The sequence below is a fragment of the Catharus ustulatus genome, chromosome Z (assembly GCF_009819885.2).
Source record: "Catharus ustulatus isolate bCatUst1 chromosome Z, bCatUst1.pri.v2, whole genome shotgun sequence".
NCBI classification, from domain to species: Eukaryota; Metazoa; Chordata; class Aves; order Passeriformes; family Turdidae; genus Catharus; species Catharus ustulatus.
In genome coordinates, this window is record NC_046262.2 from 39,339,455 (window position 1) to 39,411,543 (window position 72,089).

Here is a 72,089-nt window from a genome sequence, read left to right on the forward strand (position 1 = left end):
TCAGCAAACATTTTATCCCAAAAGTGAAAATTCGAGCCTGAGAGGTTGGGGTGAAGTCTGGCTCAGTTATTTCAATTTGGAAGTATCAAAACGCTTTTAATCAAAAGGAATTTTTTCTACATTCCCTATGGGAAACATAACCTTTTTGCTCCAACCAACATTAAAACCTTTCTGCATTGCTGTGATGCTTCATGGAAGTTGCGGTTCAGCTGCCACATATTCTCTCCCATCTACCAGGACATTTTGGTGGGGTGCATAATGGATACAATCCCTGTGTGATGCACCATGAGGGACCAGTCAGATTACAGTGTGCGATAGATAATGTACCACAACCATATAGTTGTTGTGCGGGATGGATCATATAACTAAAACAGTTTTCTGAAAGCTGCAGAGTTGGGCCACAGTGTGTTGCCAAGCTGCTTCCAAATGAAATGTTTCTCCCTGGTTCAACACACTAAAATTTTTTCCTGTAAGTTCTCTCAAGAGGAACTTTACATTTTTAGTTCTGTTCAAAGTTTGCAAAATCCTGTAATCAGGTTGGTATTTGGAAAAAAGGGCAGTTATTGCCTCAAAAAAAAAAAGGCAGCTTGCTCCATTTAATAAAATGACAACCAATTTTTCTTCTTCATTCTCCTGGATTCTTACAAGAAAACTTTCTTTAAATTAAACTTTTCATTCAGAGCATATTCACCTTCCAAAATGCATGATATATAAAAACATGATACTTATCTCATGACCCAAGGTAACGTGCAGAGAGAAGTACCATGAACTCACACTCTGTACCTAAACTATCCCAGGGTATTAGTTTGAGATGGAGAAGATGTATTCACTAGCCTCAAGATATCATATCCTTTAAAAAAATTAAAACTTAATGGTTTCTTATCAATAACTGCAATTTTGTCTGTGTAGAAGCAGTACAGCTAGATTACATATGTGTGATTTTAATCAAATGTACCATAGAGTTGAAACTGTGGACTCTGTTATTTTACATCTTAAAATTAATCTGGTGCTCTAGTTGAAAAAATATTGTAAACATTGCTCTTAATTATTAATATAATATTAATAACCTAATTACACAAAACTACTTTACAACTTCTCAAATATTTAATTTGTATTTTAAATTGAGTTTATGTAAAATAATCTCCTCTAAAAAATCCAAACAAAGTAACTAACGGATTATCAAAGCCCTTTAGAGGTGTGATTAGCCTTCACTTTGCTGAGCCCTCCATCTCTTTGATCTACTATCCATCTTAGATGGGATTTAAGAGTGTCCCTGGCATGAGGTATGTTATGTGGCCCTTACTTTTCCATTCAGAGGTTATTCAGGACAATGACTCATAGGAATCAATTGAAGCTATAGTTTAAATGTGTAGCTTGTCCTTAATTCTCAATGGGATTAAGTAAAAAACCAAAAGAATATGAACAGGTCTAAATAAGCAAAGTGACTTGTTCAGAATTAATTCACGCTACATAGGAGCTGTACTTAGGCCTTCCCTTGTTTTTGGAGCTTTCCTGTTGCTGCTGACATTTTCTGCCCAGTCACAGGAAGAGCAGTCTGGCATCTCTTTTTGACAGCTGTTCTCACATGGCTGGAGAATGTATGGATCTGTGGTCCATTGTGCCTGCAGTGCAGGGGTACAGTTTCATGTGAACAGGGTTAGGTAAGCACCTGGATCACAGGATGTTTACCCAAATCAAGTGATGCCCTGAAGCTTGGATTATAACAGGTAAGAGATCAGAGCAGCTGATGCCAGTGGAGCTTGCAGGAAGAGACGTGAGTGAGTGAGTGAGTGAGTGAGTGAGTGAGTGAGTGAGTGAGTGAGTGAGTGAGTGAGTGAGTGAGTGAGTGGAGTGACAAGATATACCCACAGCTCTGTGCCAGGGCCCCCACTCTCTCTGATGGAGGAGCTCTGTGACATATCGGAGGTGACATATGTATTGGTTTAAAAAATTTCTGATGAAGATGCTTGGGATAAAGGGAGAAATTCTAAAAAATTCTCACAGTGAAATGATCCCATAGGACATACACCCTCTAGCTGGAAGAAGATTTTCTACCCTGCTAATGCTGATTTTTTTATAAACCAACCCTGAGACAGTAGCAGAAAATTTTGATTTGATGCTAATATTTGTAAATTTAAATAGGATACTCACAATATATATATAATTGGGTACTTGGGCGTAGGTGTTGAGTGAAGCTGCAGAAGGGTTGTTACAGCAAATTATTTATGATAGTTTTGATAACAGGCCTCATAAACTAACCTTAGTGTTCTGATGAAATTTGATCTGTGAGAGAGATAAGAGTACTGCTAGCTTATTATCATCATCATCATCATCATCATCATCATCATCATCATCATCATCATCATCATCATCATCATCATCATAGTTTTTCACCAGCATTGCCCAAAACAGCCCTAGGGTTTGCTCCATGCTACCATGACATCAGTAAGTAAAATGTGTGGGAGCTGGCATTAGCCATTTAAACAGTTTGTTAGCTCATCAGCCAGGGCTTTTCTAGATATGTAAGTCATATGATAAAAAACAGATCTACTATTTCTTAGTACAGAAAACAGTAGCTCCCAGCAGACTGGCCAAAGTCCTGTGAAGCTGGGTCTGATACATTTGTGTCCCATAGTCAATAAGCACACTTAAGGTACTGCAGAATCTACACGAGCTTTTCATTTTTATGGTTGCAAGGTTAGTAAAGAGGAACAACAGAATATTGAGAAGGTTCAATTTTGTGTGCAGAAAAAAGAAACACATTCCAGATTTAAGACCATATTAAAAACAGAGATTATAAAGGGAATTTATTGAAAGTTGTTTGAAAATAATTGAAAATGTAAATCTAGTATGTCAGAAGATTATTTCTGGTATGCTACCCAAAGATCTAATTTTGACCAAACAATACTTCATGACTTTTGAAGTGTATGGAAAGGACTTATGAAACCAGTGCTAGTGAAAACAGGAAAGAATACTAGAAGAGGAATTTGTAAATAATTGTGTTGGTTGCATCATCCATATGTACTGATAAGAGTCAGCTAGTAAACAGAGCAATACATCAGTACTGGGTTCACAATGCTAGTAAGGATAGCATATATCCTCATAAAATATGGAAATTTACCATGTGGATCAGTCTGAAAAACATAAAAATCATATTAGGGAGGCCATGAAGCTTGTGGTCTTACAACAACGTAGCAATCAAGTTTGTGAATGCCATCCTTTATTGCAGAAGCAAGAGGCAATCAAAATAGGAAAAGGGCTATTATCTCTGTCTCCAACATGAATTAGAGCATAACCAAAGTAGAAGTTTTGTGTCCTCACTTTGAAGAAGACACTGAGAAACTGGAGTGTGTTCAGAAAAAGTTTAGAAGCACATCTCAGAGTCTATAAAACATATCTGACACATTAACAATTAAGCAAATGAGTCTATTTTAATTACCCAAGAGAAAATTTAGAAGTTAATTAATTCCAGATTGGAAATGGAAAAATATTTCAGATTGTGACAGACCTGATTTAACAGGAAAAAGCCATATTGAGATCAAGTGTCTGAAAGCTGGAATGAGACAAGCAGATGGAAAAAGAAACAGAAATCTTTAAAAGAAAACCTTCCTAAATGTTGAAGTGATTTCAGCATGTAATGTACTTTCATGTGCCTGGAGTTTTAAGAGTCATAGTTGGAGAGTCATTCTTAAAGATATGCATAAAGCTCAAACAGAAACTATAATATTGGTGTATAAGCTACTGAGCAAGGTTTTCCTAGCTTGTAAAAGGCAAGGCTGTATGATTGTAATGCTCCGTCTGGATGCCTGGCTCTTTCTTCTGGCCACATGAATGTGGAAGTAACACAGCTAAAGAGGATCTATGGTGAATTGTTATGCTAAAAGGACCTTCTAGGTAAAGTTATTCTAGAATTCCATCTATGTTGGCAGTACAGCATTCTGTGAAGCTCAGAAAAGCAGCTGCTCTGTATTTACAGAGCAGGACCAGCTGAAACTCATCAGAAAAAAGATATGACCCTAACATCAGTTACATAGGCTAGTCTACCCTCATGTGATCATGTTTCCAACGACTCAGTGTGTATGACAAGCCTTTTCTGCTGTTGCTGTCCTCAAACTAAACAGGGGAGGGTTCACATGCCTCATGCATGAACCATGAGCTTTAATATCCTTGACTCACAGGAGCCCCCAGCCATCTCTAACATCCTCAAATTCAGGATACCTCAGTATAACTCACTGCTAATCCTGAGAAGCTAAATAGATATACAGAGAGCTCTGAGCACTTTCAGTACTCTACAAGGCTATATACTGATGTATGTACACATTACTTGCAAACACATGGAGCAGTAAGGTAGAAGTTATATGCTTGTGGATTCAGAGCTCTGATTTCGTTTCCAGTTTGCATTTCTCTGCAAATTCCTAATATTTTCTGCCACGTTGCTCTATCCAGTGATCTACAGCAGTTCATTATCACTAAAACACCCACAACGCTACCTGTGAGTGATTCAGATTGACTAATTGTGCATGCAGTTAGTTATCACCTGAATGAGACATTGACAATGCCTTGTCCTTCTCACCAGACACCATAGCTGTCCCCAGCAGCCCCTCACAGCCCTGCTTTTTTGTTTGGTAGGAGAGGATTGGCTTTATTCAAGTCAATTCTGCCTCCTGCCTGAAAGAATGGGGAGATGGGTGATTTGGGCTAGTCAGAGGTCACACAAAGGCTACCTGGAGCAGCTGCTGAAGGTAGAATATCTTAGGGTGAAGAGGCAGGAGAGAGCTGCTGGGGTCCAAGATAGTTCAGTGCAGCTCTGCCAATCACCATTCTGTTGCCTCCTCTGGAAAGATTGACATTTTTGCCACCACAGCTGCAAGTTTGCCTTGCTTTTTGGCCCTTCAGAGTGGTGTGTTTTTTTTTTTCCTTTAGGGTGCTGCTGGTCCTCACTGAAGTGTGACATGTCCCAGTGTCCGACCAGCACACACCAACCTGCACTGGAGTGCCAGCCATCTCCAAGGAGAGCTTTCACAGGGAAGCCACAATCCTTCAGTTGCCACCCACCACAATTTCAGATTTCTAAACGGAGTATTCTTCACTGCTCTTCAGCATTCCTTAATCAGATGAAACAGATTATTTGAAGGAAAAAGGGTCAAAAGTATTTTCTACTAATTTTCAGTCCAATATTTCTACCAGAGTCTGTGAACAATGGCTTGTTCACTCTTGCTGTCCTATGCTGGGTTAGGTAATTTCTTCCAAAAAAACCAGTAAATTATTCATGCAGGATATAAATCTTGAAGGAGGCCTGTTTTTCTGCTGACTCAATAACTGTACCTTATTACATACATTAACTGGGTTTTATTTCCATTTTTGCACTCCAGAGTGGATGCCTACCACTGTTCTCTCAGCAGCCTTCTGAAGCATATTTGACATGGCCATTCCCTAACTGCTTTTCACTGAACACAGAGGCTTTTGGATGACACAGAATAAGAAATCCTTTGCAATCAAGACCAACATAATCCCCAACTGCCTTTAGATTTTTTCACTAAGTCTTTCTCTCTTCTTCTGTTTTATCTTATAGCTGCAAGATACCACCATGAGATAACTGACTTTGAAAAAAAACAGCAAAGTAGAGAGAGGGTTGACATGGTATAGCACTGGTAATAATCCCTCTCTGAGGTGGAGACTGGACTCAATGACCTCTAGACATTCTTTCCAATCAGCACTTCTAGAAGATTTCCAGCTCAGGCTAGAATATATCAGTGGACAAATTCAAGCAGTTTTACTGAGGGATAAGCATTCTGATCAAAGCTACCCTAAAATAAATATGTGGTTTTTGTCAACTCTTAGAGTGCAAAAGAGACAAAGGAAATTTTATTTTCTACATTGAAAAAGCAAGGTGGTGTGACCTCCTTGTCTTTATGCAGAACAGGTTTACTGGTTTTTTGCCAGAAAATTTGCATGATTTGCAGGTCCTAAAGTAGAAATATATGGATTTGAACAAATGTACCTTCCCCTCACCCAAATCCTGTTGTGAATCCAAGGCAAGGTTTGAATCAGTACAGATCTGTTTCTTCAACTGACATAAGGATACAGCCAGTAATGAATAGTGTAGTTTGAAGAAGAAGGGTTATGGAAGATGACGGTGAGAAAGACTTTAGAGAACAACTAATTTCGCCTAAAAATTAATGTTCACTATTTTCATAAAGTTAAGTTGCTTATGTCATGTTGGGGTGACTGGTGTGGTGAAAACTGTAGGTAACTCACCAGTTGTACCTCATTAACACCTTCTCAGGAGTCTTATGTTACATGGCTTGGCTCTTCTGCATTTATTGATAGTAATTAGTCAACCTGAATTTGCCTTCTTTTTTAATCCACTTAAACAGCTCTATGGGGTTAAAGCCTACTAACATATCAAGGACACAATAAAGTGTATAGATAATCTTTGCATTACTTCTATTTATCCTGAAAGACTGTTTTAAAGGTTAGCACTAAGAGTTAGTGCTCCCTCAATAGAAGATGCATTAAATGGTAGTGGTTACTGCATACAGTTTCTAGTATCTATGCAAAACGTATAGCAGGAAAAGAAATAATTTCTGATTTATAACAGGACAGCTTTGTGATAGAAAATGTGCGATGTGAGACTCAGGATTGTACAATCCAATTAATTTGGATGAAATCCCAAATATGCACACACTCTAGGCATTATTATTCTCATTTTGCTGTTCTGTGCAACTTTATTTGGCCAATTCCATATTTAGCAAAAAATAGAGATGTTCCACTGAAGTTCTTTGGAGAAAGGCAGATGATCAGAGCTTCATAACACAAAGGAGCACTCAGAACCATATCAAGAGAAATCTCCCATTCCTCCCAAAACTCACATTATAATCTGGAAACAGTGCTAAGGATTTAATTTAGTAAACTTCTCTCACAGTAGCCCACTACACATAAAGACAGTGGTGTCTTTCTACTACAATTTCATTCAAAACCCACTTTTTTGTTCCTCTATGAAACAATAACTGCTATGCAAATTCATTTTCTAGCACTGGCTAGAAAATCCCAGCTTTAAAGAGAATTTTGCTACTGACTTAAAAAGCAAAATTAAATGGACCGTGCTTACATTCTTGCATAAGGACTGCAATCTTCCTTCCTTCCTTCCTTCCTTCCTTCCTTCCTTCCTTCCTTCCTTCCTTCCTTCCTTCCTTCCTTCCTTCCTTCCTTCCTTCCTTCCTTCCTTCCTTCCTTCCTTCCTTCCTTCCTTCCTTCCTTCCTTCCTTCCTTCCTTCCTTCCTTCCTTCCTTCCTTCCTTCCTTCCTTCCTTCCTTCCTTCCTTCCTTCCTTCCTTCCTTCCTTCCTTCCTTCCTTCCTTCCTTCCTTCCTTCCTTCCTTCCTTCCTTCCCTCCCTCCCCCCCTCCCTCTTTCTTCTTATTGTATGATTTCCTATCTTTTCCTGTCTTTTCCTTTGCTCTGAGCATGTAGCTGCTGATAGAGATTCCAGTTATCCTTTGTAGTGAAATTGCTTATCAGACTGTAAATTCCAAATTCCCTAGGAAAAGTTTGCAAAACAAGACTTGAAAAGATACACGAAATACATCCCCAGATCTCTATGTACACATTGTACGGCATACCATTATATCATTTTCCCTACATCTGCCATAAAAGGCAAGAACTGCAGTGTAGAAGTCAAGGGACTGATGAATGTGTGCAATTTACTGTAACTGTTGGGCTAGTCCCCTTCCCCCACCCTCTTAGCTGAGCTGTGAGAGCCATAAACCAGCTGGATGAAGTCTCTGAAAGGAGGAACAGATACCAGAACTCTGATAAGAAACAGAGCTTTCACTTGTCCTTGTTACAGTTAGAGAACAAGCGGCATGAGGAGGATGTACAAGACATGACCAGTATTGTATTTAGCAGCAGACCAGTTACTTTGAAACACATGGAAGGACCTCTAGCAGCATACACTACCTTTCATTTCAAGAACATGGCTTTGCACGTTGTGACTTCAGTTTTTAAAACAGTCATTTGGATGCTGCATTTCTCATGTGAGAAAAAAAGACTGTTGGTAAATGAAATGCAGGAACACAGCCTATTCAAGTTCATATTTACATCCCAGTGTGTCTCCAAGCTGGTGGCAGTATGTCCAAATGGATTCTGGTGCCTGGATTAGAACTAAGGTGCCTCTTCCAAACCCAAGAACCTGAAACCTATGATGCTGTTGTAATGCCCATAGTTCATATCAGCATGCATTGGTGAATGTTCATGGATACTTTAGATATGATAGAGATAGACAAATTGCAGCCTGAACAGCAAAGGCCACCCACACACTGTTAAACCAAAGGCACATAAAATTAGGCATTTGCAGAAAATACCTGTCCTTCCAGAATGAAGCTTGGAACAACAAGAGTGGCAAACCTTATTTTAAATTAAAACAGTTTTGTACAACTGTTAAATTGGGAGATAAAGGATAGTGGTCACTGCCTTCTAAATAACAGCTTATCTGGATAATTTCCTCGAGAGTTAAAAGGCTTTGAACCAAATTCCATTTTCTTCTTGAGGGTTTTAAAGATGTATTAGTAAAGACACATTTCTTTTTTTTACCCCATACAGGCTGAAATACTGCAGAAATACTCTTCAGTCTTCTAGTTGTAGTTGAGCAATTAGACATGTTGAGCCAGAAGAGGAAATCTGTGAGTAGCACAGAGAATGGTGGCAAGAATAAAATGCATGATCAGCTCTAGAAAATGAATTGAAATAGTTTTATAATATTGAATTGACATTCCACACAGTAAAAATTATGAAGCACACTATTGATTTCTCAAGTTTCTGTTTAATTTTCAGTTATAGTCAGATATCGAACTACTAACCTTTTAGGGACAAAAGACGACTGGACTAGTTAGCATAGACTTCGGAAGGAGAAGTCATTCCTGACCAACTAGATATCCTTTTGTGATGAAATTACTGGCTTAATGGACAAGGGGAGACTAGTGGTTGTTGTTTGTCTTGATGCCAGAGAGGTTTTTGATGCCTTTTCCAATACCATTCCAATAGACCAGCTACTGAACTATGTTTTAGGTAAGTGAATGTTGAGATGGATTGAAATCTGACTGAACACCTGAGCTAAAAAGGTTTTGGTTGGTGGCATGAAGTCCAGTTGTGGGCCAGTTCCTAGTGGTGTGCATCAAGCATCAATACTGGAACCTTTGCTAAATTGTTGGTACAGTCTGGACCCTCACCAAGTTTCTAAGTGAAACTCAATAATTTTTAAATGAAATTCTCAATGGACAAACTGGAAGGCTATGCTGCCATTCAGAGGGATCTGGAGAAATGGTCTCAAAAGGATCTCATTAAGCTCACCAAAGGGAAATGCAAGATCCTTCCCCTGAGGAGGAGCAACTCCAGACACACACCAGAAGCCTACCGCCTGGAAAGCAATTCTGCAGAGAAGGGCTAGGGGGTAGATGCCGCTCTGATCATTGAGCCAGAAACATACCCTTCCAGCAAACAACAGCTTCCTAGGAGAAATGTTCACAGCAGATCAAGGGAGCAAATCCTTCCTCTCTACTCAGCCCTGGCAAGACCTCATCTGGAGTGCTGGGGCCAGTTCTGGGGTCTTCAGTACAGGAGAGACATGGAGCTACTGCAGCAAGTCCAATAAAGGGCAATGGAGATTGTTAAAGAACTGGAATATGTCTGATACAAGGAGGGGCTGAGGGCGTTGGGACTGTTCAACCTGGGAAAAAGAAGGCTCCACAGTGGGATTAAAAAAAAAAAATCTTGGTTTTAAACTGTTAGTAGTAAATATTGTTTTGTTCACACAAATCAATCCACATATTTTCCATAGCACCTTAGAGAAACAAACTTTGCTAATCCAGTACTGCACCATTTCCACGTGGCAAAAAGCAACACCAGAATCTGACACCTTGAAAATGTCATTTGAATTAATGGGGTTTAACATACCTTTTTGATCCTTGCCTCTTTCCAAGTTTCACAGAACACTGAGACTGATCATCAGGTTTTAATGGTAGCTTGTGAGTGTGCAGTGATCTCTCCTCCATCTCAAGACAGCAAAACATGGGTCTTTAGCCACAAAATTTGTCTGCTTGTTCTGGAGCTTTTTACCTCCTACCCACAGGGGTGTGAGACTGACCTGGAAGTCATGGACTGCCCACGTGCACTCAGCTGAGACATTAGCCTCTGCTAAGACAGAGAAGCATCTCACCACCCCAGCATGGAGCCGGAGAGCTGGCTGGAAAGGCAACTCCCGTTTCCCAACCGGTCTCAAGTTTCGCTATATTTTGCTGTCACTCACTAATCCTGTAGTTACTCACTCTAGAAATTTAGTAGAAAGTTTCTATCTCAAGATTTCGATGATGAAATTTATTTTAAGAAGACAAATAGGGTAAACCACCAATAATAAAACCAGCCTTCTACAAGCCAGAAAATGTAAATATGATTCTTTCATAGTTGCCTTGTGTAACCTAAGTGACAACCAGGTGTTACACAATAAATCTCTTTGTTTTCCTGTATGCACAGTTTTAACTTCTGTTGTCATGTCTAAGAGCTGAGAAGAAATTGAAAGGTCAACTTTGAAAACAATTTCTTCTTTTGATCATGACAAGGGGCCAGGGGAGACCTGTTAGTGGCTGTGTGAATCAGTCCCTGCAACCGTTCAGGGTTCATGTAGCTGCTGCTTGGAGATGGAGAGGATATATTCTAGAAGGATAAGTACCTCCATGTAAACGAAAATGTTGTTTTTACTGCAATAACTCCTAGCACCTTGGAGGCCTTCATTGTATTTTGGACAAAATACAATGCAGATATTCTAAACCAGCAGAAGGGCTAAAATAATCTCCTCAAATTGAAAGATATCAGTTACTTTTTGGATCAGCCAGTACTTCTCTGAGTTGCTCCAGATTTAATGAAATACATTTCTTCACCCAGAGAAGAGTAATTTTCTGTTCCATGTCTCGATTCTCCAGTGTGGTAAGACATCCACATGTGCCAATGCATTGCAATTGTAGTAACAGATATTTTCTTTCATTACTCAGACTGACTTCCAGCAGGGACAAACTGTCTTATTGAAGGGTGTTCATGTTGATTTTACATTTGGGTTGAGTTTTTAGACCAATATTGATGGTATTTTTTCAGGCACTACGACATCTGCCGGAGTTGATTGTTTAGGGTTAGTTACAGCAATATAACTTACCTTCAGTTAATACTTCAGGCTATTGCTGGGGTCTCTCTGGCATTAAATGGTTCTATGCCACTGCAGCCATGTGAGAGAGCTGAAGGGCATCACAGAAACCTCTAAGAGATGCGATGTCTGCGTTTTGGGGAGAAAGGTGAAAGATGTGTCCTGATATGAGCAGTGACAAGCTGAAACAGAAATGAAAACCCATTCCCACAAGCATCTGCCTTTCAAGTTTCTTATTTGCTAGGTCATAAGACCTTTGGCATAGGAGAACGGGGTTGAGACTGAGTCTGGCGTGCTATGCAATGGGATGAGGAAGCGGCACAGCCTTGCAGGGATCAAGCTCCTGCTAGGCATCATATGTGAGGTCAAGGGTTGTGTTGCAATTGCCTGAAAGTGCCTGTGTGAGGGTAAAAAGGAGTCTGAGGCAGAGGCTGGCTCTATCTACCTTGTGTTCAGTGTGACAGGTATGAGCAGGCCATAGTCCAGGACAAAATCCTTGTGAACTGTGGTCGTGGTAACATTGTGACTATAGAGAGAAACGCGAAGTTGAAACTAAATGTGATTTGTTTGTCAAAATAGGACAGCATCTCTAGTCAGTAGGGCTGATGAAGAAAAATAATTGCGTATATTTACACAGATGAGAGCTCCTGGAGCTGCTCCAATAAAAAAATGGTTTAAATTAAAAGTTGTCTGGTTTTTTTCATGAGAGGGTGGTATGGTGCAAATAATAAATGTATTGAAGACTTAAAATGCTACTTAACAAGTACTTGGAGTCCTGACTATTTTTGGTATTCTTGTCCTGCTGCTGCTTTGGAATCCACTTATAAAATAGTTTCATAGGAGCCTCTTTTGATTTTATTTGCCTTTTGAGGTACAATTAGTTCTTAGAAAAAAGTATTCTGCATTCAGATGCAAATTTACAAATCCAACTTTATTTCTGCCCTTTTGACAGATTAAATCAGCTATGTGTGTGTGTCTGCAGTGAGACAGTGAAAACCATTTTGAAGTCATGCAAAATATGTTTTTATGGAGTTAATTTGCTGGAAACTGCCAGAACTTCTTCTCTGGTTTGAACATGATGTTGTGGAAAATAAGCATGAGGAAGAGAAGCTGTGAAAGTTGAGATACTCATAGAACTGCTAAGAGATTGTGGGTAAAATTATACTGATATACAGAGCATTCTAGACATGTTTTTAGGATGTAACGTCTCTACAAATGGAAGGTTATGCAGCACACAATGAAAAATATTTTCCTGACTAAAAGGTTTCATTTATATCTGTGCCAAAAATAAAAGACTCTCTGATTTACAGTTCTGCTGGCTGAACAAATTGTTTGGTATGGAAACTTTGACAAGCTTTTCTGGCCTTACTTTTTTCATTAGGCATCTTTTTCTGTCCTCTGAAAATATGCTCCATGCTGAATTCAGCTCTCTTTATTTCTCTTTTCCTTTCGCTGCTACTGAGCTCGATCTTTTCAACATGGTGAGTTAGATTTCAGCCATTATATCTGTTTTTGCTGCCAAAGTATTTTCTTCTTTCCAGGAGTAAAGCTTTTCCTGCTGTGCTCTAAATCATTTGCCTTATTTAACACAACTCTTGGAAGTCTTTTTCTTTTGGGGACCTCCATCTCTTTAAGGTCCTTGCAGTGCAGCTCCTGTTTAGGGTAATGTACTTTTTGTGACGACATTATCCCTGGCCGTACCTGATTTAGCACCATTGGTACCATTTAATGCTCCAGATGAGATTTCAAGGGGTCTCAGGTCTTCAGTCTATCTCTACTAATTATCTAATTATTCTTTTTTTATCCGTGCTTTAACATGGACACCCTTCATTAGGACATGATCACTCACACTGTGAATGTCATCTGCTTGACCCAAAGTATCACACCACCGAGTGCAGAGTCGCAGTACAGATCTCTGAATCTCTTCCAAATGAACTTGAATTTTGTGCTTTTTTTACCGGCAGTACTGCTGTATTAGCACAGTTGGACATCCACTCTAAATAGCCTTTTATTGTAGTAAGGCTAGGATACCCAAGAATGGCTCCATACTGGCGCAGCTATTCTCTTCCTGGATCTGAAATGTATTGCCCTTGGTGGAACTACTGGGATGTCTGTGCTGTGCAATGTGAACATGCTCCTGAACTCCCAGAACCTTTCTTACATCAAGACAAACATTCAGATGCATATTCAGAAGTTTTGCACTTCATTCAGAAAGAGATTTACATTGTCATTAATACTTGAATGCATGCTTTCCAAAATCCTGACTTTTCAAGATGGCTAAGAACATGCTTAAAATTAAACAAATTGCAGCATCCACAACAGGCAAATCTTTCTCTTTTAATGGAGAAAAATGAACACCTGAATAAATACAACAATGACAAGTAACACAATTCTCCAATAAATATAAAATAAAGTTAATGTATGACTTCATCTTCCATGGTGTGTAACATACTGTTGGATGTATTCTTAAATATCTGCTATATAGCAGATCAGATAGCCATGAACAATGAATCCTAAAATTTTACATCCCATCACAGACATGGGGCACTGTGGGAGCCATATAACCTACATTAGTTCATCCCTTGCAGCAAAAAACAATTGTGCATGTCCCAGGAGACAGCAGTAAGACCCTTGTATTTGTGTTAATGAGAACCTTCTTTTTATTTCCAGTGGCTGGAAATACTAGCAGTGGAAAGATGCTGCCCAGAATATATCCCTCAGCTGCAGTAGAACCCTGTGGGCACTGTTGCTTCTGTGTTGACTTCTGCAATATTTAGTCACAAGTCAGACTGGTTTTAGTAAAATCCCATGTCTTGAAGTTTGATTTACTAAGCTTTTGCAAATACAGTAATGGATGGGGAATGTGAGAATGCTGTGGTAGAAAAACATTTGGTTACTCTCTATTTACTCTGGTGCATCAAGAATGAAGTTAATCAACTTTTGCCAATGGGGAAGGATGTTTTACTGTTTTCATTTGTTCTTCATATAACTGTGTTACCAATGTGTTCTAGTATTCCTCCTATAAGGGACACTCACTCTTACAGGGTCTTACTTATTCTGGATTTCTGGATGAAAGTATGAGACGCCAATTTTAACAAGAGCCCACCTTAACTCACAAGTAATAGTCTCTCCGACTATCAGTCAACAACACCTAGTAAAAGGGTTGTGCTCCTAAGTATTTAATTGCAGTCTGGAGACCAGTTTTTACCATTCTGCAAGACCTAGCTCACAGATATTCCCACCTTAATTTTGGTGTAGAAGTCATCAACATCTGGTCAACCCTGAGAGCATCTTCACGGTGGTAGGATGAGTGCTACCTTCAGTTCATGTGTCATAATTAACACATCAGATAATAAGTACAGTAAAACAAAGAGTCTGGAAGAAATTTTTTTTATGCTTAAATTCAATGGCAATGCTTATCTTTCACACAGTCTCAGTAATGAGGACAAGGTAATCATAGAACACATTCTGGAGTAATTTGGTCAATAGTGTTTGCACGTGCCTCACTCCTCTACCCTCTCTAGCATTATATTAAATGCACAAAGACAGGACTTTTCAGTGCTTCTGCATGCTTCAAAACACCAAGTGCTTCTTTTTGCTTCCTACGGCAGGTCACTGGGGAACTATCTAGCAAATGACCACCTTTTAAAATTAAATGGCTTGGAGATTTCATTTCTGCCATTACATCCAGGATCTGTCAGAGAAAGAAGATAAATGCTTGCAATTTTCAACCTAGGACAAAGCTCACTAATTCAAGACTCAACAATAATGAATAAAGAGAGGAATTCACAAAAAATAAAGTTGGCCAAAATCACTATAACAACCCCATGTTCTGTCCCAGAGATAAGGAAAACGTCCTGAAGAACATGGTATTAGCACAGCATAAAGACTTTCAAATACATTTGTACTTGGTGGCAAAACTTCTCAGAGTCTGAATGTGGTGGACACAATATTCTTGCAATCATGACATGACTGTTAAGACAACCAAGGAATTCTTAAGTCCTTAATTTAGGAATTCTTATGTCCGGTCTTCTTCCTGCCTTTGACAGCACAGGTAGTTCAGTTTAGCAAAATGAATGTGAAGTCACCTGTCTCCATCCATCTACCATAGGACATTGTTAGAAGGAGCTCTTTCTTGATTTCAGTGTCCTGCGCTGATCCTTGAATGGCAACTGCCTCAGGAGGGCTGCTACAAAGCACCATGGCATATCAACCCTTGTCTCGATCTTGGAGCAAATTATTAAAAAGATTGAGGACAAGATCAGCATCTGTTTGAATTCCAGGTGAATGGCATGCTCTAAAGAGACTGTGTTTTGGGCGATGTCACCAGCTGGAACCACTGGGGATTATTGCACTTATTTCAGGCAGATTTTCTTGGCTTAGATAGTTCTGTGCAGAATTGGGCTGTTAATAGACATTGTGTTTATGGACAGTTTTTTACCCCACTAAGGTCCACAAGTGATTGCTTCATTTTACCTTCTTGAAAAGTGCAATATTATATATGTTCTCTGTAAAGAAGAGTAAGTGGACTCAATTTCCACAAGCCCCTTCTTTTCTACTGGCTCAAGAAAGTACAAGTAACTCTTGAAAAATTAATGAATAATTATACAATTTTATCATAAAAACTTATTTTCTGTTACATCAAAATCAGCAATGATTAATTATGCCTGAGAGTGATGAAGTTTCTGATCTTGTTGGAAACAGTTTCTCAAATTGGAAGGATATGGAAGCATCTTTTCCAGAAAAATGTGTGAGTCCATGTGTGCATATGCCTACTTTTCTGATTCACTTGTTAATTGATAGTATTTTAATGAAGAAATAATTCTCACTATTTCATATTAATTAGTCAAAAATAACTGGCATGTCACTCAGGGATGCTCTTCTGCCCTTTTGCAAAGCACCAGTGTGTTTGTGCACCTGAGTTTGTTGGGCTGGATCAGCCACCAGCTCTGACTACTGTGTGTGGCTGGATCTAGATCCACTACAGCACTGGTTCTATTTAAAACAAAGACACAGGCATATGCCACATAGATGTGTTATGTCATCATTGGATGGTTCATATTATTCCCTGAAAAAATAAAGCACCATTATTTATTATGAAAACTAACTGATTTGGTTCTGTGTCAATTTTATTTGCCATCAATACTGTTTTAGTTTTTGGTGGACCCCAGCCAAATTTTCCTGCTCTCCTTGCTCTAACCAAGGCCCTGAAAGCTGACTTTCACAGGCTGGCTGTGATTAGACAGTGGGGTCTCTGTAAGTGTGGTCTCATACGAGCAGCTGTATGTTTTTTCTGTAGAGGGAATTTATCATTAAAGAACTGAGAAGATGAGTGGGTGGTACCTTGGGCTGTTTTTCTTTTAATTTGGCCCTCATTTACTTTAGACACTATGAAGGAGTCCACATTAGCTGATGGTGCCCACAATTCACTTGTACTGATGAAGGCAGCTTGATAGCTGCATAAATCACTGCTAGATACCACTGATAAATTGCTGCATGCGAATTTGTGGAGGACCACCCAAGCACAACTTGGGGGTGGCCTGCAGTCACATTAGGCTTGCACATGAGTACAGTAATGTAAATTTGCTTAACTCTTTATTAGCACATTGTACAGTTTTCCTTTTAAGAAAGGTATTAGCCTTTCTCCACTTGCTTATTTGCTAGACCGGTGAAGTAAATTGCCAGCATCCAGCACCTCCCATTATCTGTAGCTGTGGTATTAAGAATTATTTGTTTGTTCATGCAGGGACACCAGCTTGCTTCCTCATTTTGAGCTGCACAATCTGGTGGTGGAGAGGAGGAGAGAAAAGGGGTGGGAAAAGAGAAATAAACTTCTAGCTCAGTATAGGTGCTTATTGTGTGCTAGAGAGAAAAGCTTGGACAGGGCAAATGGTCAGTAAAAAACTGCATTATGCTGTCTGTCTAGCAGCAAGGAATTGTATCCTGCCATTTCTAATTGAAGACACAGGTCAGGATGTGGTAACATACCCATCAAAAGGAGTAATATAAGAGCACAAGAGCAGGAACTTACTTCTAGCAGCTGTATGTGCAAATCTCGATAAGGAGCTTGGCTGTCTTATTAAAAGCTGGAAAGCTATTGATCCATTGCCACCTGGCATGAGTTGAGCCCATGGAAACATTGATCAATAGCAAGGTTGTATTCCTATCATGAGATATGGGACTAGAATTTGCAAAGCCTGATTCTTATGAGATGTCCTGTGCCACCTGCAGGGCCCTCTAGGTCTGCTGTGTCCCTCAACTCCTGGTCTTACAGCTTTCTTAGCAATGGCCACTGCTAATGGATTCTTGACCTTTTGTCTAATGATTATGGTATCGCAGCTTTATGGTTGCCATGCATTTTGTTAGGGAGTACTCTCCTTATTTTAAAGAAATTCCAGACTTGTGCTACCAGAGTTCATTGTTCTGGCATTCCCCTTTCAGTCTGCTTCAGTGCTATCATGGGAAAAAATAGTCCCTGTCTTTCTTTCTGGTATAACATTAATCAGAAAACAATTATAATACCACCTGAAACACTTTTTTCTATATCTGCTATCTATTACTAGAGACAGTAGTATTTTAAAAAGAGATTTCCATATTCCACTCTCAGAGTCTGATCTCTAACCTGGATAGATGTACAGAGAGTCAAAATCCAAAAACATGCATTTCTAAAATTTGCAGGTAGTTATATCAGCGTGCAAAAAATTACAATTCACAGCTGGGTTTTTAGTACCAACAGTCATTTGTATGGGCAATTGCAAAGACTGAGTGAATGGTCATGGTAACAGTAACTCTGTGTGTGTGTGTATGTGTGTGCGCGCCTGCATGTGTATCTGTGCACGTATTTGCATCGAGATGTGTCTCAATTCCCATGACCTGTCCTGTGAGAAGGAAGGCAAAATCTAAAAAAAGAAAAGTACTGCATAACCCTTGTGAGGGAGTCATAAAGGGAATTACTCTGGATTTCCTTTTCCTTTGGTGGTCTTTTATTTCTTGACATACCTGTTTCCATTCTATCATCTGGAAATTTCCTCTACATATCCTGTAGTCTGATTTGACCAGTTTTGGCATTTGAAAGTCAAGTAAAACCTACTCTGGGATGAGAACCTTCAGCATCACTGCACCCTACCCCCAAAGTTTCAATCTCAAGGAAGTGAGTAGTGAGAAAGAAGACAACCTTCAAGAACTGACATGCTTGTTTACACCTGCGGGAAAAAAAGGGAATTTAAGCAAACACTCACACTTGGCTAAAGCTTTTTCCTTTTAAAAATAAGTCTTTGTGTTTCAGTCAGCCACCTGACTTCTGCTTTCTGACTTAGAGTCAGTCATATCTCTATACTGGATGTGGTAGATTACTATGTAAAATGACATTGACCATTAGTAAATGGAAGGTCTGTCAATCAGGAGTTTTAATTGCAAGTAAAAACACTCCAGCAGTCTCTACTAGCAGTGAACTGAACTGACAGAGGGCCTTCAAAGCAAAGATCATTTAGTGTATGTTTCTTGGCAATGGTCTAATTAGTTTCATGTACCATCAGCTATTTTTCATAATATGCCAAAGCTCAACATCACACCTTTCACAAACATAAAACCACAAGTGGTTTTGATAAGTCTAAAATGCCTTCATCACTTTTAAGTATTTCCTGCATTCCCACACTCATTTACATGTTCTGAGAAATTGGCAAATGGGTGCAACTTTTAAGGATAACAAGAGAGCTAAATAGAGTGGTAACCAATGCCATACCAGCTCTGTGGTGAGCTAGAAAGTTCGTTCAGAAGACATCGTTATGCACGAGGAGTTAGGCCCCGCCCTCTCCATGGCGTTAGCCAATCACAGCTGTATCGAAGTTACTTAAGCCCGTGTTTGCCGAGAAATAAACGCATTTCATCGTCGACTGCATCAGTGTAGCGAGTGATTTGTCCGGCGACTGGGATTGTGAAAGTGTATGTGTGTGTGTTCGCCGTGGCCCACTCTAACCAGGTCGCCACTTGCCTTCGTTTCCCCCCAACAAAGGCAACACAGCTCTCATGTTATATTTATTGACTTGGTACCTCCAAAGTAAGGAAAAGCTTTTATTAAGAAAAAAATTGTCTAAACATATTCTTGTGCACATCTGGTTTAGTTTTATTTCTTTAAAATTAGATTTGTTTTCCTCTTTTGCTCACAGGAAATATATTTAGGAACAATGTTCATCTTGGAATGGCATGCAGTGGTGTGGCAGGCTGACACTTTTTGAAATCTGTTTACTTTCTACCAGTCAACAGTTGCTAAAATGTTCCTGGAATGAACAGTGCTTTTTGGAGTTGAGTGTTTGGGTCTTTGCATTTAATTATAGTGCTGTCTTATACTCAAAATTAACTAAGCTTCCTTGATGGCTGGAAGACTCATTAGCAGGCACAGGGGAAGAAAAATCTTAAATGAGCTTGTGAAGTGAAATCCTGTGTTTTTCAAGGCTACTACAGTGTTTTTCTGCCTGTGATTTCCTGGAACTCAGTTCAGAGGGGCTGGCTGGTTCCTGTAAGCAGTGATAACAGGCTGTGCTTGTGAGACACTAGGCTCCCATTCTGGTCCCCTTCCTGCTACTGTCTGCTGATGCTCTCCCACCATCACAAGGAGGCAGTTCTTGGCTTCAGCAGCAAAGCTGTTTGGTTTCAGGTATGTACCAGGTGATCCAGAAGATACTTTTACATGGTTTTGTTTCTGGCATCCCTTGGTTAATACAAAAGACCCAGAAAAAACAGCAGTAAATTTGGAGTCTTCTGTGCCACTACATCTGTAAAAAAAATTTTGGCTCTGAGCTCCAGAGTAGCCATTCGCTGGGTTAAAATATTTGGTCACAATATTCCTTCCCAGATTTGGTGGCCTCAGTTACAAGCCAGACTCTTGGCCATACTCAGGTCAAAGATCCCTCTCCTTCAAATGTCACAACAGGCCCTCAATGAGACAATGCCATTGGAAGAGACCATGAACTGGTCTGGGATTCATTTATCCAGCCAACACATAGGGTTGGTTTCTACATCTCTTGGGATGGCAGTGTAGCCATGTTGAGCTATGGCCTTGGGGTTTCACCAGTGATCCTACTCGGACTCTTACCTCTCCATGGGTACTCTTGCGATCTCTTGACATGGCTTGCACGGAGAGCATGACCTCAAAGGATAAGGGGTGTAGTGGCACAGGTGTGCTCTGGTGAGAGTGGGACAGGCAATAAACCTTTCTACTCCATGTTACTGAAGCTGCTTACCTCAAGGTGTAAGAGTTGACCCTCCCCACTAGTCACCTCTATGATGGATTATGTAGGCAAAGTCGGGTTTTGCCAGATACAAAAGGGAATCATTTCTACTCAAAACAAAAGGACATTTTAATCTTGATTAAAGTTTGAGTGTGTGCTGGCCTTGGAGCAGTGCAAATGCTCCCAAAACTCTGCGCTAGATATGTGCTGTGGAAAGCCTGACTTCATAAGAAGTGTGGGAAAACCAGTCTAGAAAGGCTGTTTCGTGGTTATCCTCAACTGTGCGTTCCTGTATAGGGCATCTGGCCTCTAAACCCTTTCTGAACTGGGTCATAACTGGAAAGGAATTTTTTTTGTCAGGAAGAATGTTGTAAGCAACAGTCATCAAATATCAAGTAGACAAATGAACCCTTAAACCAATAATATGCATTTTGAGTGTTTAAAATTATTTGTTATTTCATAATACTTGCCCAGTAACTCCTGTGGATAATTCTTTGTCTTCTTGTGATTTACAAGCTGCTGCTAGTGATTGTTCAATGCTTGAAACCTAAGCTATGTTTGTCAGCATTTTTGGGGTTCTTTTGGAAGAGATCACGTCGTACAGTATGTCTCTGTTTCATGGTTGGACAATGGTATTTAAATTGATGGAGTCAGTTGTGTTTACTAGCTCAAGTATCAGAGTCCACAAGCATTTCCTAATTACCACAGAGAAATTGTTGGCATCACCAGAATTCCCTCAGAACGACTCAGTAGCATATCTGCAACAATAAAAAAAGAGGCACTTATTGAAAATCTAGGGTGAATTATTACTCTTAATTTGAGATAATGTTCCTGGAAGAGTTTTGAGTGCAAGTCCTATGGTTATGCAGAGCCAGGATAAGTGTTAGGATCCTTCCAACTTCTTTCTGTGAAATTGCTGTTTAATGAGGGATCTCAGCATCTGCTCTGATGCATTTCCAGATGCTTTAAGGTATTCCACTTAATTAAATAATACATAAGTCAGAAAAATGGAAGCAGAAAACAGCATGTCTCTAACATCTTGTTTTAGCTAAGAAGAAACCAAGTGGTTTTTAAATAGCTTTTGAGAAGTTGATGAGAAGGTAGCAAATTTTACCAAAAGATTAAAAAGCTATACAGGTTAGATACACTTAACAGCCTCTTTAATATAGGCTTTCAAAAGGTTTATTTGTAAAAAAATTGAAGAAACTAGAAAATTACCATTAGCGTGATCTGGCTAAAGAATCCTGTTTTCTGCTCTTGTTTTCTTTCAGTTAATTTTGGTTTGTGTTTCTTTGTCATTAAGGCTCAGCTAATCTCCTATATCTTGGAGCCAATATCTACTGACGAGGGTGGAAGGAAGAAAAAACTCCCACTGTCTTGGTGAGAAGTTATCTTACAAAAGATCATCCATTACACAAACTTTCTCTGTTCATTCTTCTCAGATGTTTTGAGCTTTGGTAAGGATTAAAAGTTAAAAAAAGACAAAGACGGATACACGCTTAGACTTAAAATTGTCTTTTGGGAAGGTATGCAGCTAAGTAAAGCCTTATTCTTCTATCACTTACACTACAGCAATCCCAAAAGAAAGACACAGGATTAAAGAGAATAGCATCAATGCAAAACTAGAATGAAAGAGAACAATAATTCTCAAAATGCTTTAAAATGCATGGGGTTTGCAGTCAAATGTATCATGATTTTCACAGATTTTTTTATATGACTGCTGCTCACCATGCAACCTGAGTGCACAGAAACATTGAAATTGAAATACGGAGCCAAATTCTAGAGCCGCAACTTGTGAATGCAGCAGAAGTACAGAGGTGAGGTTGGCTGCTGGAGCACAGTTATATCACGGCTTTGGCTAAGTTTCAAAGTACAAACACATTATATTTTAAGGAGGTTGCAACAATAGGAGACATCAAACTTTATGGTTTGGATTTATTTCTATTTAACACGTAGTTTTATCAGCGAGCACATCAGTATAATGCTACAGAAATTACTTTAAGTTCATCAGTTGTCCTAGCCACAAATGCCCAAATTGTAACTGCTTCCCAAATTGGGATTTTACTTGAGTAAATGGATAGCTTTGAAATAAAGAAAATAACTAGAAATGTCAAAAAGCTGAGAATTGAGAAATTTTTTTGTAATATTTTCTTTACAGGCTTTCATGTCAAGGAAATTCCTATCAGTTTTACTGAAATTAGGCTAAAAATATATTTCAGCTGGACATGATCATACCTGTCTCTGCATCATCCAAGCGTCAGTTGTAGCAGGGACCAAAAAGCAGTGCAAATCTTAATAAGGCTTCCACCAGGTCCAGAACTTTCTAACAGAAGGTACAACATCTTAAATGTGTTGATATCAGACTATCACTCTACTAGGGAAAGAAAGTCTAGGATTCATAACAGTTCTAAGAGGAGAGTGCTGGTGAATGAACATCAACAGGGTGAATTGTAAGTCAGTGTGCCTGTCTGTAGATAGGTTTCTCTGCAGAAATGTGAACCTTTGAGAGGTACTACAGAAAAGTAGTTTGAATATGTACACAAAACCTCGAACCCTCTCAGAACTCCCTGTACGGATTATCTGAGAACTGTACAGGAAAGTTTTCTTGGACACAGTCTTCCTTTAGTGCTGGATAAGGAGTAGTGCCTAACATCTTCCAGATTAAATACAAGTTTGGGGTCCAAAGCCTTTGCCCAATGTGATCTAGAGGAATATGGATCTTCCAAAGTGGTTAAAGGGATGAAGCCAAAGCTGCAACATCAAAGGCAGGCTTAAATTCTGTTACTTATCTAGGTGGAAGGATGATATCTTATCCTGTGAAGACTTTTGTCCTTGAGAATACATTGTCATACCCTCCTGCAAAGATCTGAATTTTAGCCAAGGAACACATCCACCACCAGAAGTCAGATAGCCACCGAGGAGTTCATTATAAATTTTGAGTTCTCTGCCTTGTGGTAAGAAAGGAACATATTGTTATCATTAGATTATTTTAACAAAGGGAATGTCTGACTCACTTTCATACTGGTGTTACTTGTATTTGCAGATTCTTTGTCCTTACTGACCTCTGAATTTCAGGAAGCAGGATGGAAAGTAAAATGACTCATTACAGAATAAATGTTTTAACTTAACCTTTCAAGCAAATTAAATTCAGAAAGCAAAAACTTGCAATGAGGATGATGATAGGACTGAAGGAACCCTGAATAAATCTTCAAATTCGAATATCAAACTGATACTCAGAAAGAGTGACTGTACCTCATAATGACAATAATAAAAAAACTCAAGAGATACCTGATATTGCTGCAAATAGCCTTTCCAGCAATTTCTGGACATGAATGGCAAAAACAGAGAAGAAAGAAGTATTACCTAAGTTATGCCACTAACCCTTGACCACACAGAGGCTGCGAGCTGCAGAAAACACTCCTGGTGCCAAACCTCTAGGATATCTGGGTCACAAATTTCTCAGCAACAAGGAATATAAGCTGAACTTTCTGTTGTGAAAACAACCTCCTTCCATGCTTTCATGAGACATGCAGTGTTAAGGTAGTATATTTGGTAATTTTCTCATTACGCGTTGGAGAGCATCCTTTCCCCCAGCAAATGTGGGGATTCCAGCCTTTTCTTGTGTGCTGAGAAGAATATCTACATATGGACTGCTGTGTTATGACAAAGGAGTTGCCATCCAACTTACTGCAACACTGCAAAGAGAAAGGATTTCTTTAATCAAATGATGCCATAGCCATCCATTTCTCAGCAAATATCAGTCACTAGAAAATAGAAAATCTCTTTTATCCTGACTAGAAAACCATTCCTGCCTCCTATACAGGGGAAGGGTCATACAAGGTATGACTGGTCCTGGCATATCCAAATCTGCCTTCTCTGACTGGCCCCAGTGGTGAAGTGCAGAAACACGTGAGGTTCATCACTCTCCTGCCCTGTTCAGGCTCTCAGATATCGCTAGTGAAGCTTTACAGTGCTTGGACTTTATCCTATTACATCTTTCACTCCACAGTGTCTTAAAAAGCAGCACAAACCAAACTCATCCTGATCCTTGAATTTCTTGTCACCTTACTCCATACATGTGACTGATCATGGTGATTATGCCCAGGTTCTCCATGTGACTTGGTGACTAAGTAGTAAGACAGAATGACCTGTATTGCCAAACTTACTGTTATCACCAGTATCAGTCATCCCAACCAGCTGATTGCCCCAGGTCAAACACTTCAGTTCAATGAAGAGTAGCGGAGACTATGCCTCTGATGGATGTCATAATGTGTACAAAACAGCTATTAAGTTTCCAGGTGTTTTCTATTTTTTTTCTGTAATACCCAACCAACCCATCAACCAACCAAACCTCAAAAACCCCCAGCTCAAACCTCAAACCAAACCAAAAACCCACATGCCTTTTGAACAGATACAACTTTTCAGGGTTTTTATCAAGCATGACATTTACTGGGAACAGTTTGTGATTGTATTTTAGTAGAATTTTAACTACAGTGAACAGCCTAGACCTAAATAGTTTCTTGAGAAATGTTCTCAGCTGTACCATTCTTCTTCCTGGAAATGATACCATGCTGGGATACCAATTCAGTGTTGATTCAGAGGGATGAGTGTTGACTCATGCTCTCAAAGCATATTCTATTTCTGATCCATAGGGTACCATAGTACAGTTTTGTAAAAGAATGTTTCATATGCTTAAATAGTGAATTTCTGATGCAATTCCCCAGCCCAGGTGACAGAAGAAAAGAACACAGAATCAATCTTTTCTTGCTGAGAGGTTAAGCCATCCTAGAATTAAAACCAGATTTATGAAGGAAAGGTGTACATTATCCTCTTTGTCCTCACATGGGTTTTCATTATTTCTCAGTGAAACCTCTACCAGAGTTATGTAACTACTTCCTGTGCCAAGTTGCTTATGTACCTCTAACACTTGTAGGCCTAAAAAAGGAAAAGGCTTTGGGAGCTTCATGTTTTCATCATGTCTGGCTCCTGACAATAGAACAGAATGATCTTCCTGAAGCCAGAGAGTATAGCTGAAATGAAGCTACATTTGGAAACTCCTGATTGAGGAATGCATTATAAAAGCAAAGTAATGCAACAAGAATCATCTTATCCAGTGACAAAAACATATAAAACTCCAATATGAAAAGTATGAGCAAAACCTGAGATGCAAAAGGCCCTGGGTTGGCTCTGATGGCATCACTGTCATTTGATCACACTGAGATCAGGATTTGGGATTAATGAGTGGCCCATCTTCTCTGAGGGCACTGCTTAGGATGCTGGTCTGAAAGATGTCAGCATATTGCCTTCACAATTCTGTAAACAAAATTACAGTGACTTTTCTTATGCATGTAAGATATGTCTTGCGTTTTTCAGCCATACAAGTACTTCATTTTTTACTGTGTGTGGAGAAAAAAGGAGAGAGGAAAGCTCCTAGGCAAATAGGTAGTGAACAGGGATTTCAGAAACTGTTGAAATTAAAACAGCCTAAATGATCCTAATCAGACTTGAGAAAATTGCATGCAGCAAGAAGCTTATATAAGGAAGCCAATCTTTTCTTTTCCGCTGGCATAAATGATGAGCAGCAGCACAAGACCTTATTTCCTTTCCTCTTTTGTTTAGGAAAGCTTCATTGTTGTCAGATAGGTTTCCTTAGGCCCATCAGAGTAAAACTGCTCTTCAGAATGATTCCATGTGTTTGATGCAGGGGATATCAGAATATGAGCTGCTGAATGAGGGGGTCAAGCATTTCCATAAGTTTTTTTCTTTCATGATGGCCTTGTGATACTTACCATATGATTGAATTTCAGTGTCATGCAAATGTGAGACTTCTTCCTTTAGCACAGGAACCAGAGAGTTAATTGATCTATTTGATAGAAAGTTAAAAAATGTAGCTAAACATTTTTTTTAAATTGTTGAAAAGTAATCAGGGAAAGGATTAAGGTTCTTGTAGATGCAAAATTGTGCTGTAATGGTATAGCTGATTCTCTTTATGCATGCTGAGATACATACCAAGGCTGCAATTTTTTCCTATCACATTCCTTTTTTCCAAGCAACGTGACATATGTCATTGACATTTGTTTTGAAACCAATCCTTTGAACAAGTGATCACTTTAAACTGTACCTGTAGTCTGTAAATTGCTATTTAACACCACCTATGCTATCATTCCAGGAATCTTCTGTCACTCTTGACACTAGAAAGTACAAAACAGTAAAATCATAAAACTTCCTCACGTGTGAGTCCCACTCTGCTTGCAATCACACCTTTGCAAATTCAGACTGAGACCATTGATAACAATGAGACTGTTACAAGCTGACATTAGCTTATTTGAGAGCGGGGTCTGTGGGGCATAATAAATTTCCTCTATATTTCACATCAGGATAGGGATGCAGGAGGATTGATCAGCTGCAAGAGCAGCATTGTTCTGAATTCCCTCTAGTGAGGAGTATGCAGGTGCAACTGGTTTGGCTTCAGTTCATATTTCTCGGGCTAAATTAAGTGTCTTTCTTCGGAAAGGTTAGTACCAGTACTTCTTTCTTTTGTATATCAGATCCTATTCAAAGCAAAGGGAAGTTTCCCTTTTTCTTTCTGGGGATCAAGACTGGATTCCCCTTACTTGTTCCTGTGAGATGTTGAACACCTCTTTTGAACTGTGCAAATGTTATTGAACACCTGTCAGAAAGTATTTAGCACTTTGGGGAGACTGGGCCAGTGTGCATCCCTTACCCCTGTTAATAACCTGCTGGTTCAGGTACCCCATACTTCAGTGTGGACAAAGGTTCCAGTGTTTGGTGCACCCCATCTAGTTGACCAGCTTTTTAGAAATAGCAATTGATTTAAAAGGTACCATTCTCTCCAGTTGGTAAATGGTTCAAGATGCATGTGGACCTGCAGAAATTCCAGAGTGTTTCACACATAGTTTTTTGTTTGTTTGTTTGTTTGTTTGTTTTTAATTGGGTTTTTTTGGTTTTTGTTTGGTTTGTCCGGTTTTTTGTTGGCTGAAAGAGGAGATCTATGATCATAATGGTTTTGTTACAGGGCACATTCCTCACTCCTCCCTGTAAAAAACCTGATGGCCTAATGTCAAGAATGTTCCTGTAAACACATAATATCTCACTACTTTTGCCCTCGCCATACAGGTTCTGTTTTAAAAGGGAATGAAAAAAGTGCACACAACTGATATTTCCAGGCTTACTTCTACAGTTTGCTGACTGGCCTTATATAGATCACAAATATATGGTAGCTTCTACAGATGAGTATGAAATACATGGAAATAAAGGGAGCAACGTTTTCTAACTCATGTCCGCATTTCAGATTATATTTGGATCACTGCCTCAGCTGGGAATGTTCTTAAAATTACAATGCCAAATCCCAACCACTGTTGTTATTTACACTGACAATTCAAACTAAATACTGAGATTATTTTTTATATACACATTTATATGTTCCAAAATATTGAGATTATTTTTTTATACACATTTATATAGTTCCAAGTTTCCCATATTGTAGAGGTCTTTTCTGGTTGAGGTTTCTAAGCAGCAATTATTTTCCCCCAAACATTTTGTTTCATTAAAAAAAAATTGATGTTTGACTTTATTTGGTACTCTTTCAGAAGAAACCCCTAGTCTTAAATAATATGGGTTTTTCTCAAGGTGAAAATTGGATTTTCTAGGCCAAGAGACCCTGTATATAAGGGCAGATTGGAACACAGCAGTGCTTTGGTGGACATTGTACCTGTTATGCAGGATGCTGCTTAAGTGCATGTAAGGCACTAGAGACAAGAGAATTATGAGGTAGAAATGTGAAGCATTTTGAGAAATTCTGTCCTCTGTACAGAGGTTTCTCCTATTATTTTCCTCCTACCCTTTCCAGTTTCCAAATTAACTATGTAATTTGGCTGAGTTTCCCCTTACTCTTCCAAAGTCCCTAACAAGTTTGCATTTGTAGAGCAATGGAAATTGAGTCCTTCTGTCTTCTAACCTCCTCTTGCAGCATCCTTTACCATATCATATTTTGCAGTTCTCTGTAACAAACCTTTTTGTCTTCTTTGTCTCAGCCAACTTTCCAACTTGTTCAAAAAATATCTCCATGCTTTCTTTTGTGTAGCTCTTTTGCATCAGACAGCCTTACCAATTCTTGTCCTCCCTTAGACAAAGTCACCATTCATTAATTTTTTTGATGTCTCTTAAAGGCCTTTGATGCTTGTTGAAGACTTCATTTGTACAGATCATTCCTTTACTGCTCACTGATCACCTCTCTTTATCACAGAACTGTGTCTTCCTGAGGCGAGAGCTAAATTTTCTTCAGTGAAGAGTATGACAGCTTGAATCACAAAAGAAAAAGAAAAAAAAGGGAGTAAGAAAGGGTAAAAAATCCCAACAGAATATTTCAGCTCAAACTGTAAGTTTGTTGTAACAAAGTCAACGATGATAAATTTCCGTGGATGAAACTCAATTTCAGGAGACATAAATTTCTCAATTTTTACCAATTTTTATTATATTTTTTCTTCCTTTCCCACCACTCAGAGTGAGGATGTTCTGCTAAAAATTACTTTCTCCTGTACCTTTGGTGTATCATGCCTTACAGAAGTAAGACATACCAGGCTGAGGTGATTCTATCAGCTGAGTGACTCAATTTCAAGAACAAACTTGAGGTTTAATGATGCTGAAAGTTGTTGAATTGTTCTGTATTTTGATTCTGATAGATTATACTTATAGCTTACATACAGAACTGCAGTGTGTTGGATTAATGAATGAGTTTTTCCTGTGAGGTAAACTGTTAGATGAATTTTTACTTTGTCATATTGATATGTGCCTGAGGAAGAACAGGTGCTTACAGTAGGATCCCACAGCAACACAAAAAGAAGAATAAATAACAAGCATTTGTTCCTTATGTGCCATAGCTACTTTTGAACATTTCCTTCTATTTGAAATATAGCTTGCTTTGTGGAAAAAACTCGGTCTGTGTATATCTCAGTTTTCCTCTTTCAGGGATTTCATGGCAATCTTGGTGTTTTGGAGTTTGGAGATCTCCAAACTGTACCTGGTCATCAACTGAACCTCAGTGGGGTAGAGGTTATTTGCAGATGCAGTGTACTCAGCCTCTCTGTGGTCCAAAAACCACTAGCTGGTTGTTGTGCCTGTACTGAGAAGTCCTCCCAGAGTGAATGGTCCAGATACACCTCTGGTTTTAATTGAGATGCTGAAAAAATACAAATACAAAGCAGGATGGGAGAAGTAACACAGAGGTCTGTGCTTCCATCTGTTAAATGTTTTATGAAAGCAGTATAATCAGACGAACAGGCAAACCATCAACCCAGAAAGTAAATTAGACTAAGACTGTTTTAAAATATTGAGGATAAGATAAATGTAAAAAAGGGCAGAAAATGCGGAGTTCACATGCCATTCCATTTCATGGTAGTGCTGCTCTGTATAGTGGCACTTCTGGGTAGTGACCACTATGAAAGGATCCAACAGACAGAGTTTCCCCTTTAACTCCTGCTTTCCTGTCTCAAGCCTGTGTATGTGACATTTTGGAATCCTGCTTGTCCCCCCAGTCTTCAAATGTGAGTCAAAAATTTTTTATGCAGCTTTTCTTTACAAATCCTGACAGATGCAAACTGTGCCATACACTAAGCATCTAAATCAAGCTCAGTACACACTAGCCCAACAGTGTTTATGCTGCCAATTAAAGGCATCACTTTTTTGAATTATACAGGGAGTGAAATGATCTCTGACAGCTGTGAATTGCAGAAAAAGGGCTCTATTGTTCAAAGAACTGCCTTTAATATTGAAAAACCTTTGCTAAACTTTTGATTACCAAGTATGGCAAACATTAATTGGCCATAAACTTAACAAGAATCAGTTCACTCATTCCACAACTTTTGCTCCCCCACTTTCCTTCTCATTACTTCCCATTAGCCTCTCCTAGCAAGTGCTTAACTCAGAAACACCCCACCCCCCACATTCCCATGATTTCATCCTTACATGTTCAGCATTCTCACTATTTTATTTACTTCTTTCAGGCATGTTTGCTCTGCCAGATGGCTTCTACAAAAAAAACCCCAGGCTGAGTACAGACAGCTTGGAAAACTCTCCTGGATTTGTCCTAAGTCTTGTACTGTATTGCTGTGTTTCTTAAAATCCAAATCCCAGGGGTGTTTTAAGAGGCAAGAAGGTCACATTTGACACCTTTGGGTGTAGCTTTCTAATCTTTAGAGTTTCAGAGAGAAGATAAAAAATGCTACCTGAGCACTTCCTAGAAGAAACAAAATGTGAAAGAGCAAAAGGTATTGCTTTCTTTAAACCTCATAGTCTTTTTGCTAATCTCATGATTGTTGGATTCCAATTCCTTAAATGAGTAGCTATTTTTCACAAGCCATGCAAATCCTTTTCACCTAGTATTTGCCTGGTTGCTACACAGAAGATAATAATAAATTATGATAATCACAGACAAATCCAATTCAGCATTCTCCTAAGCCTGGAATTTTACAGAAAAACAAGAGGGTTATGAGGAGTAGGAGATATTTTTAATAAACAGCTTCTAAAAGTAACAATACTCCTTTTTTGACTTTTCTATTGAGACTTAATTTTTTTGGCTTGTAAAGGTCCAGGAAATATTTGCAGATATGTAGAGTGAAAAATTGGAAACAGAAGAGAACAAATGTCAGAAAATGTTACATAATGTGATTTTGTGCAGAAATGTGAGCATTATGCTGATTTTATAGATTATAAAACATATCTCAAGTTAATTTGGGGTATATATTGGTAGGAAAAGCTTCAACATGCTCTGGGCATGCAGGTATGCAGTATGGCTCTCCATATGAAAACATAATCTAGGTGTGTTTTATGATCATAAAGTGAAATCAAGGCCATTTGTGATAGCTGCTCTACAGACCCATGCTATTTCCTGGGCCCCTTCTGGATGAACTATCCAACTGTGCAGTAGAAGAAGGGATTAAATTACATGCCGGGGGCCACAGAGATGAGGACAGTTCACCATATCTGGTTTCTCAGAGTCTCCTGTAACAGCTGAATGAAGTTGTTCACTCTGTTTCTCTGCCATTCTTGTCATATTTTCTTTTCTTTTGTCATCATTCTGTCTTGTAGATAGGCTGCATGCTTTTAAAATAATTTAGTACTCCTGTGGCTAGGACTAGGCTTCTAAAATTCTCTGGTTTTGTGTTGCTGATCTTGTCACTAGTGTCTGCCATGCAAACAGAACTGATGCTCATAACGTCATCATGTTATGAGATCAGACATGATCTGAAAAGTGTGTATATCCTGGCTAAATCTTTCCTTTTCTAGGCATCTACAGCAAGTGATTTTTGAAAGAAAAGTTAAAAAAAAGAAAAATAGTCCATGGGGCAGATATGGACAAATGACAGATTATACTAACCAGTACGACATGTCATCTTTTTTGTTAGATCAGAATTATTATTTTGACCTACTGCCCAGTGTTTGTGACTCATTATCAGGTTGTTTTTGCAGAGTTCATGAGGTGTTACATCTGCGCAGAACAAACACAGACCTGTTAGACTAATCTCAAATTTCTTATAACTAATAATTGGATGTGAGAATCTATTGCTTAATCCAAGGCTCTTCAGCCTATGAACAAGAACAGTGCAAGTGCAGAAGCTGAAATGATGATGTGAGCTAGAATTTTCCAGACTTTTTTATTACCTGAGGTAACAAAACAAACAGTATATGTTAGTAATTTCCTTGTATAAAGATTGACATAAGTTTAATTTGAAGGTCTTTATTAATAGCTGTTATAAGTATATGGATTTGTGTTGCATTTATGAAAATATTGCAAAGAGATTACAGTGACTTCACGACTAAAAGGCGCACCCTTTTACTAAAATTTTGGCCCGAACCCGGAAGTGCGCCTTATAGTCCATTGAGCCTTATATAACGGACAAAATTGCGAAATTTGCCAACCCAGAAGTGCGAGCTGCAATGGAGGGGCGGTGCCACAGGAGTGCCGAGTTGTGAGGGGGGGTGGGAGCAGGCGGCCGTGGCCAGCAGGAGCCACGAGGGGAGGGAGGCGGCCGGTGGCCCCGGCCACTGCACGGGGAGGGAGGTGGCCGCTGGCCACAAAAGCCCCAAGCTGCGAGCCGCAGCCACCCCAAGCCAATCCAGACGTGTGAGCTGCGGCCACGCCACAGCAACCCTGAGCCGCTCCAGACCCTGGGCAGCCCTGAACCACCCTGGACCGCAGGCAGCCCTTAGCCGCATCTCGTCAGCTGGCACTGGGGGTGGACGGGAGTGCCAAGGCCTGCAGCACGGGGAGGGTGACTGGGGCTGAGTTTAAAGGCTACGCCAATCTGGTAAAAGTGTTTACAAATTGAGCACCTGCCAGTAAACCCCATGATCGAAGGATTCTGTTACTAATTTATTACTTTGTTGCGCGCGGCGCAGCTCCTCACTGCAAAAAAAGTGTGCCTTATAGTCCGGTGTGCCTTATAAAATGTACAAAGTTGTGAAATTTGCCGACTCCCAGAGGTGCACCTTATAATCCGGTGCATCTTATAGTCATAAAATTACTGTACTTTGATGTAGCAACCAAACATTAAATAATTGTATACTTGCATATCTATCACGATGAAGAGGAAATGAATGCGAAAATGGCAGACATAAAGGCAGAAACTTGCTTTTGTTTTCCATTCTAAACATAAGGAATTAAACAACACAGAAATTAATATATGTCCGATATTTCTTTATGTTAGTTTCTAACAAAAATTGCTATTTGATGAAATAAATGACCTCATGATGAAGCAATGGTTACAGAGAAGTTGTCATGTTTGGAAATCAAAGTTATTTTATGTGTTCTGCATATACCAACTATGTTAGGCTTGTGGACTAGTGCATTTTTATTTTCCACAGCCACTCCTCCCCATAAAAATCCCTCTCTTTCATAATGTTATGATATGTTATTGTTAAGAAAAAATAGGAAACATCCCTCTTCCTCAACTCAGGCCTATTAACATGTGAAATGTGAAGTGCTGTCTCTTTGGGCTAGAAAATAACAAAAATACAAGAGCAAATGCCTGATAAAATATGGATAGTCTTCTATTAGGAACCACGTGATTTGCAATTTGAGCAACGGCAGGTAATTTTGCGTCTGCAGCCATCCTTTTGTCTGGCTGCTCAATGGATAGCAGTAAATAAATCTGTTACTAAATCTGATGCTTCTCTCACCAACTTAAATCCCATTAGTGAAAAGGGAATACCTAGGTAATAGTGAAAGTCCACCAGGATAAATTCTTTCTCTAATGCCAATGAAGGATGTTACAAAAAACCTTCCTCTGCCAGAGCAGCTGCATACACTTGTGCAAGATGCTCCTCAAGTGAGAGACATGGAGTGCCTGCCACTTGCAGGCAGCAGAGAGAAACCAGGCAACCAGGATGGGAGTGTTACTGCTCCCTCCTTCTCTTCTGTATACTCCAGGGCTATGGCACTGGCTAGAAGCAGACATCACTCAGAAGGTATTTGTCTTTGGTCAGTATGAGCTGACATTGGACTTTCCATCCACAACACCTGCAAAACAACATTTGTGAGGGTTTTTTTGCAGTTGCCTGTCTTGCTGAGGCTGCTGAGGCAGGAGGGGAGAGAGAAAAGGTCTTTTCTTTCCTTCCTATTTTTTTAAATACACTGCATTAAGAAAAGGACACAATCTGGCAAGGCTGCTGCTGTTACGGAAGTGTTGCTTGGTTGGCAATGGCAGCTTTGCCAGAACTGAGGCAAATCTTCCTTCTTGAGTTATTATTTTTGCTCAGTCTCACTTCAGAGAATATTGCCCCTGCCGAATCTGCTCACTTGATCCAAGGTGGCTAATGGCTATGACCCATGCCTATATCAACAATGACAGCTATAGAATCTGTGACAGGAGGACTTGCAACAAAGCTAATGACAACACAAGAAGAGGGTGAAAGGAAAAGAAAGAAGGAGAGGCTCCTCTGAGAGGGCCTAAAAACCTTTCTAATTTCTGCTTTGGACACAGAATTGAATTGCCAACCTGAATCACCTTATGATCCTGTAAAGTGCTACACGTAACGTCCTAACACTTTCCCTGGAAGTGTTCAAGGCTGGATTGGATGGGGCCCTGAACAAGTTGGTCTCATGGAAGGTGTCCCATCTATGGCATGGGGTTTGAAACTAGATAATATTTAAGGTTCCTTCCAACCCAAGCCATTCTATGATTCCATGGCAAATGAAAGGCATAAGGTGACCGAAAAGTTCAGAAGACTCTGGTACTGTGTCCTAGAAATCACTCTACTTTCTCATCAAGTTAGTCTTGTGCAGTCATGGAGAGAAAGATAAAAAGGCCATATAATTGGCATTGTTAGGTTAATGGCTGGACTTTGTGATCTTAAGGGTCTTTTCAGCCTAAGTGATTCTGTGACTCCATGATTCTATTTTATTCAGGTTCCCAAGTGCACGAATGCCAGTCCATGATTTGATAGTTATGCTTAATGTCTGATAAAGCTTCTATTTTTTAGCCCTTAAGCAAAGATGCAAGCCCCAAGAAGCCCTAGATTTACCTCCAAGTGAAAGACAATGCCTAGTAATTAACTTTATTGCATCTTCGTAGATTTCAGTCAGCGTTGTAAAGGAGGATAATAACTTGGCATTTCCTGCTGCACATCATCACAGGGACTTACAGGATAAAGTCTGTGTCTGGGACAGATGCTGACTTGGATTAGTGAAAGAACCTGAGCTACCAGATCCTTTCACACAGTGCCCTGGGGCTGCCTATTTGGGTCATGGGGCCTGACTTTTCTCCAAAAAACTTGCAAACGGAAAGGAAAAAATAAGCAACACACATCTGCTAACTGAAGTTTTCCATCAGAACACCACCATCTTCTGCATGGCTGAAACTATTACTGAATATAACACACTAGAACTGAGACACGCATATGTAACTCTGCATATTATAAGTTTGGATTTTTTTAGTATAATTCTGTTAATTTTCCAATAGAACAATATATTGAGTTCTCTATAATACTTTTGACAAATGTTGACTTGAGACACTGAATTTATAATATGATAAAATCCAAGGCAAGTAACAGCAAAAGAAACTCTGATAATTAATTTGAGAGTTTCCAGGCAAACAATTTCTTTTCCCAACATTCCCATATGATTTCTGCGCACTAACAGAAAGGTTATCTCAAAAGAGTTCACAGAGGGAGCTGCTTGTAAATCTAAATACAGTAATTTCACGATTATAAGCCGCACCATTTTGACTAAGATTTTGTTCTGAACCCAAAGTGCGGCTTATAATCAGGTGCGGCTTATATATGGACAAAGAACGAAAAGCTGCTGTTTTAGTTTGTAGGACAGGTGTCTGCTGAGAAAGGCAGGAACTTCTCTTTGAAATGGCGAATGTAAACCCCCTCTCTCCAAATTATTATAATTTGGAAATCAAGGGGCTTTCAGGCAAAAATATGGAAATTAGGAATAACAGTTCTTTACTAGGGAAATTAAAATAGAAATACAGTACTACAAAGAAACAAACTCCAAATCCTGACAAAGTCAGAGTACAACCTGACACCCTGTCAGGCAGGGTGTTGGTAGCAGTCCCATTAAATGGTGGTTGCATCCTCCTGCAGTGACAGATGTGATTCAGTTGGAGCAGTGCTCCTGTACAAGGTGCAGTTTCCCTCTGGAGGTCCAGTGGTGATGTGAAGAAATCCGGTTTTCCACTGGAGTCCACTGGAGAAAGGGGCTCCCTTAGTGTCCCAAAACCTCTGTTTTTATCTTGGTAAGAAATGTTGGGCTCTTCCCCCTGGCTGGAGCAACTTTCAATGGGATGCAGTAATTTTATCAGTCACAGAGTGGGACTCAATGGGCCATTAGCAGACAATGACTCCCTGGAGGAAGGATGGGGTGTGAAAAGATAAAGAACAATGCCCTGCCTGGTTTCAATGGATGGCCCATTAGCAGATTATCTGCCATTGAGATAAGGATCACTGTCCCCACCCTCAACAGATGGTGATAGAACAGATACCTTTTATCACACTCTGTATTGTAACATGCGGCTTATAATCAGGTGCGGCTTATGTATGGACAAAAAACCAAAAAGTTGCTGGCACCCGGAAGTGCGGCTTATACTCAGTGCGGCTTATAATCGTGAAATTACTGTACTCACCATTTGATGCAATATAAAGTAAGAAACACTAAATAATAAAAATAATTTCTTGTGATTGTTGTGTCTGATCCATCTATAATGAGTGTAATACTTACTAAGGAAAAATATATATCAGATATAGAGCTACAATTTATGCCTACAATTTCATGGACTTCAGTGGAGCCACCCTGGCTCTCCCTAGCTGAGTATGAAACCCCTTGAAGCTCTGTGAGGAAGTACATTTTTCAGCTGGAAAAGTGAATCCAAATCTTTCAGTCCTGGGCTCTGAGCCAAGCAACATAGCTTTAGCTTTTCCCACATTCAGCATCTACTTGCATTTCAATAGCAAAGCCTGGAAACTGTCAAAAAACGCTCTGGAGGTGGATCTGGTCCTTGTCTACAGCTACATTACTGACACGTATATCAGTGCTTTCAATACACTTACAGTCAAAAGGCTTTAAAGTCTGTGGAAAGTTGTATATACATCTTTTAACAAGAGTTAAAGTCAGTACAGTCTTACAGTCAGTATTATGGGAGTCAGTGTGCTCTATCTGTGTCACCCTTAGCTGCAGGTTCTTTTCATAACTGGTCTGAAAGAAAGGACTTTTTAAAATGTATATGTTTAATAAATGAAGAGCATCAGCAAAGCTAGAATTCTCTAAGTTTTCACAAGCTGAAAAAATCCTGCCTTCAGAGGGGGCTCAGACACATTGGCCTCAGGTGCTGCTCGGGCCCATATTTGAGCCTTCTGTGAGTTAAGATTTCCTTCTATGTGGATGGTACAGAGCAGTGAGTAAGGGCAGAATGTTTTTAGTGAGGAAAAAGTTGGATGTTCACTTTTAAGTGAGTGAGATCCCTATCAGGTTGGAATTCCAAACTTTTCAAACTCAGTGGGAATTTTGCCATCCCTGAAGATCCTACCGAGGCCCATGCCTGCTGAAACCACTGTAAGTAAGGATGCCTTACTTTCTCCTCCTGTCAACTCTATAAACCTTAGAGGAGATGTATTTTGAATGCAAATGACTTTAGTAAAATATGAAGGTCAAAATTGCTACATAATTAGCATTTCTTGTAATTGCTGTTCTTTGGCGTTGAAGTACTTCAGCTTCAGCACCAAATATTCTTTCCAGCACATATTTGCAGCTATGTCATATGTACACAGATTTCTAACAAAACAAGCCAGAAATGCAGAAAATACTGGTATTCAGAGGGCATCTGCAATTAAAATCTGTGTCCAGAGCCTGTAGTTTATTAAATGTTGGCTGGCAGGAAAGAGTGTCTGCCCAGGCCATGCCACAGCTGGGCTGTTCTCCAGCTCCTCACAGCCCTGCCAATGGAGCCTTGAGCTCCACTTATGTACCCATGCCTTGACCTGGCTTTGGGCCATCCCCGTGGCACTGCCCAGCACTGGGGCTGCCCATGGGTCCCCAGCTGCCCTGCTCCTGGCTGGGCTGGTGGAACGAACCCTGGCAGCCAAGCCCTTTCCTGATGGACTCCCATGGGACCTCACAGCCACAGGGAGTCCTTGGCCCCAAATGACACCCTGATGGTGGCAGCTGGAGCTTCCTGGAGAACTTTTCTCCTCTGACATCAGTTTTGTTGCCTAAGGACTCTGGAACAAAATCTCTTCCTGGCATGCATAGGAGAAAGATGAGTGGGAAGCTGAGGGTGGAAAAAAAGGTGATCTGCTCTGCTTTTTGCCCACTGCTACTCATCTGCCTCTGTCTCACCTTCAGAAATAAATGAAACCAGAAAGACTGAGACGAATGCAAAACTTGCACAAAACCCCAAAACACAGAATGACAGAATCAGCTGGGTTGGACAAGACTTCTGAGATCATTGAATCCAACCACTGTCTGATCAGAACCACGTCACTAGACCATAGCACTAAGTGCAATGTCCAGTAGTTTCTTGAACAGCTCCAAGGATGGTGACTCTACCCCTGTGGGCAGTCTATTTCAATGTTTAACAACCATTTCCATGAAGAAATTTCTCCTGGTGTACAACCTGAACCTCATCTGGTGAAGTTTGAGACTCTGTCCTCTTGTCCTGTCACTTGCTGCCTGGGAGAAGAGGTGGAATCCCACTTTGCTGCATCGTTCTTTCAGGTACTTGTAGAGAGCAAAAAGATCTCCCCTGAGTCTACTTTCCTCCAGAGTGAACAACACCCCCAGCTCTGTCAGCTGCTCCTCACAGGACTAGTGCTCCAGACCCTACCTCAGTTTTGTTGTCCTTCTTTGGACACACTCCTGCCCCTCAGTGTCCTTACAGAGATGGGTCCAGAACTGAACACAGCACTCCAGGTGTGGCCTCACCAGTGCCCAGCACTGCCCTGTTCCTGCTGGCCACACTATTGCTGGTACAGGTCAGGATGCCATTGGCCTTCTTGGCCATCTGGGATCCACGCTGGATCATGCTCAGCCTGTTGTCATCCAGCCCTCCCTTTCCCAGCAGGCAGCTTACCAGCCACTCTACCCCAAGCCTGTAGTGCCTTGCAGGGTTGTTGTGTAACCCAGCACCTGGCTTATTAAAACTCATACCACTGGTCTCAGCTCATTAATCCAGCCTGTCCAGATCTCTCTACTGATTCTTCTGACTCTCCAGCAGATCAACATTTACCTAATCTGGTGTCATCTTGAAATTTATTGAAGATGCCCTCAGTTCCCTTATCCAGATCATTAATAAAGGTGCCAAAGGGGACTGGTCCCAATCGTGATCCCTGGGGAACCCCACTAGTGAGAGGCCGCCAAATGGATGCAGCATCATTCATCACCTCTCCCTGGGCCTAGCCAGTTCTCAACCCAGAAAACAGTGCACCCATCCAAGCCATGGACTACCACTACCAGCTTTTCCAGGAAAATGCTGTGGGAGACAGTGTCAAAGGCTTCACTGAAATGTCCTCAGCCTTTCCCTCATCCACTGGGCAGGTCATGTGGTCATAGACAGAGATCAGGGTGGTCAGGAGAGAAAAAATGTAGTGAAGGGTTCATGAGCTGAGATAAGACCAGGACACATCACCGAATACTGTAATGGGAACATCAGACTAGAATTAGAGATATTAGTTGAATTTAATCCTGACAAAATCAGAGCAGGATAATGCAAAGTCACATAATATCCCCAAACCCCCTTATTCCCACCTCTCACTCCTTTCCAGGTCTACCTCCCGCCTTTCAACAGTTCAGAAGTGGTAAATGGGGGCTAGTGTCAATCATTTCTCACATTGTTCAGCGAGAGGGATCCTTCCCCTGCTCCACCATGGGGGTCATTCCCACAGAATATAATCTTCAATGAACTTCTCCAACATCCCACAGGCAGTTCTGCATGAACTGCTCCAATGTGGGTCACTCTTCCACAGGGTGCAGTCCAGTGTGGTTGCCCCACAGGCTCACAGGTCTTACCAGAAAATCTGCTCCAGCATGGGCTTCTCCTGGGTTCATAGCCTCCTTCAGGCATCTACCTGTCCTGATGTGGGTCTCCTCCTCAGGTTGCAGATGGATTTCTGCATTCCTTTGGATGTCCAAGGACTTTAGGGGTACACCTTTACCATGGGCTGCACCACAGACTGCGGGGGATTCTCAGCTCTGGTGCCTGGAGCATCCCCTCCCCCTGCTTCTCCACTGACCTTGGTGTCAGTGACCTTGGTGAGAGTTGTTCCTCTTGATGTTCTCATCCTGTTTTTCTCTCGCCACGATTACACCAGTGCAATAACCTTTATTTTTTCTCTTAAATCTGTTATCACTGGAGTGTTTCCTGACTGGCCCAGGCTTGGCCAACTGCATGTCAATCTTTGTAGCTGCCAGGGACTGGCTCTGCTGGACATGGAGGAAGCTTCCAACAGCTTCTCACAGAAGCCACCTCGGCTACCAAAACCTGACCATACAAACCTAAATACAATGGGCATCACCTTGACCAACCTCCAGTAAGCTGTTAACTAGGACTGATGATAAATGACGGACAGTGGTTTAATGAGCACTACTGCCACCTCCTTCAGTGTGCTTGGATGGATCCCATCAGACTCCACACACTTGTGATTGCCTAAGTGGCACAGCAGGTCACTGACAACTTCCTTCTGGATTGCAGGGGGTCTGTCCTGCTCCCCATACTTGTCTACCTGCTCAGGAGGCTGCCCTGAGGATAACTGGTCTTACTAACAAACAAAACTGGTTTAACTAACATTAAATACATCAACTTTTTCCTCATCCTTGGTGACTCTGTTTGCCCTAATGTCCAATAAACGATGGAGATTTTCTTTGCCCCTCCTTTTTTTGTCCATGTATTTATAAAAACATTTTTAATTATCTTTTATGGCACTGGCCACTCAACTCCTAGTTGAGCTTTTGCCTTTCAAATTTTGTTTACACATAACCTAACAACATCCTTGTACTCTTCCTGAATTGTCTGCCCCTTCTTCCAAAGGCCATAAAGCCTTATTTTACCCTTTAGTTTCTGTGAAAGCTTTCTTCTCAGCCAGGGCACTTGTCTTCCCCAGTGACTCACTTTTGGCATTTAGGGATGGCCTGCTCCTGCACTTTTACTCTTTACTTCTTAAAGTGAGTCTAGCTTTCTTGGATTCCTTTGTTGTTAAGGACAGCCTCTCTTTTCTTCAATTATTTTTAAAATGTCACTTTCAGATGCTTCAGCTGGAGTTTGGTGTCCACCTCTCATTGAGACATCAAATGAAGAGCTCATGCAGATCTGTTTGACTCTCCCCAGCAGTGAAAAGGTTCACCTGTGCCATCACTGCCTGCTGACCCATACAAGAAGCAAAGAGTTCTTCAGTCTCTGGTGTCAAACACATCCACTTCCTTTCCTTTCAAATTGCAGCTTTGTGCTACTTCCTTATGTCCATTTCTGAAGGCCATTCATTGCCTTTGTTCTTCCTTACCTGACACAGTCCCACAGAAGTCATAGCCCCTTTAGCAAATATTATCAGGGAAGATGGGATGCTAAATATGTCTGGCTACAAGTGCTATTTACAGTCATTTGATTTCAGTGGGAGACTGCTTGAGGGAATGCTTTTTTTCATGCTCTGCAGAAAGGAATTGAGGCATAGATTATAAGCAATGCCCACAGTCATGCAGCATATTGTGATTGAGCTATGAAAAAGGGTTTATGATTAAATGAAAAGGCAGAAATGAAATGACTAGCAGCTTTGCTTCATATGATACAGGCACACAGTTAAACAGTAGAATTCAATGTCACGGAGACCAAAAGTATTTAATGGATTCAAATAAGAATCAAACAGCTTCTTATGTGAAAAAAAAAAAGTCAGCAGGTTTTATAAAATATAAAACCACATGTACAACCGTACAACCTCCAGTTTAGTAATTTTGTAAGCAGCAGGAAATTGGGAGCTGGGTTATTGCAGGGAGATAGCTATTCTGGTCTTACCCTGTTGCCAGCTTTTATTGCCCTATTGTCAGATCTAGCATTCTGGTTTGTATGTATGCATATGAACAGATATACTTCTACAGATACACATAATCTATAGATATATGCATGTATAATCTCTCTCTCTCTCTTCCCCCCCCTACCCCTCTCCCTTCTCTTCCCCTCTCTGTCTCAATGACCTCATACAATGCCATTTAAAACTCATATAAATCAAGACTTGCCTAAGAATTGATAAATTCTTACTGGTGAGTTACATATTTTTTTGATGCAGACTCAAACACACTCAACAACATCATCCACACAAGGAGTGAAGCAAAGGACAAGTATCTCATCATTCAACAAATTGTCTGTGAGTGGTTTTTGCTAGGGTAAGAGAGAAGCATTGCTCCACGTACTCTGTCAGACATTACATTTGGTCATGGATGGAGCCAGCTGGCCTCCCGTCAGCCTGCAGAGCAGATGGAAGTCTCAAAAACTGACCCACACTACCACTGATGAAACGAACCTCACAATATAAGGCAGCACTGCTGGCTGCAGCTACGGTACTGATATTTTAAAAGTCTGTATTTGGAGGCCCCCTCAGTAAATATCTGTGGGGCTCATGAAGTCATCTCGTTTTGAGACAGGAGATTTGCAACTTTGTCTCAGCCTGCTATTGACACAAAAAACATTCTAGTAGCCCCAGCACAAGGACTTCTGCCCTTCCCACTCTCCTTAGCCACTAACATTTGCAGCTTGTAGCCCTAGCACTTAGCTTGCACTTGCCTCCCACTTGGGAACACTAGGATGAAAACTGTTGACAAGACACTGAGCACACTCAAGCCCATGGATGCTCGTTATACAAGTTATAATTTGGACTAGAAGATTTAGAAACAAGGTAGCATCCCTTCAGCTCTGGCACTGGAAAGGTAATTTTAAATTGAAGCTATGTCACAGGATGCAAATAGAAGGTAGAAGACCTTAAGACCTTATTCTTTTTGCCTGCACAAAGCTCCATTTTAGAGGCATCCTTTGCCTTGTCCCTCTTTGATGCTGTGTTATTTTCACTGTGCTCTGGTGACTATGTCCTCTCAGAGTAGTAGCTGCACTGCTTCTACATCCAAAATCAGAAACATTCAATTGATGGAAAATTGCAGTATTTGCCACAAATTTATTGGAGAATATGCTATGGAATGCCATATTAATGGAACATGACCCTATTAACATAGCTTAAAGAATTCCCTATATAAATTCAGCTTATTTTAAACTGTTTTACTGGTTGTCAAAACTCTCTGTCATGTTTTTCTTTTGATTGCAGCTTGTTCAGTTGTCTCTTTATGCAGGGTGAAGTTAATGGATGCTTACACAAGTTAAAAACCAAGCATCCTGGAAGTGGCAGAAAGGAACTCAGGGGGTTTTTGTTCCATTTGTTCTGGTTTACCTCAAGCTTCCCTTTGGAATTTAATATTTAGCTCGTTATTCTTGCTCACTGCTTCTTTTTTTCTACATCTTTTTTTTTTCTCTTGATGGAATGTCCTAGGCCATAAAAAAGAGCTAGGAAGATAGTATAGTTAGGAGAAGGTCCTGTGAGCTCGATCTAGCAGAGTTTGCATTGCATTGCAATTTCAAATAGAAGAAAAATTTCTTCCTAAATTAAAGCTTCAGGAAAAACTTAACACAATGTAAGAGCAATAGATTTTGCTTGTCTCCCTTTTCAAACAGAGAATTACAGAATCAATCATATTGGAAGAGACCATGGTGGTTCTGGTTCAACTACCCTGCTTGGGCAGTCATTCTACAGCACATTGCACTGGTTTGCATCCCAATCGTTTTTTAATATCTTCCACAAGAGGAACTTCAAAACCTCTCTGGGCAACATGTTCCAGTGCTCAATCACCTGCACAGTAAAGAAGTTCTTCCTCATACTCCAGTGGAACTTCCTGAGCCTCAGTTTGTCCCCACTGCCCCTTGTGCTATTGCTCAACACGACCAAGCAGAGACTAGGTCCATCCTTTTGACTTCCTCTTTAGGTATTTGCACACATTAATGAGGGCCTCTCTTGGTCATCTCTTCTTGAGGCTGAACAGGATTGGCTCCTTCAGCTCTTCCTCCCCCTCCAGGAGAGATATTAGAGAGATTCTGCTGGACCCACTCTTGTGGGTCTTGAGTCTCTTGTCCTGAGCAGCAACTTTGGTTGTGCCTCACCTGGGCTGAGTAGAAGGACAGGATCACCCCCCTCATCCTGCTGGCAATGCTCTTCCTAATGCATCCCAAAACACTACTGTCTTTCCTGGCCACCAGGGCACACTGCTGGCTCATGGACACCTTGTTGTCCACCAGGAACCCCAGGTCCTTCTCCTCAAAGCTGCTTTCCAGCAGATCAGACCCAGTCTGTGCTGGTGCCTGGGGTTATTCCTACCCAGATGCAGGACCCTACATTTCTCCTTGTTGGATTTCACATGGTTTATCTCTCTATCCTTCTGAGGCCCTCCTCACCTGGTTTATAAAACAGCCAACCTTTCCCCTCTGTGTAACTTGTCTCATCTGTAAATCTGGATATGTTTTGTCTTTGATTTTACAAGTAGAATATGCATGTGCAGCCTTCCACACTACAAATCTTCCCTGATCTACTGTGATTTGACAAGTGGTTAGTGAAGTAAATCACAATTGCATGCATTTATCTTTTTTTAAAAAGTCTATATTAATCTGGGTGAAATTCTCCGTGTGATCAGGTCGTTCAGGAAGCTTACTGTTAGATTGCCCACGTTTGTGTGCTGCAGTGCCATCAGAATGCCATTAAGCGTTTACTTTGATTTTCATGTTTTGCAGAGGTGGATGAAGTTTCCCCCTCAAAACAATTTTTATATTAAAGCTTCTACCAATCCTAGTTCAATAGCACAATAATTTTAATAAAGGATGGCATCATTTATACAGTGGCTTGCTTGCATTTTAAGAAACTATTTTCCTTTGCAGTGTTCTTGGATAATATGACCAAGTGTGGTTGAGCATCTGGTTAAACCACATCTCTGAGCGCTGGGATCTCAGTGTAGACATAGTTCAGCAGCTTCTGTGAGGCACTGCTGTTGCTGGACCTAGATTCCAGCACTGATGAGCAAGCACTGATAGCAGCTTAAGGAAGGAGAAATAAAGGTGGCAGTGATTAGCCAGTCTAGGAGAAGAAGACAATGACTTTTGACTAGAATAGTAGTAGTTGCTTCTTGAGCTTAATTACTCCCATTCTGATAGCTCTCTGATCAGAAGGTCATAATTAATCATGTCTCCTGTCACATAAAACAAGTGAAAACAGCATGCAAAATATTGTTGCACATTTATGCTTTTGCATTCCTGTGACTTGGCTACTGACACTGGAGTGTCGTGTCAAAACGATCTCAGCTCTAAGACTAGATGTCAGTAATGATGTTCCTCTACATGATGGTTCAGGGAGTCTGTCTGGGGCAAAGGGAAGAACTCTGGGCAAAATAAGGAAATACTAACTGATACGCTACCTAACCAGACTATAGGTACTCTTGTCTATGCGTTCCTGATTTATTTTAACAAACTGGCATCTGGGTGTGTGCAAACATAATTTGATTCAGAGATTCTGCTTCTGGAATTTGTGTGGATGCCACTGAAAAAAAGTAGTTCTCTCAGTGAACTTATCCTAACTGAGCTGTGGGCTGAGCTCTGATAACCTGCAGGTATCCAGTGGGCAGGAAGATGACCACACTGCTGTGAGGTACATACCAAAATCAGGAACTGACTCCTAAGTGGAAGCAGTGAGAGATCAAGTGCACATACAGAATGTCAGAGGTCAAGAACTATGATCATGCTCAGCCCCTGCCACTAGATGCATGGTCTTCTTTGTCAAACCTGTGACTGATTCTCATGAGCTCTTAATAGCAGGAGAAGATACAAGAAACAGCTCCCATCCAAGATCACATGGGTGGTCACTATTGTCAGTCATGCAAAAAGAGCACGAAAAATGCATCATTTCCCCCTCGTCTTTCAATGTTTTAGAAAGCTAAGGCTTTTCAAGGTTGTAATAACCCATAACGGTGTTGTGTAGTTTCCTATTATGTTGTGTTGGTTTTGGCTGGGGTAGAGTTTTCTCCATGGTGGCTACTATGGAGCTGTGTTTTGTGTTTGTGCTGAGAGTATACTGAAGTTTTTGTTGTCACTGAGCTGGGCTTACACAGAGGAAAGAACTTTTCTGCATTTTTGCTACCAAACCAGCAAGTTGGGGGTGCTTGAGAGGCTGGGAGGAGACACAGGTGGGACAGGTGACCCAAACTGGCCAAAGTGATATTCCAGACAGATGATATCATGAGGGGAAGAGAGAAAAAGGGGTGATATTTGGAGTAATGGTGTTTTGTTTTTCAGCTCACCATGACACATGATGGGGCCCCACTCTCCTGGCAATGTCTGAACACCTGCCTGCCCATGGGAAGCAGTGAATTAATTCCTTGTTTTGCTTTGCTTGTTGTGTGTGGCTTTTGCTTTCCCTATTAAAGTTTCTTTATCTCAACCCATGAGTTTTCTCACATTTACCCTTCCAGTTCTCTCCCTGATCCTGTTGGGGGTGGGGGTGAGGAGACTTGGTTGCTGGGTTAAACCATGACACATAGAAAACCTCAGAAAGGAGTCACATCTTTGTCAGATGTTTGCCCACAGGACAGGTCACCATGTTGGAATGGGTTAAGGACGCACACACACACATACGCGCGCACACACACACACACACACACACACACACACACACACACACACACAAACACACTTAATAGGCTCACTGTCCTGAATTTTAAATAGCGAGTCTATGGAAATTTCCATCACTCAGTTGTATCTCTGAGCCCCTTGAGTACAACTCACATCAAGTGTCTTGCCCATGTAGAAGCCAACCTCAGCTTCAGGAAAGAATGCCTGTGCCCCTATTCTACTACAGGCACTAGAAAAGCACGTTGGAAAAGAAGTGGATGGTATTCCTCTATTTACATAAGGTGACAAGGGCAGAGAACTGACTAACACTGGGCTGCTTTTATGCTGCTGTTTATTCCATTAGGCAAGTGAAAAAAAAGAATGACACCATGCACTGTGTGTCTAGAGGTGTTCTACCTGTAGAATAGACTTCTGGCATTGAGGGAATCCAGTATGGTATGAGGACAGATTGCAGCTTATTCTTGAAAATTAGGTATTATTTGCAAATCAGAGAGAAGGGATCTTGTAACCTCCTGTAGGCATGAAGTGAGTGTTTTTCCTTCTACCATATTGTGACTAGAGCACTGATCTCTGCCTCCACGAGATGGAAATATTTTGGAGATTTTACTTCCAGATTGTCTTCTGTGAGCTCTTTGTTGTTGTTGTTTAGCTGTTTTACTTTTTCTGAAGGATCAAAGTAATTCAGCATAAACTACTCTGTTGCAATGACAGTAGAAGTGTTACCCTTTTATAGATAACTCTTTATTTTGTGCTTAGCCTCCAGATCTGCTAGGAACCATATGCTTTAAACTCCTGAAGTCTGAAAGGAGTCCAGGAGTAGCTTCTGGCTGGTGTCTTTATAAATATACTTGGGGACCAAACATATTATATAACTGATTATACTATACAGCATGATTTCCTGGGAATACAGTTCATCTTACTATCTTTCTGAGATTAATGCTGGATCTTCAAACTCTGTCACAGAAAAGCCCTTTCCAAAATTCCCTGGGATATTTTACTTACCATTTAACCCTTGAGAAACACTTCATTAAAGAAATTAGACTTAGACACACACAACTCCATAAGTCCATACACACAGGATGTTTCTGAAAACATTACTTTTCACATAGATATATGCAGCAGAAACTCCCTTTGCTTTTTCAATTTCCTTACTGCTCTAAACCAGTATTTGTCATGGGGTCAAACTGCAGTCATCAGTACAACTCATGCCATTCACTCCGAACCACAATTTGTCTTGTCCAGCTTGCTTCGCCATTTCCAGTCAAACCCTTTCCCTCAACCTTGTATGGCTGTGGGAGACTGACTTTCACCCAGCTGGTGCTTTATGGCTTTCCTTTTGCCAAACACTTTCTCTATACAGAATGAAGGGCTATTGCTTTTCCTCTCCTCCTTATCATGTCTTTCTCTTAGTCAGTGGCTATCTACTATCTATTCCATGAGCATATTCCTGGAGAGGCATTAAAATAGACAACAATACCACAACTCCTTTCAAATCAATAGCAATTCAATGAAGGAGCATATAAATAAGGAAATCCCACAAACTGTCGCAAGGAGTTAAGTCATGAATGGTTGCCAAACTACATTTTCAACAAATAAATTATTTCTGTAACTTAACTCTACATATGTCAGACTAATGTGCTTGGATTATGTGCCGTAGGCTACATCATATTACTTGTGTATATAATATCTCATACAGATTGAACAAGCAAAGCACACTGCAATATTCTTACATCTCATACAGACTCTAGGGATATCATACGTGAAGTTGATTCTATTATTGGTATGAGTTTAAGCCCTAGGCACCCATGTATTCTTGTATCCTTAAAAACTTTGGCATGCCTTTGAAAGACAAGAAGCTGTAGTCAGTGTCTCGAAGTCACTGCCTCAAGGTGCACATGTATGTGATGCAGTGAAAATGAGTTGATTCAACCATACCTCTGTTTGCATGACATAGACACACCTGATGCACTGATCCCATCCACCTGTGGGGCCTAGAATTGGGAAGAGTCAGGAGTTCCTTTTGGCCTACTGAACATGGAATTATGAAAGACCAGGACTGAAATACATGCTGTTGAGACCAACTGTCCTCCTTCCTTATTTTAACGGGGTTAGGTTATAAGCAAATCTGCACGCACTTACAAAGAAGACACATGTTTGTTCAATGAATATAATATTGACAGGTAAAAAGGAAGAAAAATTACATAAACAGGATTCTTCCCTTGAATCAGGCTACGGTTTGAGTAATGTTTCTTCCTTTCCATTCTCTGAGTCACTCCCAGTCTCCTTTAGCTTCCTCCTTTCTGTCTCACTCTCCCCTCTCGCTTTCTCAGGTGGAAAATAGGATGTGGTCCCCTCAGTCTGTCAAACATTTTGACTCTTCAGATAATCTTTGACCGGACCTGACTGTGTCCCTTTCAGAGGATTGCAGAGGATTGGTTTCCAGTTAAGCCTTTGGAATCCTAGTGCTCGGGAAGAATTACTCCAAGCACTGCATTTGGGAAAGCTTTATTAACAAGTTGAAAGTGAAAGAAAGGTAATAATTGCATTTAAACAATCAACCAAAGCAAAGCTCACCTCTGGGTTTATAAATTTGTAGGGAAGACATAATTACAAGGGGCCTGTGTTGCTACATTGCTTTTGCTTTGAAAACCAGATTGCCACTCCACTCCACTGGATGGATAATTGGGTCCTCATAGGTCTCTTGAATCAAAGTAGTGTTGCAGTAAAACTTTATTTCTCCAGTGCTCATTAAAAGAGAAGCTGAATAGAAAACTCCCACTTTGGGGATGGGATTAGATAGCCCTAGATTATTTCTCCTCCCATGCTCTTTCAAGGTTTTTTGTTTCTAAATCTGCTCAGCAAGAAAAAGTAAATTGCCAGAAGTGAGATTAGTGAAGAATATTGTCCCAAGGACAATAAGGCTTTATTGCAAGGCTGGTATGAGATCCCTGCTTCAAAAACCTACAAGACTTGGAGGTGTGTGAGCTTTTAATTGCCTACCTCTGATAAACTGGCAGTGAAAAAAAAAAAAAAAAAAAAAAAGAAGAAAAACCCCATTCAGCCATGAATTAGCCTGGATGAAGTCCACTTGCTAATCAGAGTTTAATGAGGATGCTGCTGGTCTTAACGTATTCAAAATGTTCAAAAATGCCTTGGCTTCAAGTTTGTGCAGTTAGTATTTCCTCTCTGCTGTCACTTCTGTACATAGGCTGTCATGAATCTTTAGAGAACATAATTATACCTGGGGCAGGCATGGTAGGGAGACTGGGCGTGTATGTACCTCAGAAGGTGTAAAAACAAGCCTGAGAGCCCTTCTGCTAATTCATTCCCATATCATCCACATTGTCTATGCCTCAGCTGCTGTAACAACTGCCCTGATGGGCACATTATTAATCAGACCCACAAAGCTTGGATATATAGCTGGATTTCTAATACTGTTTCACAGTCAGCCTTTATGTGCCCTTGCTGCCGAGGAATCCAAAGGATAGTTGTGTGTGAAGGCCCCAGGGTTCAAAAATCACAGACCTCACTATAGACAACCACAACTGCCACATTTGCTGCTTGAAGTCAGTATAGCCACTATGCCAGAGGACTCAATATTGATATTAGGAGATGCTCTGACTTTTGTTGGCTATACTGCAGTTAATGAGTTAGCTCACTGCAGTAGCTACATCACTGAAAGCTATACCTTTGTGTGTGCAGTGGGCTCTAGAGTGCTGGCAGAAGGAAGCAGGCACTGGCAGGTTCCCGTTTTATCCTCAGTCCTCATTCCCATCCCACAGCTTTAAACTAGATGCTCTAAAGGCACCAATTTAAAAAAAAAAAATCTGAAAAAAGAACAAGAACTCAAGATTTAATACCTTCTAATTACGGGCTTGATTTGGGATGTGGGACTAACCACATGAGACTATAAAAGCTTTTACATAAACCTTTCTGGTTTGTTGAAAAAACAGAGTAATTTCTATCCAGAAGGCAGTATATGACCCTCGCATTGTGAGAAAAAAGGTACCACATCTTGGGTTAGCCAACACGATTAGGGCCATATGGTTTGATCAGACACTGCTGATCAGCAAAGATGCTGTTGAGTGCAGTTATACTAGTTCATGTATACACTGTCTTGTGCTCAAATTTTAGTTTATTTCCAGTCTACCCTCCACAGTCTAATCAATCTTACAAACTTGTCTATAAGACTGAGAACTTTGTATACTGCAAAGAATGTGTTACACACAGCCTGATCCATTTTACCCTGATTTTATACTGCTGTTGAGTTCAGTGGAACAGCTCATGTTTGCAGCACTGTGAATGACAGGAAGATCAGCTGCGGGAGACCATGGGTGTCATTCTAACATGTGGACTATTCTTGAGTGTTGTGTAAAAATTGCATTAACCAAGCTTCCTGTCTGCCTTTTTAGAACAACTATTCAAGATGGCAGGGAAAGGATGAATTTTCTATATTATGTTGTTAATAATTCTTGAAAGCGGGGTGGGGGTGGTTTGGTGGGGTTTCCTTTGTGGGTTATTTGGTTTGCTTTTTTGTTTGGTTTGTTCTGCTTTGTTTTTTGTTGTTGTTTTGGTTTTTTATTCAGAGGGATTATCTTCATGACTTTTGGTGCTGTGGCTTCACAAAATCCAACACTGCTTTTGGTTGAGAGAAAGTAATATGTTGAGGCAGGGTATTATTAATTTCAGTTAAAAACTATATGTAAAATGTATACTAAGTGAAACTGATTCTAAGTTTTCTTACCCTTGACATTCATACCATCCATTATGTAGTTAAAAGATTTCAAGTACTTTTTTTATGTGCAAGCTTGGTCCAATATTAAAGAAACGCAATATAAAAGCAATTTGTTGTTATTTGACTCCATCACAAATAATGCTTTAGAGCAGAAAGGTAACTAAGAAGAGGCTAGGCAGTGTGTATTTTATGCTTTGGAGTGTAACATTTTTTAGAAATTCTTTACAAAATCTTTGTAAAACTTGGATTGCTTCTATAATACTTCCAGCTGTAAACTTTCATCAGCTTTAATCTCTGACATGCTGGAATGCCAACATTTCTTGAGGTAACTAGTTACAGCTTCATTTTTTGAGATTTGACATCATTTATCATGCAGTTTTCCTCCTCTTACTTCTTACTAAGAGGTGCAGCTAATCTGAGAATCTACATGTTCTGACTAGATATTGAAAGAAAGTATGTTCATGTAAACTTAAAATATCAGGACCTTTTTGAAACAGCACATACTTCATGCACCATTTAGAAGCAGTGATCTTCTTTCCAGAAAGACGTGATTGTATCTGGTAATTGAGCTTTGATAAAGAGGCCTAGGTAAACCCAGCCAGATACGAAATCTCTGTGTTTAAGAATGCTGAAATTTTCCATCTGGATGAAAATTCTTAACTGAAACATTTAGACATTTCCAGAATATTTTTGGACATTTTCAAAATGAAATGTTTTGATTTTTCTGAATCAATCTTCTATCCACTTTTCATTCTATACATTGCTTTGCCTTTTTGACATTTTGTTTCAGTTCAAGACAAACCCAAGTATTAAAACATCCTTGCAGTAAGAAATTCCAGGTTTGGGCCATGTCTGCTTCTGTTAATGAATGACATATATGTTTGTTTAAGATGTTATGAATCTAAAAACTGTTCATATTTTAGCCAAATTACAAAGGAAACTTTGCCAACAACTTTAAAAGTACTTTTCAAGATAATATAGAATTCTTTCATTCCAGAGTAATCTGCCAGAATAGAAAATATATAATACATAATATATACAATAATATACAGTACATTTCTAGAAGCTTTATGTTGCAGCCATAAAATAAGATTTATAAGACAAGCCTTACAGGCAGTGTGGGGTCATAGTAAGGCCCAATGCTTATATTATAGCTAAAAGCATCACTGATATTGGTAGAAGGTCAGTGTGTATTTCCAGATATAAATCGTTATCACATCAATCTAGTTACAGAAGGCTTAAACTTTTCTGTGTGTTTCCCAGTTCAGGCTTGGTTCCTGTGTCTTTCTGCAGATGTCCTGTTTGCCTGCACAGAGATACGTGAGCAGGATGGATGGAGCCAATGCAAAGCCGTCCCTAGAAGCCTTGGACCTTACTCCGCTTTTATTTGCCCCTCCATCCAGGATTAACTTCCACTGGAGCCAGCAGAACAGAGCTTAGCTCCCAATATGTCTTTTTGCATCTGTCCTGTGCATGGAGGCAGCACAAGCCACCCTAGCTGAGCATTTGCAGTGTTCAGCTGGATGTCAGAGGAACAGTTGGGACACTGTCATTTCAGCTGTTTTGAGCCACAGACTGGAAAAAACAGAGCTGCATGAAAAATCTGTGTATCAAAGCATCCACAGGGCTGCTGTTGCTGTCTGCAGGGGACTGTGTCAGCCTGGAATCTGTGACATGAAAAAGGTAGTGCAAAGAATGCTTGAACTCCTGGGAGGTGCAGGAGGTAATTTAATATCACCCCACTGGCACAGAATAAATGTGAATGAGGGGGAAAAGAGGCCCACAGTTTACAATAGGCTCAATAATACTGCATGCATTTTGAGCAGGCGCAAAAGAACAGCACAACAAATGATTCTAGAAGGTTCCTGAAAAGCAGCCTTTCTGCTTAGATAGTTTTTCAAGGACTTGGTATGCAGGACTGAAAAAACATTTTAAAAGGGAAATTTCCAAGTCACGAACTTCTTCTTTGAAGGAGTTCCCAGTTCCTTCAAAACTGAGAAAGGGTTTGTGTTCATTTCAGGTTTTGGGTGAAAATTTGGGTCAAGTTTCAAGATGGTTTCTCGACCTCTAATTACTATTATTAGCACTCCTAAATGGACTCTTTAGAAAATCCCTTGACTAAGGAGGGCTGGAGTGAGCTAATGAGTATGAGAGTGAGAAGAAGGTCCTTGTTTGAATTTTAAATACTCCAGCTCACTAATTGGAGACTATGAAGAATGCTTCCTTTGGTATGGAGGGAGTGCAGGGGCAGGTGGGAATAAGAACAATATTTTTTAGACTTGTCACTTTAAAATATACCCAATGCTGCTTTGACATGGCACCAAATGAATTTTTAAACAACAATAAGTAACCTTATCCTCCCTTCAGGCACTTCTAGAACTTACTTATTTTTGTTTTTTGAGAATGAACTGTGCAAGGTTTTCCAAGTCTCATGGATTTAATGAAGAATAACATTCTTTGATGATCCTGGCAACGGGCATCTTTTCTTTTCTTTTCCAAATAAAAAAATGAACAAGCAGAGAGCCTTGTGCCTTCAAGTCTGTTATATGTTAGACCAGCAGAGTTCCCAATGACAGTACTGTTCCAATTTGACACTGTTCCTGTCTTATATTTTTGTTTTCCATTTTTTTTCATAAATTAATTTCTTTACATTGTTCCCATCATTGCATGCATCATTTCTACCCCCAGGACATATCCTGATTTTTTTTTCTCAGAAGACCTACAGCTGTGTCATTCTTATCCAACATGAAGACATCTTGCCTTTTGGGGTTTTTTTGCAACAGAAATTTGCTTCAGTGCTCACCACCTAAACACAGCTGACACAAACTCTATTTCCATTCTGCTAAAAAAAAGAAGTTAGGGAATGCACTTACAAATACACATATTCATTCTTTTTGTCTACAGGACTTGGAAAATGCTAATGTAAAAATTCATGAGTCCTTCATGAACTTAGAAATTATATGAACTCATGCATAGATCCATGAAAACTCTGCAGATTGGTTGAACCTAGTATTTCAGAAGGCACTTCCAAATCACGAACAACAGAGAATAAAAGAATCACCTGTAATATTTTCTTCTTTCTGTAAGCTAATTAATTGAAATGTTTAATTTTGACTGACTTTTGGCCAGTTATGTTTTCTTTTATAATTCCACATATATATCCAATTTCATGAAGCTATGCAAAGTCTAAGAATTAATTAATGTCAACCCAAACTTTCCCTGATGTATTATGTTTTTGCTTCCCAGCTGTAGAGACAATTGGATCCCACAGTTCCATGGTGACAGATTAGCTGGATATTGATGTCTGTCTTGAAGGAAATTGCACAGTCTTTTCCCACCTTACACATATGCCTCTGAAATTCTGATTTTTATTCTACTGATGACATAAAGAAAGCCTTATTTATATTTGAAAAAGTTTTCTTCCCTCTATTGCAATGCTTTAGCATCAACACAAGGCAATTTTGTTCATCCTTTTGTGTTTATAGAGGCTCATAAAAATCTATTTAAGGTTTTGCATCATGATTTTACAAAATTGTACTGACAAGAACAAGCTTCGTTAATCTAAACTGCGTCAGAAAAGGTCAAAATATGGTGATAAATTTCACCATTGAAATACCATTACACCGTGTGTTGTGGCCCACAGGGCTGAAGCCTGTTTCTTTCCAAGGCACCTTGGCACAGCCATATTGCTTTCCTCCCATTCCAGCATAGCAGGATCTCTCAGTTACACAGCTTTGCTGACATTGTGATGATATTTTGACTTAGCTGGGGAAAGATAGGGCAATAGGATTAGGACTAAGAGGAGAGACTACTTCTTTTTCTGGCTCTTAGAAAATGCTTTATAATACACTGCATGGAGTACCTCTTTGCTGCTGTTGTTGTTTGCATTTAAATTGCACTGGAGAAAGAATCTGACTAGAGTAAAAATGAAAGCAGAGGTGAGCATGATTCTGCACTGGAAACAGACTCTCATTCCAGTTCTCAGCTCTATAGAGATGTCTTTGCTTGCTTTTCTTTGCTTGCTTTTCCCATTTTCTGGGCAGACTTCACTCTGCTCTTTAGGCAGAGGCAGGCAGCTGTTTTCAACATCTAAAGGACAAGAAGACCTTGGAAGAAGTTCAAGGTGCCATGCTTGCACTCTGGCTAAGATTATGAAAAGATTTGATCAGGGCATGGGGTAGAAACAAGAAAAGTTGGCAGCTGCTTTCTACACGAGCTATGTCAGCCTCTTGGAACCAATTTCGTCAGCTTCAGAATAGGTTACCTAAATGTGCTCCCTCTTTTAATCAGGTTTAAATAAAAGCAGATTTCTGTTTCTCCTTCCCTGCTTGCTTGATGTCCCAAGGCAATACTGACTGTGGGAAGCCAAGCACCAAAAAGGGGGATACATGGGACATATGGAACCGGTTTTCATGAGTGATAGACATGTGACCCTTCTCCTTAGACCCATCATAACATCAGTAGCTCAAAATTAAGTTGGGCACCAGAAATGGATCATGAAGTAATTGAAGAATTCTAATTAAACATTCAGATTCCTACAAATCCCATATGCACACAACATGTCTTTTTATTTGTGGTCCTGTGCAGATACTTATAAGCCTGCTAGGAAAAGGTTTAAGGATCTGCTGAAACCTGACCAGCCTCAGGTTTGCCAATGGTACCTACAGGTTAGAAGAAAGGATGTGGATGGCTTTTCATAAATGTTTGTCCAGGTTACAGTCTCTGAGGTGGACAGGAGTTCTTGTCATGCCTGGTGCAGAGCTCCCACTCAAGAAACTCTGCTCATGCCCATGCCCAACCCAATTCAGAGGCTCTGGTAAGCCCAAAAGCTTTCAGAGACAGTTGCATTAATAGGTTAATAAATTCAGAGCCAAGCACGTGTTTGTGTTACTTCCTTACCCTTGAGGAACCCTGGCTAGAAATGGCTCTGCTACCTGTGCTCCTGCATAGAAGGCCAGACTTTAGCTCTCTTGCAGTATATGAAAAATATGTAACTTCTTGCTTATGTTAATATTTCAGATTTTCAGTGCTACTTAGGCACCTAGACATCTCAAGAAACCCAAGATCTGTTGACAAAAAGGATAGGCATTGAGAAGATCAATACTCAAGGTTCAAATTTGAAAATCAGACCTAGAATTTTGTAAAACAAATTTGAGTATCTCAAAATATGGACACTTACATCTATGGCTAAGTATCACAGAGAGTCATTCTCCTGAGCAGAGGTGTTAGTTGGTTCTGGGGTAAAAAAAATGACCCCCTACTTAAGGTTTTAGAACTTCAGTCCTCAGCAAGCATATCGGACACACCTACACATCCTGCAACAAAGCTGAATTCTTTCTGCCTGGCCAGCATACGTAGAGCAGCTTGTAGGTGGAACTCTACCAAATGCAGAAGCAGTGTTCCTCGTAGGTACAGTTCTTCAGCTTGACTGTGTAATTTGAAAGCAGCAGCAGGCTCTGCATCTTGCCAGCCTCTCGTTGGAACAGTCCGAAGTGTCAGGCTCTGGATATAAGGAATAGGCCTGTGCACCTGTTGCTGGGCATCTGTATGCATGCATGCCTTGATTACCTATGGAGATAGTTATGTAGAAGCTCTATTATTATCCTATTACATGAAAATCCAGCCTTCAGGGCCTCTGGTGTGCCTCAGCAGGCATGGAGTGGTAGAAAAGCCACTCCAAAAATCATACTTCAGAAATAGTTTTTCTGAACTGAGCTGTGGAATATACACAGTGATTTAGATTAGAAAGAAAGAAAGCAAGGAAGAAGAAAATTATAAGAGTGAAAAAATGTGGTAAAAGAAAGAAATCTTGTGTATGTGCATGTTGCTTTCAGAAACAAGAGACATCTGTTTGGGAAATGAAATCTGTCCAAAGAAATGAGGAGGGGGTGGGGGAAAAGGTGAAACTTTGCCAATGAAACAGAAGAAAACCTAAAACTTTCCCACAGAAGTTTTAGCCAAACCACCACAGGAACAGAGGAGTTAAGAACAAGGGATTTATTTCCAAGAAGGAGCCAAGACAAAGATTTCCAGACAGAAAAAATAGCGTCATTAACACTGCAGGAGTCAGGAATGATGGGTATCATCCAGCAGGTTTTGTTACATTTCTGTTACTTTTCACTTTTTATGCGGAGAGCTTTAGCTGGCCCCAAGCGTCAAAGTCATCTTTTCTCAAGATCATCATCTTCAGTGGCCATTCCTCCTGTGAGGCAGATCCTGCCTCCCCTTTGGCTGATTTATGCATCTCCCAAGGCACAAAAAGCAGCAGAAAACTGCTAGCTCTGGCCCAGAATGCTGTGACAGTACTTTCTGCAGTGCTGTTACCATATCAGCCTCTCCACAGCCATCCACAGTGAGAACTTCTTTTAGACAGATGGATGTTTTCAGGCTCTATTCTTCCCTAGCAATCCTAGGCTGTCAAAGCAACCCTGTGGAAAACTGTCAGACAGCATAAAATCGATCAGCCTCCAGTTAATTTGTGTGACTTGAGCCAGCCTGGTTTCTGTACCAACATGGGAGCAGTATGTGGTAACAACACCCTTATTCCCAGTCCCCCTAAATTGTGCCAGATGCAGTTCAGATTCAGAGTCAGTACCCACAAGTTATTACTATGGTAGAAACAGTAAATTGAAAGTTTGGTGCCTAACAAACATCCCCTGGATTTTTGCAGCCAGTTCACTGTTGTATTGACAGAAAGCTGCCATAACAAATCTGCAGCACTGTGCTATTTGGTTATCCTGTTGTTGCTTTTAGTAGTGAGGATTTTATAGGCATTCCTGTGAAAACCCCACGTGCTGTGGGGTTGCTTTCTTCTTCATAGATCCACAATCTGGCTCCTTCTTTTTGGCTGCATTACTAGGCTTCAAAGAAGAAATGCACAGTAGAGTATAAAGAGCCAGGAATCATAGTGACAGATGAGGCAACTGGTATTACAGATGCATTGTACTACCTTTCTTCATTAAGAAAAATGATACTTACAAGAACATATTTCTTTAGGAATAGGCTGTTTTTTAAATACCCTTCCTAAAATAACCTAAGAAGAATGTGAAGTCTCCATAACTTTAGCTTTTTATTTTGTATAATTTGAGGTGCCTAACAACTCAAAATAGACATTGTCATCATCACAAAGCATATAAAATGTGGGTGGTGAAGACTGTAGAGAATCCTCAGTCCTGATTCCAACAACTCCATTGTTGACCAGAACAGAATCTGGCAGGAATAAAACTTTCAGAACTTCTTGGAAAATGAAATCTCAAATAATAAGTAACACAAGGGAAAAAACCCAACCAAACAAGCAAACAAAAAACAATGGCAATGAGAAAAATATGGGAAGAATTCCAGTGTCTCTCCCTGCTCATGGCATTCCCTCTTGCAAAACCATTTTTCATTCCTTTCAGCAGAGAAACATTTATAGCGTACAAAGCTTACATTAATCATGAGAATAGCCTTAAGGCAAAAAAAACCCCAGGAATGGGGTACAGTAAAAATAACTAAGGTTATTTTTTTTATATAAGGCATGAAACGCAAATAGAGAGTTTTTCTTCAATCAGATCTTAGCAAAAATCATGCCAGAATTTCAAAATTTGTTCCTATAAGAATAAGCTATTATTATTATCATTGTGTTTGTAACATTAGTCCAAACAAACTGCATAAACTAGCATTCTGATTTAATTCACATCAAGGATGTATTCAGGATCCAGGACCCAAACATAATTTCTTAAAGTTTTCAACTCTTTTCGAGCACAGCCTGGCTCTAAGTGGTAATCTGATCCGACATCTATTTATAACGCGCCATATTGTGAGTGTCTCTGCTCCACTCTGGAATCATAACACTACCTAGATCCAATGTATCACATTTCTTCCTTAGAAGACCTTTGGTAAGAACCATATATATTTGGTGCTTTTTACTCTGTTGTTGCATGTTTGAAACTGCAAAGCAGCCATGTGCATTGAATTACTGATGGCAAGAGCACGTATTTTTAGTTTTGCAGGAATAGTAGCCAAACTGTTGTGTGTTTTGCAGTCTGCAATGTTAATCCTACGCTTTCTCTCTTTTCTTTTTTTCCATTTGAGACAGAGGATTATTAAGGTTTACTTAGGCTGTGTTGTTCAAAGCAAACTCAACTGTTTGGTGTTTGTACTGGGGAAGGATACATGCCTGAAAGAAGAGATGTCATCCAGATGGACCTAGATAAACTTAAGAACTGGTGTCACTGGAAATTTCATGAGGTCTAACCAGACCAAGTACAAGGCGCTGTGCCTGTGTTGAGGCACACTCTGGTACCAGCCCAGTCAGGAAGATGTACAGATCAGAGCAGCCCTGGGGAGAAGGACTTGAGGGTGCTGTGGGTGATAGGCTGGACATGACCCAGCCATGGGCACTCCCAGCCCAGAAAGCCAAACGTGTCCTGGGCTGCATTCAAAGCAGTGTGGGCAGCAGGGGAGGGAGGGGATTCTGCCCCTCTGCTCTGCTCTGCTCTGCTGAGACCCAGCTGGAACCCTGCATCAGCTCTGGGGTCCCAGCACAGGAAGGATGTGCAACTGCTGGAGGGAGTCCAGAGGAGGGACACCAAGGTGATTAGAAGGATGGAGCACTGCTTCAGCAAGGAAAGAACTGGGATTGTTCAGCCTGGAGAAGAGAAGGCTTTGGGTTGACTTATTGGTCAATCCTTCCAATACCTAAGAGAGCCTGCAAGAAAGATGGAGCAAGACTTCTTACATGAGCAGATAGTGATAGTACAAGGGGAAATGGCTCCAAACTAAAAGACAGTAGGCTTAGATTAGGTTTTGGGAAGAAATTCTTAACTGTGAGGGTGATGAAGTACAGAAGCAGGTTACCCAGATTTGTGGGCGCCCCGTCCATGGAGGTGTTGAAAGCTGGATGAAACTCTGAGAAACCTGGTCTAGTAGAAGGTGTCCCTGCATATGGTAGAGGGGTCTATGATCTTTAAGGTCTCTTCCAACCAAGACCATTCTGTGATTCTATGATACACTGATCTCTTCCACTTATCCTGGCCTTGTTTTACTGTTTTGTTGACATCATAAACCATAAACTTCTGAAGATTTCCTTGCTAACACATGGCAAAACTCATAGGGCCATGAATATGGATAAGGAACTTTCATTTCAAATTCTACATAATCAGATGATTACTGATTAACAACTATGGCCAAGGTCCACCAAAACAAAGAGTTTGAGATGGAAGCCATTGGGTGGCCCAAAAGCAAGCCCTTGAGGCAGTCAAAGCTATACTTCGAGAAAAATAGAAAGAACTTCTAAAAACATAAAACTGAAAACAAAAAACAAAACAACCAGAACTAGATCTTGGCATTTTTTAATCTTAAGTAGTGAAAGCAAAAAGTGTTTCTAAAATACATACAGAGAGTAGCTATGCCTTGGTCCACTTGCTATCTAGGATTCATGACAAACCAAAAACTTCAGGCAGGGAGAGTAAAGGGGAAATGAAAGTGAACAGTGTCTAACTTTGTTGTGCTACCTAAAGGAGAAAGAATATCTCAAAATAAGTTTGATGAATTGGAAGTTCGACACTATGGGAATAGTGGACGCTTCACTTTCTGGTTTTCAGTTCAAATGAACCAATTATTTTGCTGACCTCAGGGTCCAAATTTCAAAGAAAGTTGAAGACAGGCTTAGGCCTGCTGCTATGGCAAATTCCAAAATACTCAATTACTGACCTCAGGAGGAATCAGCATTCCTGAGATTAGAGTCACTGAGAGTTTATTTCACAAACTCACTTCTAATAATATACTATAGTGCAGACACCATTAACCTGCCTTTTTCAGTTAGCAAATAAGATATGTCTCAAGGCAAAATAGTTATTAACAGCCAGTAGCAGGAGTTACATCTCTAATTGGAAACAGCAACATCTGCAGGGGAGTGTAATAAAAGCATATAACAAGTGAATGTGTCAGTGGATTACAGGGACTCTAGGTAATTGTTCCATAAGACAGCTTTAGCAGAAACAATGAATATTTCAGGACTTCATAGGTCCAGACTACAGTAGTTTCACGAATACAAGCCGCACGGAGTATAAGCCGCACTTCCGGTGCCTCGACAATGTTACTGTCTTTGTCAATAGATAAGCCGCACCCCGAATATTAGCCGCACTTTTGTTCGTAGCGAGAATCCGTGCGCAGCTTTCACAAATTGGCCAATTAGTAACAGGATCGCGGCATAGCGGGGTTTACTGGCTCGGGGCGGGGCCAGGAAGGCTCGGCCTGCTCATGGTTGCCGACGGGGCCGGCTGGGTGGTGCTGCAGCCGCCGCCGGGCTCACTGGCCCCCCCTCTCCCATCAGCAACGCCTCGCTGCCGCATTTGCTTGCCCTGCCGGCGGGCCAGCCGCCGCCGCCGCTGCCAGGCACGCCCCGCACCATGTTAGCTCGCCCGGCCGGCAGGGCTGCCGCCGCTGCCAGGCTCGCCGGCCGCCCCCTCCCGTCTGCACCGCCGCCGCGTTTGCTCGCCCTGGCCGGCACTGCAGGCCCCCGCACCGCCGGGCTCCCCCATGCTGCTGGCCCCGATTCTGCTGGGCTTCCCCCGCTGCCAGGCAGCCCCACCCGCCGGCCTTCCTGCTTCTGCCATGCTCCCCTGCACTGCTAGCCCCAGTTCTCCCGGGCTTCCCCGCCATGCTGGCCCGGGCTCTGCCGTCCCCCCTGCCCCGCCCTGCTGGCCCAGGCTCTGCCGCCCGCCCCCCACACTGCTGGCCCCGCCTCTGCCAGGCTTTCCCACCTCAGCCGGGGCCGCCCGGGCTCCAGCTTGGCTTGGGGCTGCCGCGGGCTCTCACTTCCGTGTTGGCAGCTTTTAGATTATTGTTCATGTATTAGCCGCCCTCGAATATTAGCCGCACTTCCGGGTTTCCACCAAACTTTTGGTCAAATTGGTGCGGCTTGTATTCATGAAATTACTGTAATTCTGTTCACTGAAGAGTGTCCCAAGGATTAACCCTGTTCTTACTGGCCAATTCTACCAGCATTAAACTGGCAGGCATCCCAGATTTCCTTATTATTTGCACTGCATTTATTTCAATGTTTACATCAGTTTGTCGCTAGCTAATTCTCTTCTTTTTCTGCCAGCTCATATAAGGATGCTATTCAACAACAAAGTCCATTCACATCAGTTGCTTGACGTAAAGCTATTGTGTCCTAGCTGCAAAGTATTCCAAAACATCTTTAGGCCCAAGTTATTGAGTGACCTGCTGCTTCTATACACAAAACTCTTCCACTGCTTTTATAATTAAATGCACAAAACAAAAGCCTGAAAACTGAGTGCCTGTTGAGCACCCACAAACTCCTGGTGAAGCCCATCAGTATTGCAGATATAGAAGCTGAGATATTTAAATGTACAGGAAATGTTTAGTTATTCTTCATGTCTGAGGTCATATTTTTCCTTCTGGATCAAGCTGCACTTCACACAATTGGAAGCGATTTCTAGACCTCTTTGAAAGAAAAACTCTCTAGGAGGTTTTCCTAATTTCTCATTTTACATTTCACTCAGTCCTTTCTGAGTATTTTGTGTGCACTTACAGTAGTTTCACGAATACAAGCCGCACGGATTATAAGCCGCACCCCCGGTGCCTCGACAATGTTGCTGTCTTTGTCAACAGATAAGCCGCACCCCGAATATTAGCCGCACTTTCGTTCGTAGCGAGAATCCGTGCGCAGCTTTCACAAATTGGCCAATTAGCAACAGGATTGTGGCATAGCGGGGATTACTGGCTCGGGGCGGGGCCAGGCAGGCTCGGCCCGCTCATGGTTGCCGATAGGGGTGGATGGCCCGGCTCAGCGCTACGGCTTGGCTGGACCGGCCGGGTGGTGTTGCTGCCGCCGCCGCCGCCAGGCTCCCTGCTCCCGTCTGCACTGCCACTGCTGCGTTTGCTTGCCCTGCGGGCGGTGCTGCTGCCGCCGCCGCTGCCAGACTCCCTGGCTCCCTGCTCCCGTCTGCACCGCCGCTGCCATGTTGGCTAGCCCTGGCCGGCACTGCTGGCCGCCGCACGGCCGGGCTCCCCCACGCTGCTAGCCCTGGTTCCCCTGGGCTCCCGTGCACTGCCAGCCCTGCTTCTAGGGGGCTTTTCCCCGCCGCCGGGCAGCCCCGCGCCGCCGGGCTTCCTGCTTCAACTGTCCTCTCCTATGCAGTGTGGCTCCCGTGCACTGCCAGCCCTGCTTCTAGGGGGCTTTTCCCCGCCGCCGGGTAGCCCCGCGCCGCCGGGCTTCCTGCTTCTACTATCCTATCCTATGCAATGTGGCTCCCGTGCACTGCCAGCCCTGCTTCTAGGGGGCTTTTCCCCGCCGCCGGGCAGCCCCGCGCCGCCGGGCTTCCTGCTTCTACTATCCTATCCTATGCAGTGTGGCTCCCGTGCACTGCCAGCCCTGCTTCTAGGGGGCTTTTCCCCGCCGCCGGGCAGCCCCGCGCCGCCGGGGCTTCCTGCTTCAACTGTCCTCTCCTATGCAGTGTGGCTCCCGTACACTGCCAGCCCTGCTTCTACGGGGCTTTTCCCCGCCGCCGGGCAGCCCCGCGCCGCCGGGCTTCCTGCTTCTGCTATCTTCCCCTATGCAGTCGGGCTCCCGTGCACTGCCAGCCCCGCTTCTGCCGACTCCCCCGCCATGCTGGCCCAGGCTCTGCCGCCCTCCCTGCCCCGCCCTGCTGGCTCAGGCTCAGCCGCCCACCCCCCGCACTGCTGGCCCCGCCTCTGCCAGGCTTTCCTACCTCTGCCGGGGCCGGCCGGGCTCCAGCTTGGCTTGGGGCTGCCGCGGGCTCTCACTTCCGTGTTGGCAGCTTTTAGAATTTTGTTAATGTATTAGCCGCCCCGGAATATTGGCCGCACGTCCAGGTTTCCACCAAACTTTTGGTCAAATTGGTGCGGCTTGTATTCGTGAAATTACTGTACTTCAGATGACTGAAGAAAGCATGCAGTTTACAGCTATTCCGTATAAAATTCTAGTGTTTGTCTGCATTTTTGAGCTGAATTTTATTTTGTAGGTGGCAGTGTTAGGTTTTATATTATGACTTACCACATGCTGGCTATTCCCTGGCATTGGGTCATTTTCAAGATGGACAGGAAATACATAGTTTTGTCACTTCTTGAAAATATGTATTTGGCTCTGTTTCCAGAAACAGCAGTACAATAGATAAGCAAGCATGTTCTTTTTGACTTTTTAGTGTCTGGAACCAGATTATATTTCAAGCATGTTTTAATGCATTTCTGTGGAAACACTGTGAAGGGAACAGCCCACATCCATTCAGCAAAAGCAAAAAAAATCCATTCCCATGTTCAGATGAGAGGAAAAAAGCATCAATTTCCTTGTCCCTGAAGTTACAGATGGCAACAATGGTCACATGCTCAAGTTTTATAGAATAATGCCTCAGCCCACAAACTTCTTAAACAGGCAGTCTACCAGGGGTATGTGTTGCACTTGATACGTCTAGGGGTCTTTTCATTTCTCATTACTACCTGCTTATTTCTTAAACCTTAAGGGTTTGTTTTAGTAGGACTACAACAGCTATCACAGCCACATGGTAGTCATTCACAGTTTACAAAGAGAGGTGATGAAGCTGCTTGGGCGTACCAGGACTACCAGGCAACAAGAGGAGCACGTAGCTGCCTTCTGCTTCTTCCTATATCTGCTCTGGGCCTTGTATAGATAATAATGTCCTTTTACTAGATATACCAATAACTTACAAGCTGTAAAAAGAAAAACAAATCCCTCAGATGGTTTGAGAAGCAGATGAAATGCTTATTAGGCTTTCAAATGTTCCAGCTGCACTTTCAAGAAATTTTGGCCAAGGCAGGTAAAGCTGCTTGTGATATAGGGCTATTCCCACTACACCTCTCAAATGACTTTGTCAGAATCTATGGCTCTGGTCAGACTTCTTTGTGCTTCCAGGAAAACCTGGTAGCAATTGCTGGAAAAGGGAGACAGTGATGTGCACAGTGTCCTGAGCAGCTCTTAAAGATGTGAGTTTTCTCAAAGCTCTGTAATATGGGTGCTTTTCCTTGTTGCTCTTCTCTGGTTGTAGTCAGATCCCCATCCCCAGGATAGGTCAGAGGAGTTGGAAACAGAGGGTCAGCTCTACTTTTCTGCTGCTAGTGAACTCGAGCAGAAAATCAGCCACTCATTTAATTTGTGAACATTAAAAAAGTCAACAGCAATTTTTTTCAAAACAGCCTGCCTAGTATGTAATGTAGTCGAATTAAATCCCTAATAAAGTATCTATGAAATGAAAACCAAACATGTCCATCTTTTGTAGTTCCAGCCTCCCCTAATAGAAAATAGCTGTATTTCTATCAGCCACATGTCCAAGCTGTGGTTGTTCTCACAAGTCTGATTTCTTCCCTTAAATGGGATCCATCCGAGAATGTGACACTGTTGTTTCTTTCTTTCAGACCTACATGGCAGTCGGAAACAGTACACAAATGAGCTCAGTCTCGCTACTGTGGCCCCTCCTTAGAGACAAGGAGCCCTTCAGGAGCAAGATGAAGATGTTCGGATATTTGGAGAAGCCAGCAGTTCTGAGCTGCTCAGGACAGCTCTGGCAGCCAGCATTATGGCGTGGTGCAGCATTTTGACATGCCAGCAGCACTGGAGGCAGCTTTGAAGAGCAAAGTCCCTCTAAACCACCAGAGTGGTGTAGAGAGCTGCAAGTGGGAATCACAGCTGAGCACAGAGCCCTGAGTGCAGTGTCCCTAAATGGGAGAAGCCAGGCTGAATCCTTGGCATCTCCCACCAAGTTATCTGCTGTTACAGACACTCAGTATGACCCAGCAGAAGAGAATGGGTGAATAGTTACAGGGCTCTAGTGACACACATTTCTATTTAAGTCTCTTTGCATTAATCAGGCTGTTTAAGTGGACCCTGATGTAAATATGAATTGAGTCTCTCTGGAACTGTTTGTTTGCTTCCCTGGGAAGTTTTTACAGAGCAGAGACAAAGCTGTCTCTTATTAAAGCTTTATCCAATCATGAAAGACTAAAATACAGAAATAACTGAGGGTTATTCAGATATAAATAACAGATTGATTCTCCTGATTTCTCCCTCACCTTCTCTCACCTTTCCCAGGAAGCATAAGCATAGGGTAGATCACTAGAAAATATTGCCAGAACTTGTCTCAGTGTCTCAGTGTCTTATCTCAGTGTCTCAGGTTCATTGCTGTTTGCATAGTCAAGGTGTCAGGATTTTCAGCTTTGACAACATTTTTTTTTACTCAGCCTTCCAATATCATTAATTTCCCAAGCTTTGACATATACACTGATAATGATCAAGGAAATTATTTTTTCAACTGTTTATTGTGTGAATTAAGCGTTGGTAAGCCTTGTTGTTTGCACCCTTCCCTGTGGTTCTACAAAACTGAGTCAATGGCTTTATGCAGCAGATGAAACGGCATGATAATTTTAAACAAGCATTAGCTATTCATGATTGTTAAATGTTCCCCATGATACTGATAGCAACAGCTGCTGTTCATATATGTGGCTTCTTCTTCGCCTTTTATTGCATTTCCAGTGTGGAACAGTGTTCCTGTCTGCACAGTCCCTTGCACCTAATATTTCCTAATAGCTATACCTGTATCGCTCTGTGCTTTAGACCTTCCTCAAGACATCAGGAATTTTTCCTCTTCTACCATGTCTAGGGAAGGGGGTGAATTTTAGACTGCCTCAATATGACCTTTCCTGTGCTGTTATCTTTTCTGGAAGCTGACTTTTTTGTTTTATCTGCTGACTTGCTGCATGTATATAGCTGATCCTGATGGTACTGGTGGGCACTTGGCTAGTAGTTGCAGCTTGCTGCTTCATGCAGTGATGGGGAATATAGCTGCCAAGTCCCCTGACACTGGTTTCCTCTGTATCCGGTACTCCCTGCATTCAATTTCACCACATTGCCACAAAGGAATCCCCTTCTGGGAATCAGAGAATTGTCACAGCCTTAGTGAGAGGTCAGTTTGTGCAGCAGCCCTGGACAGGGAAACAGCATGGCATCTTACACAGTTATTTGAAGATGAGAAGCTGGAGAGAGACAAGAGGTTCTGCTTCACCCCTCCCAAGTGTTTCTGCCCCTGTGAGCTGGGCAGAGCCTGCTGGGGGCCCACCTGCCCCTATGGCCCTTGGACAGCTGTGCTTCTGCCCAAGGCTGTGCCAGCATCGGTTGGTGCTGAGCAGAGTGTGAGGAGATGTGTTCCAAGAGAAGGATGCCAGGAATCAGCTGCCATGGCAACAACGCAACACTTTTCTACTGCAGCTGCTCCTGCTGACCTGGTCAATCAGCACTGCAGTTTTAAGAGCACTTTGTTTCCAATAGTTTGCTCTAGCATTCTTCTATCAGCAGCTTTTCAGAGGCTGGAAATGTTTGGATATTAATACTTTAAACTACTTTTAAAATTATGAATACAGAAAAAATGCGGACACTTTTGTTATAGCTTAGGCCAGCCTAAGTTCTTATTTTCTTTCAGCCCAAAAAAATTTTTAATCAGCTCTTTCTGAACCTGGCAAGAAAATGCCCCTCTGGCTGAAGGAGAAAGGGTGAACATGCCATATAGGCCAAAGAGAGGCTTTTCTCAGGCTTTAATGGTCTGAAAACAGGGGTACCTTTTAGCTGTGATTTTGGTACTGTTAGAGTGCCCTCCCTACTGGGTGACCAAGTGAGTGGTGAGGTTGTGTGAGTCAATATGCTTTGACTGTCAGAGCACTCCCTGAGGCATGGCCAGGATCCCAACACTAGAGCTGTCACCTTCGCAGTTTCATAGTTTAGGCCCTTCTACACAGCCTGACTGATTTTCAAGTGCTGTCCCACAAGTACTCCTGGGCTGCTTTAAAAACAACCCAGCACTCACTACCTTGAAAATCCACACTTTGATTCACACCTAGAGCAAAAATGCCAATAACCTGCTCCATTTCAACTGGGGAAGGTGAGACTGGACCCCTTATAAAAGAAGCAAATTAAAGGACACGAATGTAACTCATGAAGGAGATGAACAACACTGGCTAACAAAACTCATGATGGCAAAGTCACGTTCTGCTTGAAGGAGGCTAATTTACTGCTCCTTGCTACACTCAAGTACATTGAGTTCTCTGACTTTAAAAATCCTGATTGATTTGAGTTACTGGGAAAAACCACAACTCAATTATAGAGCTCTTCTACTCCTGCTTGTGCAGCAGTATTTCAGGTTTGATATTGTCCAAGACATTACTTTTGTTTAGTAAAAAGTCATGGCATTTTACAGACAATTGATCTGTTTCTGATGAATCATTGTTAAACACATCAGCTGACTTTTTGCTGAGGCTACTGATATGGCCTTGAATCCGCCAATCCAGTTTGGGGGCATGGAACAGGTATCAAACGTGTGATACAGAGGAGTTATGGGACACAATGAATTTAGGATTGCAAACTAGACCTGCAGATAAAGAGAGGAGAGGCCATTTCTAATGAGACAGGAGCAAGACTTAAGAGAAAATCCATAGGGAGTGTCAGGTCAAACGGCTGAACCTGCATAATGTTCTTACTCTAGGCTGCCCAGAACATATTAGGAGAATAGAGAACTGTTGCGCTGGACGTGGGCTGACAGATATACATCTAATATTTAGGATGTAGGTATCACTGCTTCAATTATGTCTCATTGGTTTCAGTTTGCTTGCATGACTTGGAAAGGGGAGACCAGGTGATGGCTTGCAATACGTGGAGCTGTCTGTCACTTATGATATGTTGGAAAGAGTAGTTTCTGCAGTTATTGAGAAGCTTCCAAATGGGTAACAAAGCTGCTCTTTGTCCCGCTGATCAAAAACACCACCACAACAGCAACAACATAATGAACAACAACAAAATCATCAACAACAACAACAACAGAAACAAAACCAACAACAATTATAACAATAATGCTAATGATAATAATAATAATAATAATAATAATAATAATAATAATAATAATAATAATAATAAATTTAAATTCCTACAAGGTCTTTCTCCCTCAATTTCTGCTCTAGATTTTCAGGTTTATCTAGACTGAAAACTCATGGGTTCTTTCCTTTTGTCTGATCAGTGGTACACTTCATTTAAGTAACTTTTTTTTTCACATATATTGAGGAGGAGAGGAGAGGAGAGGAGAGGAGAGGAGAGGAGAGGAGAGGAGAGGAGAGGAGAGGAGAGGAGAGGAGAGGAGAGGAGAGGAGAGGAGAGGAGAGGAGAGGAGAGGAGAGGAGAGGAGAGGAGAGGAGAGGAGAGGAGAGGAGAGGAGAGGAGAGGAGAGGAGAGGAGAGGAGAGGAGAGGAGAGGAGAGGAGAGGAGAGGAGAGGAGAGGAGAGGAGAGGAGAGGAGAGGAGAGGAGAGGAGAGGAGAGGAGAGGAGAGAATGAAGGTAAAGGATCCCCACAGCACACAAAGTGCAAAGCCAAGATACAACCTCAGCTGACAGGAAGCCTGGTTAGAATTGCATGTCCTTCACAGTTACTTGCTTTATATTACACAAGGAAGTAAGGATATAAAACCCTAACTTTTCCAAGTAATTTTCCTTGCTTTCTTTTCATCAAGAAAGGTAGAAATAGGGAGGTCAGAGTGACAAGGAATTTTTTTAACCAGCTGAGCAAAAGACCTGCAGGTGGTGTAAATCTGAATTGCTCTGGGGCTGTATGAATATCAGACTAAAATACTTGATGCCTTGAGAGAAAAAAAGTAGGAAATGAAATTAAAAGTCTAGTGGAAAATCTAAATTTTTTTCACAAAATAATAAATACAAAAACCCACAATGCACAGAATTCATAATCTGATGGTGTTTCATTCAAGCCACTTCGACAATTCATATGAAATTTCAGGTCAGATCCAAGACAGAAGGTAGAGAAATTAGAATGTAATGCCATTTTTGTACATTTTTGTACTCTCTGTTTATGCCTCAGTGGGAAACAAAAAACAGAATTCAGCCCCAAAGGGTTAAAAATATATATATTTTTCAAACCCAAGCCTTTGTTCTGTTATTTTTTGACATGGTTTGGGGTAGGCTTTTTTGGAGTATGGAAAAACAATTCTAATAAAGTAGGACACACACTTGCTTTATTTTCTTTACCTATCTGAATCCAAAAAAGATAGATTGAAACTCTAAGTAACATTTATGTATCAAAAGAAATTACTCATGACAATTTTAATGACAAGTTTCAGCTTGATGTGATTTAAAATGGGCAAGTTACAAAGCCCTAAAAAATGGGGTTTTATAATGGAAATGCTGACAGACCCTTAACTACCACAGCGTTGCTGGGCGCCACTTTAATAAAAAGTGGCAAGGATCCAGAAGTATTCACAGCTGCATGTCTAAACTTTATTAAGTATCTGACTATAGTTTGCAGGTCCTTGCCGGATCATAACTCACTTAATTCTGACACATTCCAGTTTATAATTAGTGTTGTACTAATATGTTCCTAACTGGTACCAGCATATTCCTAATTTTTTTTTTCTCCTGTAAAACAAGGCTGTTCCCCAAAACCAAGGCTGCACTGACATTGGCAAGTGTGCTTTTTTTTTTGGTCCTTGGGCTAAAATAATTAATATATTAAAGGGCAATGCCTGTAGATGAAGCACGATGAACACTGAAACATCTGTAATTCCCAAGGCAGAAGAAACAAAGCTATTTCCAACTTTTTCTAAGCAAAGTATTTTACTTGCCCTTGCATTCAGTGAGAAAGCAAATTGTTCTTGAAATACATCAGTAATAATTTGCAATTAGGAAGTAATTGTATAAACAAAATAAGCAAACACAATTGTTTCAGTAATTTGCCAAATAGTAAAATAATTGTACTGGTACATTGAAGTACACAAACATTTATTTAAATCTACTGTTGGGTGGCTGCCACCTGAAAAGCAGGACATTTTGGGTAAGCATATATTTCCATAGTTAATGTTTTATGATGCCACCAATCTTTGGAACATGAAGCCTTTATATGCAGGATGGATCATTACTGACACTGAAATCCTAGCTTCTTGTTTTCCATGCTCTTGGCAGCTCATTTCCAGTGGCTGCCATTCATTTCCAAGTTGCTTCATCTGTCTGGGTATGTACCTGGGCAATGACCTCTGCTGATGGTGGTTTTGGAGCAGCCAAGGAAGGTGTACTACTACAGTGTGTAATAGAAATTTCCAAATATTGTTATTCTATTTGAGCACTGTTCTGGAAAACTTTCCTTAGGGTGCTTCTAAGGAGAACTGGAAGGGCCATGGGAGCAGCACTCATGATGGAGTAGCTATACTCTTATGACAGTTCACTGAAGGACTGAATTTTCAGTTAGAATTCTTCCATTCCTTCACAGAGGGACAGCCCTCCCACTCTCTTCTGAAAGAGTCATCTTACTTCTCTTTATGGCTATGATCCTAAACCCAGCTCAAAGCAAAAATCTAGCTGGATTTTCCATTCTGCAACCTAAATTAATGAGGAACTGAAATCTTAAAATATGACAAGTGTTTTTAGCTATCTGTATTTGCCGCAGTGACATGAGCAGGTATATTCAGTTGCTGATCCAGTTAACTTTTTCAGTGTTTATGGTAAAACACAGGATGATTTATATTTTATCAAGTTTAGAAATAAAGAATGTAAACAGAGAATCTGTACTATGAGAGTGATTAAATGATCATTATGGCACTTTGTTTTAATGGTATTGAAAGACAATACAGATAATATACCTGCATGGTGACCAATATTAATTATATTTCTAGTTCATCAAATGCATAATTTGGAATCTAAGAAAAACTAA